This window comes from Tamandua tetradactyla, chromosome 3 (assembly GCF_023851605.1).
Source record: "Tamandua tetradactyla isolate mTamTet1 chromosome 3, mTamTet1.pri, whole genome shotgun sequence".
NCBI classification, from domain to species: Eukaryota; Metazoa; Chordata; class Mammalia; order Pilosa; family Myrmecophagidae; genus Tamandua; species Tamandua tetradactyla.
In genome coordinates this window covers 171709398-171768355 of record NC_135329.1, presented here as the reverse complement: position 1 = coordinate 171768355, position 58958 = coordinate 171709398, and the positions used below count along the sequence as shown (strand labels likewise).

The 58958-nt window shown below is 36.3% G+C and overlaps 3 protein-coding genes across 5 annotated transcripts; 1 reads left to right on the top strand and 2 right to left on the bottom strand.

The window, feature by feature from the left end:
• Positions 1 to 5752: 5752 nt before the first annotated feature.
• Positions 5753 to 7993, bottom strand: HSPE1 (heat shock protein family E (Hsp10) member 1). The gene is made up of 4 exons (XM_077154579.1): positions 7698 to 7993; positions 6880 to 7044; positions 6068 to 6157; positions 5753 to 5986 (listed from the first exon to the last, which is right to left on the bottom strand). Exons 1-4 carry the CDS (start codon positions 7698 to 7700, stop codon positions 5936 to 5938), a joined length of 309 nt encoding a protein of 102 aa, XP_077010694.1. The 5' UTR covers positions 7701 to 7993; the 3' UTR covers positions 5753 to 5935.
• HSPD1 (heat shock protein family D (Hsp60) member 1) lies at positions 7857 to 18389 on the top strand. Of its 3 annotated transcripts, none has more exons than XM_077154564.1 (12): positions 7857 to 7972; positions 9257 to 9432; positions 10609 to 10861; positions 12502 to 12584; positions 13421 to 13516; positions 13975 to 14068; positions 14392 to 14560; positions 15689 to 15788; positions 16335 to 16580; positions 16995 to 17169; positions 17464 to 17642; positions 17758 to 18389. In XM_077154564.1, the coding sequence occupies exons 2-12, from the start codon at positions 9259 to 9261 to the stop codon at positions 17905 to 17907; spliced, it is 1719 nt and encodes a 572-aa protein (XP_077010679.1). In that variant the 5' UTR covers positions 7857 to 7972; positions 9257 to 9258; the 3' UTR covers positions 17908 to 18389. The 3 variants fall into 3 exon arrangements, with proteins under 3 accessions (XP_077010679.1, XP_077010678.1, XP_077010677.1); XM_077154563.1 differs by lacking the exon at positions 7857 to 7972 and adding an exon at positions 8002 to 8134; XM_077154562.1 differs by lacking the exon at positions 7857 to 7972 and adding an exon at positions 8217 to 8348.
• A 2228-nt stretch (positions 18390 to 20617) lies between these two features.
• Positions 20618 to 58518, bottom strand: COQ10B (coenzyme Q10B). Its single transcript, XM_077154573.1, has 5 exons — positions 58236 to 58518; positions 52981 to 53130; positions 39527 to 39719; positions 23383 to 23484; positions 20618 to 21607 (listed from the first exon to the last, which is right to left on the bottom strand). Exons 1-5 carry the CDS (start codon positions 58349 to 58351, stop codon positions 21440 to 21442), a joined length of 729 nt encoding a protein of 242 aa, XP_077010688.1. The 5' UTR covers positions 58352 to 58518; the 3' UTR covers positions 20618 to 21439.
• Positions 58519 to 58958: the final 440 nt, after the last annotated feature.

Below are 58958 nucleotides of genomic sequence, written 5' to 3'. Positions count from 1 at the left end.
AGTGGCTCATAATATCAGTGGCTCATAATATCATAATATCATCAGTGGCTCATAATATCAATAATTGTGTAATCACCCATGATCATTTTCTTTGAACATCTGCATCACTCCAGCAAAAGAAAGAAAAAAGAAAAAACTCATATACTATACCCCTTACCCCTCCCTCTCATTGACCATTAGTATTTCAATCTATTCAATTTATTTTAACCTTTGTTCCCCCAATTATTTATATTTTTCCATATTTTTTACTAATCTGTCCAAACCCTAGATAAAAGGAGCACCAGACACAAGGTTTTCACAATCTCAGAGTCACATTGTAAATGCTGTATCTTCACACAATCATTCCTGTACTTTAAGGGTAGGAAGAAATGATCTTATATCTTACTAGTAGGCATGTGTGCCGGTTTTAATCTATTATGTACCCCAGAAAAGCCATGTTTTAATCCTGTCTCCATTTTGTGGGGACAGCCATTTCTTTTAATCCTTATTCAACACTGTGGGCAGAAAATTAGATTGGACTATCTCCACACAGTGTGACACGCCCAATTGTGGGTGTGGCCTATGATTAGATGAAGATGTAACTCCAGCCATTTCAGGTGGGTCTTGATTAGTTTACTGGAATCCTTTAAAAGAGGAAACATTTTGGAAAGAGTCAGAAAGGACAGAGAGAGAGAGCTGACAGAGAGCCATCAGAAACTTCAGAGCCTAGAGCTGACACAGATGTGGACACTTGGAGAACAGAGACACAGATGTTTGGGGATACTTGCTAGCCCAGCAGATGTCACCATGAGATGTTAAGCAAGTTAGAAACTGGAGAGAGCCAAGGGAAGCCAAGAGATGAAAGCCAGCCCCAGAGAAGCAAAGCGAGGAACCCCCACAGGAACAGAGGCTGAAAGCAATGGAGTCCAGGAGTGAGGGACCAGCAGATGCCAGCCATGTGACTACCCAGCTGACAGAACTGTTCCTGACCTATTGGCCTTCCTTGAATTAAGGTATCTTTCCCTGGATGCTTTAGTCTGGACATTTTTATACACTTAGAATTGTAAATTTGTAACATTAAATTCCCCCTTTTAAAAGCCATTGTAGTTCTGGTTTATCACATTCTGTCTATTTGCAAACTAGAACAGCATGTTAATTGATAGAACTTCTATGAAGGGCAACTTGGTATATATAGATGTGTATGCATATGATTAACCTACATACCCTTTGATAACAGCAATTACATGTCTAGGATTTATTTCATAGATCTACTGTGCACATGTATAAAATAATCCACACATATTTATTCATTGCAGAATTATTTTGAATAGCAAATGATTAGAACAACTTAGCTATCCATTAATGGGGAATGCTTAATGATTTATCTATGCAATGGGACATACAACTATGAAGAGAATGAAAAGCTCTTCATAAACTTTATAAATTAATCCCAGAAGATAAATCATTAATATGAAAAACACAAGGTGCCAAGTGATGTACATAGAATGGTGTCATTTGCATTTTGTAAAAATACAAATATATACATATGTATATACATACACACACACACAAATACATATGTATACATATACATAAAATACCCTAGAAGGAAGAAAATAAACCCTTATACTAGTTGCCTGCAGAGATGGCAATGGGTGGCCAGGAGACAGGGATGAGGAGGACTCTTTTTGTGTATATCTTTTGTCCTTTAAAAATTTTGAACTACAATATTTATTTAAAAGATAAATAAAATTTGAATTAAAATTCAAGAACATTAAGGGGCAAACCTAGCCTCCTTGATTTACTTGTTAATTCTTAAGATAAGATGGGTTAAGTGAGTTGTCAAATATCACAAAACTAGTTACCTAAGGGTTAAGGGAAACATATTGAAATATTCTCCTCTCAAAAAATCCAAAAGTTCAAAACTCCATCTTGTTATGGGTACAGAGAAAACAGCAATAACTTCCTGGAAGAAGCATAACTTGGTATCACTCTGAAGAGTCATCTAGCAGTCCTTTCCAAGAACTTTAAAAATGCTCCCAGCCATTCACATTGTGAATGAGTACAGGCAGAACTTGCTTTATCAGGTATCAAACTATATAAAATCCAGGAATAGATATAAAACTTTAATGTATGATAAAGGTAAGAACTAGGGATGGAGAAATAATGAATAATTCAATAAATAATAATGGATAATTTAATAAATAATATTGGAACAAGCTAATCACTAGTTAAATAAAGTCAGACATATATACTGTTTTGGTTTGCTAAAGCTGCCAGAATGCAATATATCAGAAATGGGTTGGCTTTTACAATGGGGATTTATTAACTTACAAGCTTACAGGTCTTAGGCTATGAAAAATGTCCAAATCAGGACATCATCAGATAATATCTGGACTCCTCTGGTACATGGCAATGCACATGGTCAGCATCTGCTGGTCTTTTTCTTCTTGGTTTCCTTCAGCTTCTGCTTCAGTGGCTTCCTCTCTGAGCTTCTCTGAGGTCTTTTCCTGTGTTTTTTACTCTTATAAATGATTCCAGTAAGAGGATTAAGACCCATCTTGAAATTGAATTTCCATTCAAATAACCTAATCAAAAGGCCCCACCTATAATAGGTCTATACAACAGGAATAGATTAAAAGAACATGATCTTTTCTGTTGATGGGTACGTACAGCATCAAACTACCACATATACTATACACTAAAATAAATTATGGGTCAACAAACTACTTAAATGTTCAAAAGAAAAAAGGGCTATTAGAATAAAATTTAACAAATATCAAGAAAAAGTACACATCAAGTTAGAAAGCAAACTGGAAACAAAAGTCAGAAGTTAGCACCTCTAATATACAAAACCTTATGATACAATTTTAAGAACAAGAATTTTTTTAAAGTGTAACTTTTTGAAACAATAGAAGGAAAAAGTTTTAATCCTAATAATGAAAATATCTGTCCAATAGAACAGCTCCCTAGTAATAATAATTTTTTTTCCCTTTTGTGTGTGTGTGTGTGTGTAACAGGGAAAAGCAGATTTTCTAGTCAGGTAGATCTGAGTTCAATTCCAACTCTGCTGCTTAAAATCTGTATCACCTTGAGCCTGTTATTCTACCTTCCTGGGCATCTTTCTTCACCTACGAGGCAAGAAAACCTCTCTTATTGGGTTGCTCTGATTATATGTAATTAAATGAGATTACACATTACATACTTAGAACAGTACCTGGCAACTGCTAAGCAAATGCCAGTTGAAAAAAAATTTCTTAATTAAAAGAGGAACTGAAAAAAAAGGAAAACAAAAAATCAAACAACAAAAAAAGGCATTTAATATTATGAGAATCCCAGTGTGTTAGTCAGGATTCTCTAGAGAAACAGAAACACAGGTGATATCTATAAATATGAAATTTAAAAAAAGTGTCTCACACAACTATGGAGATGCACAAGTCCAAATTCCACAGGGCAGGCCGCAAGCTGACAGCTCCAATGGAATTCTTCAATGAATTCCCCAGGAGAAACTGGTTGGCTGAAGTGGAGAGAACATTTCTCTCTTCTGCCTTCTCCTTTAAAGCCTTCAGCTAATTAGATTAAATGGCACTGATTCTAGAAGACACTCTCCTTGGTCAACTGCAGATGTAATCAGACATGAATGCAATCAACATGCTGATGATTTAATAAACTAGCACAAAATGTCCTTGCACTAATAATTAGGTGAGTGCATGTTTGACCAGACAGCTGGGGACCATCACCTGGCCAAGGTGACACATGAACCTAATCATATCATCCATTTGGAATCTTATTTTTATTCATCTTTCTTCTTCAAAATTTTGTTTCAATAGGAACGAAAGGTAAACCACACATACTTTACTGAATCTTGAAGTTCACACGTAGAATACCCTTATTTTTTGGCCTAATTTTCTCAAGTACTATTGCTAAAACTCTTTTCCTTATTTTCTCAATATAATCTTACAATTTAAAATTACTTCTTCAGCAACTCTGCTAGACAGGTATCACAGAAGTAGAACTATTTGTGTCCTACAAAAATTCAAAAATTCTTTCATTTTTGTTTTGCTTTAGTATGTCTTGGATCTGATGGGGCCCTAAAGTCTTTTTTTTTTTTTTCTTCTCAGTACACCACCTAATTTCAATGATGAATCAAAGTTTGGGAACTATTATCTTAGATCACAAATCTCATTTGTAATCTGCAGCATTGAGGTGCGCAAAGAAAAATCACGGCCTTTAGACTAGATTCCCATTGCAATTTAGGAGCCACATGGCCTTGAACAAATTTCTTCATTCTCAAGTTTTCTCACTAGTCAACAATCTGTGCTCCCAAGATTATGTACAAAACATTATTTGGCTGTGCCTGGAGTACAGCAGGAAATTGCTGCTGTAAGAAAAAAGAGCTTTGTCATACTTGTTTCTAAATGCAAAAAAAACTAAGCCTTAATACACTGGACGGCACATAGGCACATAATATATAATGTACACACATTAAGTTACATATTTTTTTAGTGATAGGATACCTGGTCAAAAGTTGAGACCACTAGTTAATGTTAACTTCATCCACACCTTCAATTCTTCTCAACATAGATAGGAAAGAACGTTCAAAATGTGTTATGACAAAATAGTTCATAAAGAACTAAAACAAGAAAACAGGTTTGATTAAGACAGAAATAGCTGCTGATGTGGTCAAGTTGAGGGGCTGGAAATCCACTCTGGTGGAAAATTATCTGGGTTCAAATTCTCTTTCCCATAGCTGCTACACCTAGACCAAACTTCAACCATGTCAGGGTTTCCATATTAAATCTGATACTAAATATCTACTAATTGCCAGGCACTATTAGGTACCACCCATCACCCACACCACTAGTGATCACCTGAATCAACTAAAGTGCATCAAGTGCAAAGGACAGTCTGACAATATGGCAGACATTCTGAAGTATTGATTTTTATACAGCAGCATCTGGAGGTGGGCAACCTATCTTCAAATCCTGTCACTTCCCATATTACTCAACACCACTCTTCTTCAACTGCAAAAAGTAAATAATACCTAGCTCTGAGGATGACTAAATTGTGACACACACACCCTACCCCCAAAGGCATGATCAGGTCCTAATCCCTAGTCTTATGGGTGTGAACCCACTTTTTTTTATAAGTAGGAACTTTGAATCAGCATGAATCTTTATCCAGTACATCTGAAATCCTCATAAGCAAAGGAAATGACAAAGAAAGAAACCCAGGATACAGCCAGAAACTTAAGTCAAGGGAACCCAGAGGAGAAAGGTGCCACTGTATGCATTACCACATGACAGAAAAGGAACCCCAAGGTTGCCAGCCTGCTAGAAGATACCCACCCAGGGAGGAAGCAAACCATCTAGACATGTAGACAGCACATTGTATGGTAATTGTTTCAGCAGCTAGGAGACTAAAACAGGTCGGTTGAAAGATTAGCAATATTTTGCCTTGGATTTTCCCCTCATTATGAAATAGTCTTGAAAACCGGAAATGCTTATGTCAGGAACTACATTTTTCTACCATGAATGAAGAACTCTACTTGACCACTATAAACTGATTGTTTGAAAGGCAAAATATGGCTACTTGATTTTTCAATTCTTAAACTGCAGGTAAGTGTAAACCCTTGACTTTGTACCAGCATAGATCATTTATGTAATAAAGCTAAAATCAATGTGAATATACATCAACATACAAACCTCATTTCCCAAAATTATCTGTGGGTTACTTTAGAGAACTCACTAAATAAATAAATACACACTAGGCATTCATTTATATATTTTTATTTGGAAATGTTTCTATCAGTACAGTGAAATTAAATTTAAGAGACATTGGATTACCATTAGTTTATTATAAAAGAGAGAGATGAAAATTATTTACATGATGGAAGATTTCAGAACTTCGGTGGAATGGGGAGCGTCACATGATGCCATTTCAATACTGAGCTATTTCACTCTACATACTTCCCAAGAATATCAGCATCTCTAAATAAGAAATAATCCTGCAAACAGAAAAATCATTAAGTTAAGACAGTTAACAGCAAATATTTAACCTCTTTTAAAAGTTACTTTATGTTACACACCTTGTCACCTAGAACTACTTTGGTGCCTCCATATTCTGGGAGAAGAACTTTATCTCCAACCTTCACACTAACTGGTTGAATCTCTCCACCCTAAACAGAAGGACATTTATGAGCAAAGACATGGAGTTCAGCAAACATTTACGCTTTAAATTAATCACATGTTCACTCAAATCAAATGCTAAAAATGCATTTAATGGCCAAGTGATATAATGAAGTGGCTTAAGTCATAAATATTAAGTGTAGAGTTATAATTTGAAATAAACCTTACAGTAGCTTAAACTAAATTAAATTGGGAGAGCTAGCTTTAGCAATTAAAGATAACTTTATAATTGCCAAATACTGTACTATGTTAGTAGCCTATGGGCTGCCAAATGAAACAGTTTTTATAACCATATGCAGCAAAACGATCAATTACAACATACAAAAGTTTAAAAGAACTTTTCTATATTTAGAATATACAATCCTTTTTTGTTATTCTACTTCCTCTCTTCGAATATTATATATTCAGTAAAAGGGACTAAAGCAGAGAGTACCCAGAACCTCCCTACTCCTAACTCCAGACAGTTCTTTGCAAGTAACTTCTAAGAGTTAACCAGAACATCGCATTTAACTTATTTGACCCAAAAGACATTTACTGTGTGTATTGTGGCTGACAGGTCTGAAGTTGAGCCAGAAAACTGAAAAATATCTGAAAGGATAATCCAACCCGTTCCTTTCATAAGGTAAGCCAACTGTGGCCCCAAGGCGTTAAAATAGTACGGCAATTCCAATGTTAGTCAGCAAAAATTAATGCACTTTCAACCCTCATTTACCTTTCCTTTAGATCCCGATCCAACAGCTACTACTGTTCCTTGCAATACTTTTCCTTGAGATTTTTCTGGAAGCATAATGCCTCCTTTGCTTACAGTTTCGGCCGCACACCTTTCAACCAATACTCGGTCCAAGAGGGGAAGAAACTTTCTAAATGCCTGTCCCGCCTGCAGGGAAAAAAAATTTAAACTTGCGGCAGAAACTATACGTAATTATATTCTGAACAAACAAAACCACAGTAACCATTGCATCTCAAACAGGAACCACAGTTTTAAAAGATTAACACCATAATTCACATTCTTAATTCGAGAACACATTTGAGTGTTCGGGCCTACATTCTACGTTAATTCCCCATTCTCTATATAATTAAAGGTCGCTGTTGCTCCTTTGGCCAGATTGGCATTAAAAAGCAACCTTGTTACTCCAAGGTCAGATATTTTCCTTATTTATATTTTTCTAGAAATGCTCAGGCCATGGAGTAAACCCTCCTTCTAAGACCACGCTCTTTTTCCAAGGGTTTACACACCCGCAAAGGCCCCGCAGGAAAAGTCAGCCGCCGCACGTGCGTCCCCGTTCCCGCCCCCTGTACCGCACGCGTGTCGCACCAGGACACTCATGCGAAGAGCCCACGGAGGAAGAAAAGGTCGGCGGATCCTTCGCTCTCGACCCTAGTCTTGGGCACCGTGACAGTCCAGGGTGCAAGCGAGGGAAGGACACCGAATGACCCCTACCCCTCTGGCCAGAGCCCAAGCCACGGTACTGGCTACCGAGCTCTTCGAACCGACCGGGACCACAGAACTCCAGCCTACGCGGGACCCACCATGGCTCCGGTTGCCTTAACTCGTACTCTGCTCCCGCGCCACCACCGCCGCAAGGAGAGGAACCACGGCCCGACCCTAGGAATACGAGAACGTGGAGAAAAGATGTCCAACGCGCAAGCGCGCTCGGCCTCCGACGCCCCGTCCTGCGAGAGAGGGCGGGCGCACAACGCGGGCCGTGATTCGTCCGAGAATGCTGCGCAGGTCGCTGACGCGCGGACAGGAGGGCAGAAGAAAAGAGGAGCTATTTCTAGGCTTTTCTAGGCTGCCTGCCGAGGTAAAAGAATTATCCCTTCGCCCCTCCCGGAAATGACGCAATTTAACCCTTGACCCGCGCGGAGAGCGCGGCGCTTTCCGGAAAGTTCTGGAACGCTGTTTGGCCTGGGAACAAGCCTAAGCCGGCTCGAGAGGGCTGAGCCCCCTGATCTGGCTTTAGCGGGTAGGGATGGGCGGGGCCCACGTATAGCGCGTGCTGATTGCAGGGCCTCCGCCGGGCTAGGGGGCGGGAGCCGGCTGCACATGCGGTGCTGCGGAGCGGGAGGGGCGCGGAGGGAGGGGACACGGGCTCATTGCCGTGTGCGTTCTGCGTTCTGTCCCTCACTCGCCGCTGACGGCCTGCCTCTCCGTCTGCCCGCCCGGCCTTTGCCCCGCAGGTATCCTGCCGGCCCGTGCCGCCTCATCTTGCCGACTCTGGTTTCTTAGCCAGGCTTTTACGGCTGCGGCCCGGCCTGAGTCAGGTGTTGGGAAAGAGCAAGGGCTTCCCGATGGCGCTGCAGGCCCAGGCCTGCTAGGCCAGGCCACGAGGGCCCATGCGGGATCCCATCACGTGGGGCATGGAGTGCGGGACTCCAGGGAGGGCCTAGTTGGCGGGTGGAATTTAGGGAGTTTTAGTTTCGTGGGCCCTCGGTGCAACTCGCTTTGGGTTAACTGCAACGCGCGGGAGAGGGTGGTCGTAGCCGCGTGGAAATCGCTTTTTGCCTCGCGGTCAGCATGGGTACAGCGTCTACACCCTTGACCTTGCTGGGGGCGTCCTGATGAGAGACGTGGGGCCGCGCGGGGTGGGATGGACTGTCTGCCCCCAGCATCGCGGCCTTTTTGGTTCTCAGATACTGTAGCCTCGGGTGGATACATGGAGATACTTACGCTTGAGAGGTCCTTTGCCCTGCCAGGAATATTTTTCGCTTCCATGGTCACTTGGATTTGTAACCTGCCCTTCTCCTGCAGACTTTGTTTTCCAGGGGCTTATTTGGGGTGCATTTGCCTTCGGGGCAGTTTTAACGGTGAAAAGCGAGTTAGTTTTTAGGCATGTGTGGGTAGCTGTTCGGAATGAGATGAATGTGTTGTGCGCTGGTGGTATCGGTCGGACGTTGGGGCGGCTTCACCCTTTAAGCTAGTAGGTAGTGTGCTCTAACCGTGGCTCAGGCAGCATGGCTGGCGGGTGTCTTCCCAGCTCACACTTAATGTTTCATGTTTTATTGCACAGGTAGCGTGTTGTTTGCTGCAACACACTCATGTAGTGATGTAGTGTTAGTACTGATCATCTGCTTGTTTTCTCTCCTAGAAATGCTTCGATTACCCGCAGTCCTTCGCCAGATAAGGCCAGTGTCCAGGGCATTGGCTCCTCATCTCACTCGGGCTTATGCCAAAGATGTAAAATTTGGTGCAGATGCCCGAGCCTTAATGCTTCAAGGTGTAGACCTTTTAGCCGATGCTGTAGCCGTTACTATGGGGCCAAAGGTACCAGTGTTTTATTATAGTTATAACATTAATTAAGGAATAATGTTCTACTGATGGGAAGTCATGAAGTACTGAATACTTTGGTATTCGTTGAAAAAAATCTCACATATAAAAGTTCCAGTTTTTTGATGACTTTTTTTCTTAGCTAAAATGTCTTAAGCTCTTCAACCCAATTTTCAAAACTATATTTTGTGCAAATGTACAATGTAATGAAGTGTTAGCTCAGCTCAGTATTTTTCTTTTCGTTCGTTTTTTTTTTTTTGTGCTTGGGCAGGCACCGCGAATCGAACTTGGGTCTCCGTTCTCCCGCTTGGCAGGCGAGAATTCCCGCTGAGCCATCGTTGCACCGCCCCAGAGAACTAATCTTGCTTGCTAGCTTGAGTTAAATTTTGGATTTTCCCAGGAAGAATGCTAATTATAGAAAGAAGAGTGTAACTTTTCTACCATAATACCTCAAGTATACACTTACAGGGACTAGTTGTACCCAGTTTTTTCCTGCTGTTCCAAAGGGCATTTAAAATTCTAAATCTTGTTCACGCTGAAGTTATTGGTGAGTGCAGATAATAAGTGATTGCAGGTAGCCTTCATTTCATATTGAAGATAATTCAAATATTAAAGTGATCCAAACAACTGCATAAAATACGACACTTGCATTCCCCATGTAAAAGGAGCAGTTTTTACTGGCTTAAATCCAAAAGCTGCCAATCTTGTTGCATCATGCTTGAGGTTTAATATTGAAGAAACTTGGAAGAACACATTGCTCCTGGCTGACTCGGTATGTTAGTAATTAGATTTTGAAATGTCATCATTTTAAAAGATAGCAGTCACTAACTAAAACTAAGGTATAAATGTTTTGAAGAATACTATCATTGTTATCTACTAACTTGGTGTTGGTTATCCTGTACTTATTTGTTTTGAAAGATGACATCTGGTCCCTAGAATTATCTCCCATAGTACCTCATCCAAAGTTATGCACTTGACTGAGCAACAGAGAGGTCATTTTGTCTGTAAACTAAGAACATGGAGGAATTTGCCCTTGAGTTTCTTGCTATAGCCCTGTTAAAAATGATACAACTTATGTTGAGGCTTTCAAGTAGTTCCTGTATTATGAAACTGTTCATTGTCTAAGCCTCTGCAGTTTGTGATCCTCTCACCTTTTATTCTTTGCGATTTTAGGGAAGAACAGTGATTATTGAACAGAGTTGGGGAAGTCCCAAAGTAACAAAAGATGGTGTGACCGTTGCAAAGTCAATTGACTTGAAGGATAAATATAAAAATATTGGTGCTAAACTTGTTCAAGATGTTGCAAATAACACAAACGAAGAGGCTGGGGATGGTACCACCACTGCTACTGTCCTGGCACGCTCTATTGCCAAGGAGGGCTTTGAGAAGATTAGTAAAGGTGCTAATCCAGTGGAAATCAGGAGAGGTAAGAAAATTACAGTGTTTTGAACTTAGTTTTCATAAGAAAACATTGATTCCCTGTCCCTGCACATAAAATGTTTTTTAAATTGTTTAATGAAGTTGATTCATTAAAACCTTAAACTGAGCTTACTTTCAGCAAATAGTGATTGAATGCTTGGCTGTGTAGTGAATACTGCTAGGTTTTAAGGAGGAAAATGTAAATAAGAAGTTCTTTCCTGTCCTGCCCCCTGACTCCTGCCATAGAGCAAGCATTTATTGGGAGATACAGTACCTACCCTGTACCTTGAAAATAGTAGTAAACTTGTGGGGTTCAGAGAGACAGATGATACAGTTTTGATGTAATTCCATTTTAGTTGTATTGAAGGTCGGGCTAAACCAGAAGCTCCATTCAGGAGATCAGAAAGCAGTGTCTTCCTCAAATTTTGTGGCAGTTTTTCCTTACCTCTTAACAGCACATACCATGTTAATATTGGTTTCTCTATCTCAGTGGTGTAGGCCTAGGTGAATGCTCTGCATTAAAAGTTTGGGACTGTAAATCACTCGCAAACATTAATTGATGCTATTAAGAGTACTTGTCAATTAGAGTCATTGTTACTACACGTTGGATATTTTTTCTTGAAGTAACATTTCTCAAAATAAGGGAAGGATGAGAGAAAGAAAGAGTTAGTACTAGTCCTAGTTGAGCAAAACATGATAGTTGGCTTGTGGTTCTTACAAATCCATGTTGTAGTTCTGTTGACTGATAACATTTTGTCAGTTCATTATTATAAAGTGAGGATATTTCTCACATTTAAAACCTGCAGTGATGTTATCCCAGAAATTCTTTATGGCCAAGATCTTTGTTTCTTGTTGAAAATAAGAGACTGTTAATCCATTTTGGTCCTTTTGTGTATTTAATTGAAGAGTGTTTCCTGATAGGTGACCCTATTAGAAAAGGGCAACAGGAAGGGAGGATAAGGGGTAAAATAACTTGAGTAGATGGAAATACTAGTGGTCAATGAGAGGGAGGGGTATGGGGTACGGTATGTATGAGTTCTTTTTTTATTTTTCTGGAGTGATGCAGATTTTCCAAGAAATGATCATGGTGATGAAGACACAACTATGATAATTGTGAGCCATTGATTGTATACCATGTATGGAATGTGTATTTGTGAAGCTCTATGAATAAAAATATTTTAAAGAGGGCAACATGAATGGATTGGGAATAATTATGTAGAATGAGGTTAAAAGTTGAGATTCTGGGCGGGCCACTGTGGCTCAGCAGGCAAGAATGCTTGCCTGCCATGCCCGAGGACCCAGGTTCAATTCCTGGTCCCTGCCCATGTAAAATAAAAAAAAATTAAAAAAAAAAAAAGTTGAGATTCTTGGAACTATCCATATCACCCTAAAACTGAACTAAGGAAGTTCAATTTTCAAAATAACTTTGGTGTTGTGGGACTTCGTTTGTTCACTGTATAAATATAAAGTTCCCGTTTCAGGGCATGTCATCTACTCCATGAGATGGGGAACAGTACAGGCACAGAAGTTAAGCATAGACAGTGCATTAATGCATTAAAAGACAGCACAGATCTCAAGATTTTTGAATTATCTACTTGACATGGAAGCCATGAAAGAATAAACATTGTAATTTTTATTCTCAACCAGGTGTGATGTTAGCTGTTGATGCTGTAATTGCTGAACTCAAAAAGCAGTCAAAACCTGTGACAACCCCTGAAGAAATTGCTCAGGTAAGGATTTGTTATTTTTTATTGTGATAGTTAGAAGTAGAATTTTTTTTAATAAAGTGTGTGACTTGATTCCATAATTGCTCAGGTAAGGATTTCTCATTTTTTATTGTGATAGTTAGAAGTAGAATTTTTTTTAATAAAGTGTGTGACTTGATTCCATAATTATACACCAGTTTCATAATAACTGTATTACCACAGTCTTCAACATTGGAAGCATTTTTTTCTTAATACTGAATCTAGCAACTGTAATTTGAGTTACAGGATTGTCATTTTAATTAAATGGCTCTGAGTAGAAATAATTTATATGTATGGGAGAAAGTTCTTTAGCTATTGTCGTAGGTGCATAATTTTTGTCATCTTGTAATACTGTTGTCCTTTTGCCCAGGAAAAAGTCATGGTGATTTTTCCCTTTTGTGGAAAGGAATAATTTCATATTTAATTTGTGTCCTTGAAAATACTATAGCAAGGGGTACAAGGGTAGTTCAGTGGTGGAGCTCTTGTCTGCCATGTGGGAGACCTGGGTTTGATTCCTGGTCCATGGACTCCCCACACCACACCACCCCCCCAAAAAAAGCAGAAAACAAACAAAAGAAAACAAAAATTCAACAAATGATGTTGCAATAACCAGATACTCACTTGGAAAAATAAAGAAATGTGACCCCGGCATACAGCATGCAAAATAATAATATAGCCAAGTAATCAATTTTAAAAGAATTGAAAACAGAACCACCATTTCATAAAAATAGTACCATAAAATTTTATATGGCAGAAGGAGGGAGTTGATCGAGGATACTAGTTTTACATTTTAATTTGGAAAAGTAACTTGATTGTTTCAGGTTGCCACGATTTCTGCAAATGGTGACAAGGAAATTGGTAACATCATTTCTGATGCAATGAAAAAGGTTGGAAGAAAGGGTGTCATCACAGTAAAGGTAAGTGTGTTTTTATTGATTGCTTGAAATGAGGTGCCTGATGATGATCCAAACAGTTGTCCAAAGAGGAAAATTCGATCTAAATATATTTCAGATTTAAAGTTCAGTTTCGGTCCTTTATGTGTAATCACAGCAGCTGTATACACTGCTTATTGTGTTTTGTGCAGATTATTAGCTTTTGCTGTTAGGAATGGAAATTCTGCTCACATAACCATATAAATTAATCCTAACTTAAATAATTGTCTTCTACTTGAAAAAAAAAATTCAGATTTCATTTTTGAAATTTTGTCAAGAGTAGAGTTGAATGATCTGGGACATTTGCATACTCCTGCCTGGATTTCTAATCGCCTGGGGAGGGTGGGTGTCTATTTTTAATTAATCTGATCTGTAATTATAAGTTTTATATTTTTTTACTCAAAAATATAAAATTTTTGAAATTCAAACTTTTGACTACACAGGATGGAAAAACATTGAATGATGAATTAGAAATTATTGAAGGCATGAAGTTTGATCGGGGTTATATTTCTCCATACTTTATTAATACATCAAAAGGTAAGAGCAAATCAATAACCGAAATATTTTTTGAAAGTATAGTTTGCTATTATGTGTCAAACTAGGCATTAGTGTAGTAATTAAAAATTTATTGAGATTTTCAAAATATATACTATGATAAATGAAGGAAGAAAAACATTAACTCACACTGTCACTTTTGAGTAAATAAAAGGTCAACTGTTAGAAGTTCAGACGTATAGAGTCTTGATGGAGAAGCAAGAAATCTAATGCCAGGCACAATAAGTCAGTGTATTTCATAAACTGATGACCATTCACTTGGGGCATTTGTTAAGTTTGGTGTGAAATATTGTTTGTTTTTGTAGGTCAGAAATGTGAATTCCAGGATGCCTATGTCCTGTTGAGTGAAAAGAAAATTTCTAGTGTCCAGTCCATTGTACCTGCTCTTGAAATAGCCAATGCTCACCGCAAGCCTTTGGTCATAATTGCTGAAGATGTTGATGGAGAAGCTCTAAGTACTCTTGTTTTGAATAGGTAAGAGGATATCTGATTGCTTACATTTGTAACTAAAATATATTGCTGTTTGAAACCTCTACCATGTACCACCACAGTTGATCTATCTAGTTTTGTATCTAGAGTTGTAGCTCAGGCCAGTTACAGTAGTTCCATCTTTTTGAATGGGGTGCCAGAGTCTTTACTATTTTGTACAACTTTTTGATATGTCAATCTAATGTAGTATATGGTGCCTTTCTGTTTTTACAGAAAGTGTTTACACTGGTTTTGAGGTTACCTGATGGTATTTATTATTTTTTTTAATTTGCTTTTTCTGGTAAAATATGTTGGAATTGGAATTTTGCATGCAAGAAATAAAAGTAAACTGCCATTCTAAAAACATCAGATTTAAGTGTATTTAGTGATAAATTATTTTATATAATCAGAATCTTTAAACACTTAAAAATCTGAAATAGAAAAATTGGCAGTTAAGTGAATGTATCTCAACTGGTTTTGGAGGATTTTTAAATCTTTAGTTTATTAGTTGTAACTTTAAGACAGTAATATTCATGTCGTAAATGAAACCTTAGGGCATTACAAAAATGTGCTTTTCCTAATCTTAGAATTGAGGTATATTAGAACGAAGACTTTGCAGTTTTATTGTTGGAAATGCATTTCTGCATTTCCAAAAGTTCTAAAGGAGCTTATCATGGAACATTTTTTGGCAGCATGGATTTGCTTTTTTCGTTTTTATAGAGCCTTGGAGAGCGTGAGATTTGAAGCCAAAATAAAAAACAAAACAACAGACCTATAGAGTTTTCATTGAGCCACTTAACTGTTAGCTATAAAGTTGGATGTTCAGTTACTGAGCATATCGTAATAGCTTATCTCCCTGTGATCTTTTTAGGCTCTTTAAGAAAATAGACCAGCTGTATCTTGATATTTGCATATTTCTTCTGTTTTACAATCCGACCTCAAATGGTTATTTGACTGCGTTCCATGTCCATTATTTGATAAAATTGCAGCTGTTAAATGTTAGTATCAGTAGTACATTTTTAAAGGAACTGAATTCAGAATACTGCTTGCTTTTCCTGTGATCCTTGTCCCTGAATTAAAAGAGACAGGCGTTTTTATTAAATTTAAATCTTTACAATCACCTGTTCTTAACAGGCTGAAAGTTGGTCTTCAGGTTGTAGCAGTCAAAGCTCCAGGTTTTGGTGATAATAGAAAGAACCAGCTCAAAGACATGGCTATTGCTACTGGTGGTGCAGTAAGTAAAATAAATGTTGTGATGTTGGCTTTACTGATTTATATTTTCAGGTCTAAAATTTATAGGTAGAATTCATATTTTTCAAATTAAAGTACTATCATTTGAACTGTTAATTTGTTTCTCTTGGGATGGGGGTGGGTTGGATTAGATGATTTTCAGGTACCTTTCACCTCTAACATTTCCAAGAATCTGACCCAGTACAGGGAGTCTTATTGGCTAATCTCTTCAGTTTTGAAAGACAGCAGAGTGTAATAGAAATGACATAAGGCTTAAGAATTTAGGCCTAGAGAGTGTGACCTTGGGTAGTTTTCTGAGTTTTCATTTCTTCAGATAAGACTATTAACTAACTGGTAGGATTGTGGAAGATTGAGAAGTTGGAAAGGCAAAAAGACTAATATTCACATCTTGTTCTGGACTAGCAATGTCTTAAAATCTCACATTTCAAAGAAACGTATTTCAAGATATTATGAATACCTACCATGAATGAACTTGGTATAAGGAAAAAATTGCACCCTGTCACTGATTCATTTTTAAACATCTTCATAGGTGTTTGGAGAAGAGGGGTTGACCCTAAACCTTGAAGATGTTCAGCCTCATGATTTGGGAAAAGTTGGGGAAGTCATAGTGACCAAAGATGATGCCATGCTCTTGAAAGGAAAAGGTGACAAGACTCAAATTGAAAAACGTATTCAAGAAATCATTGAGCAGTTAGATGTCACAACGAGCGAATATGAAAAGGAAAAACTAAATGAACGTCTAGCAAAACTTTCAGATGGTGTAGCTGTGCTCAAGGTAAGATGCATTGTTGTGAATAGGCTTCTTGGGTTCTGAGACCAAGAATGAATTTTTCTGTAGTATTTCTCAATAGCGCTGTGTACCTACATAAATGTTTGAAGAAATAATGTCATTATAGAGATATTAATTATATAAAATTTATTTCTTTACTGAGTCATTCCTTAAATTGAAGTTGACCTTGGAGTAGGGGAATTGTCATGGAACAAGATATGTTTTATTAATGGGACCAAGAGGTCAGTCTTAAGTTTGCCTTTATGGGATATCCTCTTAGGTACTTAATCGTACATACAGTAATAGCAAATAGGGCAATTCTGCTAAAAAGCACCTAGTTTAAGTAAACTTAAACAACTTTTGTCAGTCAAAATTATGATTGGGAGCGGCCATACTAACTGAAATTCTTTTTATCTTTAGGTTGGTGGAACAAGTGATGTGGAAGTGAATGAAAAGAAAGACAGAGTTACAGATGCACTCAATGCTACCCGAGCTGCTGTTGAAGAAGGCATTGTTCTGGGAGGTGGTTGTGCTCTGCTTCGGTGCATTCCAGCCTTGGACTCACTAACTCCAAATAATGAAGATCAGAAAATTGGTAAAAAGTTATCTTACAAATAAGTTCATTTGTGGTATCTGATTTTAATCTTTCTGTTAGAATAAAATTGTTGGTATTCACTAAATGGAACAAAAAAATCACAGAGCAATAGCCAGAATAAAAGTAGAATAGTGCTTGTGTCAGAGTTAGTACTATGTCCAAGTGTTTTGGGGGAGTGATTTGACCTCTTATTTCCTCATTGGGATTTGCCTACATCAGTACCCTCACAAGTAGAATTGTGTAGATATTTACAAAGAAACAAAATAAATCTGCTAAAGTTGGTTTTCTTTATAGGTATAGAAATTATTAAAAGAACACTCAAAATTCCTGCGATGACCATTGCTAAGAATGCAGGTGTTGAAGGTTCGTTGATAGTTGAGAAAATCATGCAAAGTTCCTCAGAAGTTGGCTATGATGCTATGCTTGGAGATTTTGTGAATATGGTAGAAAAAGGAATTATTGATCCAACTAAGGTAAATAGTTGAACACTTTCTAAAAATCCTCTCAACAAATATAGCATCAGATCTTCATTGTCTTTTTCATATTTTACTAAGGAAAAGTAATATTTTGCTGAACTTCTTTTCCTAGGTTGTAAGAACTGCTTTATTGGATGCTGCTGGGGTGGCCTCTCTGTTGACTACAGCAGAAGTTGTAGTCACAGAAATTCCTAAAGAAGAGAAGGACCCTGCAATGGGTGGAATGGGCGGAATGGGTGGCATGGGAGGTGGCATGTTCTAATTCCTAGAATAGTGCTCTACCATGATTAATGAACTGTGATGGGAAGCTCAAAGCAGTGTTTCTCACCAATAACTTCTGTCATTTGAAGAAAATGACAGAAGAAGAAAATGACAGAACAACAGGCTGGCTGATGTAAGAAAATCACTATAACCATCAGTTACTGGTTTCAGTTGACAATACATAATGGTTTATTGCAGTCATTGTCCATGCCTACAGATAATTTATTTTGTATTTTTTGAATAAAAAGACATTTGTACATTCCTGATACCAGGTACAAGAGCCATGTACCTGTGTACTGCTTTCAACTTAAATCACTGAGGCATTTTTACTGATTGTGTTAAAATCAGGATTTTAGTGCTTGCCATCACTAGATGAGAAGTTAAGCAGCAGCCTTTCTGAGGAGAGTAAGAATAATCGTGTATAAAGTGGAAAAATATCCAATTATGTGACAAACCTTCCTGTAATAAAAAAATTTGATTCAAGTTACAGTTGTGTTAACCTTTCCATGGTCTAAGACTAAAAAGAAATGAGAAATGAAAGCTAATTGGAAGTGGGGGGACTGGGACATATGTACATATGTGTAAAACATTGTTCCACCTATAGTATTTCATGTTGCTCTTTGCTGCAGACTGAATCACCTTATTAGTTAAAGGAGGAAATTTTTAAATAAGGCAACAAGTCTAATGAGTCCTGTGGAATAATATTGTGCTTGTTAAGTCCTGGTTATAAAGAAAAGGACAGACTTGTCCTTTTCTTGTGGGGCCTAGTTATTACTCCAAAGCCTTGGCCTGAGATCAGCTACAGGTTCCTGCTGGGTAATGTTAAGTGAGGAAGCAGAGTCCCCGTTTGAATGTATTTTAGTGGAAGGAGTGTGTCATTGAAGGATAACGAATAGGACATTCCTGTTTTGCAGGAGACAGTCCGTGGCTTCACTTTTTTTTTAAAAAGAACCTGAAATGGGTTTCTTTATTTTAGGTAATACAATATGGAGGTTTACTGTTTTTTAAATTATTTTAAAGTACATAATAAAAACATAATTTTTAAAGTTTCCAATTCAGTGGCATTAAGGACATTTGCAGTATCCAGCAGCCATCACCATTATCTAGTTAATCTGGTTCCAGAACTCAGGAAATCCTATTAAGCAATCACAATTCTCTCCTTTCCCCAGTTCCTGGCAACTACTACCTGCTTTCTCTGAATTTGCCTATTGCGGATATTTAGTGTAAATGGTATATGATAGGTGGCCTTCCGTCGTCTTCCACTTACCAAGTTTTGAAAATTCATCCGTGGAACTTTTATGATTACCTCATTCCTTTTGGCTGAAAAGTCCATTGTTCAGATATACCACTTCTGTTATCCATCAATTGGTGGACATTTGGGTTTTTTGGTGAAGGTGTTTTTGTGTGGACATGTTTTTATTTCTTTTGGTATATGCCCAGGTGTGGAATTGTTGGGTCTATGGTAATTGTGTTTAACTTGAACCCATGGCTTTCAGAGCATTGTTTTGCTTTCCCCACAAGCAGTGCAGAAGCCTTTCACATTTTCTACCTCATTGCCAATATTCATCTTCCTTTTTTATGATAATAGTCCTAGTGGGTGTGAAGTGGTATCATTATGGTTTAATTTGTACTTCCCCAATGGCTAAAGATGTTGAGCATCTTATGTGTTGACTGGCCATTTGGCCAATAAAGATACCTTCTTGGGAGAAATGTAAGCTGAGTGGCATGTGAAAGAATTTAAATACACACCTGTACTGGGGTTAGGGTTTGGGAAGAGAAACTTGCCCATATTTGTGTTGTCTTTGAGCTTAAAAAAATAATATTCTGGATACTAGACCTTTATCAGGTATGTAGTTTGTCTTCATAACCTTGTGATAGTACATCTTGAAGTACCAAATTTAATTTTCATGAAGTCAAAATTTTTTTCTCTTGTTGCTTGTGGTGTTGGCATCATACCTAAAAATCATTACCAAATCTGAAGTCATGAAGATTATATCCCTATGATTTCTATAATTTTTATAGTTTTAGCTCTTTTATTTAAAGTCTGATCCATTTTGAGTTAAATTTTGTATAAATTTTAACTTCATTTTTTTGGTATGTGGCTATCCATTTGTCTCAGCACCATTTGTTGAAGAGGCTGTTCTTTACCCACTGAATAGTTTTGGCACCCTTGCCAAAAATGAGTTGACCACAGACATGGATTTATTTCTGGATTTTCATGCCCATGTGCCACTACCACTAATTTGATTACTCTTAACTTTGTAGTAACTTCTGAATTCAAAAAGTATGAATACTCTGATTTTCTTTTTCAAAAATTTTTTGGGGCTATTTTAACTTTCTTGCAATTCCATATGAATCTTTGGATGTTCTTCCATTTCAAGAAAAAAAGCTGTTGGGATTTTGATAGGAATTGCAGTGGATCTATAGGCCACACTGCCATCATAGCATTATTAAGTCTTCCAGCCCATTGAAGATAGGGTATCCTTCCATTGATTTAAATCTTTAATTCAGCAATGTTTTGTAGTTTTCGGTATCTCCTTAAATTTATTCCTAAGAATTTTATTCTTTTGGTAATACTGCAAACAGAAATGAATTTTGTCCAGACATATTTGTCAGTCTGATTCTATGAAAATTAAGATATGAAATGCTATAATTAAACTGGATGTCTAAGTACATATTGAAATAATACAGGAAGATTTCAATGACCAAAATAACTACAAAAAATAAACAAACTACCTTTATTAAGTTACCACTCCAGTCCTTACTTTGATTTGTTTTAAAAAAATAGTCAAATGCCAAAGTGAGTACACATAATAAATAGAAAATAGGGATCCATAGTACTGGAGATGTTATCAACCATCTTCATCTGCTGAAGACAAAACTTGATGCAGAATTAGCATTGTTGAAAGAGCAGCCAAACTACCCAGGAGAGGGTAACTTAAAGCTCTGGACCACTCACCAAAAATATTCACTGTGTATTTGGAAGCTAACCTCATTAAAGCACTGAATACTACCACCCATAAGAACAATTTAAAAATATTCAAAGTGCCCAGGGACTTTTACTGACAGTACTTTAAAGTCAAAGTTTTAGAATACCTAACAATTACTCAACCTAAGCCACAAGGCAGGCCCTATAACAATAAGTTATACAGTGTGAATATAATAACTTAAATGTGATATGGTTAATATAATACATACTGCATTAATATCTAAACTTTCAAGTAAAGTGATAATTAAAAAATTTAAACTTAGTTTCAATTTCTGCTCAGAAAAGTGATGTCAGTATTCTAGGAAGTGATGACATCCCATTATTGTAAATGCAGAACATGCTGATGCACATATTACTTTGAATTATACGTGACTGAAGAAAATACTTATGTACATGTGTACATCCATATTCTGTGCAAATTTTAAATAGTGCAGGTTTATAATTAAATCCGAGTTTAACAAATACTTCCTGACCAGTTAATGATGAAAGCAATTCCTAAATGTGAAAAATCTTAAAGCAGGTGACACCAGCTCTTCTTTCCCTTCTATGTGTGATGAACTTCATGTAGCATTAATTCCCGAGGTATATGTGTTTCTGGACCATACAACTTGGACGCTCTTCTTTCAAAGGCAGCTACCATCTGCTTTACAACTTCATCAAAAAACAGTGTGGCAAGCTGAGAGTGTAGAAGTGAGCGAAATTCAAAAGAAATCTGTAGGAAAATGTTAATAATTATTTTAGGAAGATCTGTCTTATATCTTCAATTAATATAGTGGTGTTCACACTACGATGTGGGCTAGTTTACCCAGCATCTAAGGTAGAGCTGGGTGTACATATAAGGAGGTGAGGTTTTCAGCAGACATGAGAAAAGGTAGTCTTATTTACAACAATAAATGCTAACTACTGGCACAACAGAAAAAAATGAGTCTCATTTCAAGGCAAAGAGATAATGGCTTAATAGAACAAGTCACAAAAAAAGTTTTGCTGAATATATGCATTACTTTGGCTTGCAATTAATGTGCCCCTTTTAGATCTGTCCTATCCCCAAAAAAGAAGTGATCCTTTTGATAGGTAGCAATAGGAAGGTGACTCGTGTATTTAAGACAGACAAGGTTGATGGTTTGATCTGAAAGTAGCTAATGAATTAGAACTTTATATTTCATTGTTCAGACGGAATTCAAGGCAATTTGCTTTACTTTTCATTTTAAAATAATCTGATTTATAAAAATGTTTCAAATATAGTAAAAAGAGTTCCCATATACCAATCACCCAGATTGCTTTATGTTAATGTCTTATATAAGCACAGTACTATAATCAAAATCAGGATATCAAAGAGAAAGTTAATACTACTAGATGATAATGCTATAATCTACATAAACCTTATTCAAAATTTTCCAGTGCCATTTATCCACTAATGTTTTATGAAAATAACAAGTGCTAAGAACATCATCATACAGTGATTTAATCAAAATTAGGACCATTTTTTGAGGTTTAATGTATGCGTTACAAATACAGAGAACTCACATATCTGTCAACAAAAAGGCATGGTTGTTTTAGGTAAAAGGTAACGGGAATTAGAAATTACCGAAGTTCCTATATTCTAAATACATCTTTTTTCCTTTGTCCTGTATTTCAGTAACTTATAATCAATGTGTAGATTTAGTTTGGTGCTGCTCAACTGTAATTTTAAAAACTGTTAAACTCAGTTAGGTCATAGCATGTGTCTTAATAGTCTATGGACTTAGAAACATTATTTCACTTACATGAAATAATTAGAACATGCAAATTCACAGAACCAGAAACTAGGTACCAGGGAGTGTGGTGGGGCTGGGGAATGGAAAGTTAAACCTTAATGGGTACAGAGTTTCTGTTTGGGGTGATGGAAAAGTTTTGGTAATGGATGTTGGTAAAGGCAGCACATCGTGAATGAAAATAACACCAATACGTTGTATGTCTGGAAGTGGTTAAAGTAGGAATTTATAGGTTGTATATATGTAAACAGATTAAAAATATAAAACCCACAGAACTGTACAACACAAGTAAACCCTAATGTAAACTATGGATTACATTAATAGTATAATTAAAATAGTACTGTTTCATCACTTGTAACAAAGGTAGCACACTAACACAAAGGGAAATAACTGTATAGGGATGGGTGGGGTATATGAGAACTCTGTACTTTCTGTATGAGTTTTCTGTTAACCTACTGCTACTAATAAAAAGAAAAGAAAAAAGAAGGAATGAATATTCACGTTTGTAAGAAATGTAATTTGAAAAAGGAGAAATGTTAGTATTCTTTCCTATAAAGTCAGTGCAGGAAAAGTATTCAATACTCAGAAATTTGAGATTTTTTAAAAAGTGTGTTTAAGATCTCTATGCATATAAAATAATTAATTATGGCATGTGGGGTCTACTAAGTGGATTACTCCATCTATACCAACTTTACCTGATAGTTGGAACAAATCAAGGGGTTTCTGAGAGACTTACTGAAAAATCCAAAGTACAAGTTCTTGGGTAGCCAGGAAGACCTGGGCTAAAACGCCAAACAGTCTCCAAATGATTGAAAAGTCTCCCATCTGTACAGGATGCCTAGAATGAAATTTAAAATAAAACCAGTAAAACACCACGTTTATTTGCCAGAAGCTACCATGATTTAGGCTGATATTTTTGATGATGAAGCCACCTGATTTTTAGGCTTGGCATTAGGAAGTAACCTCATGCCGATGTAAGTCATAATCTTTTTTCCTGGTATCCTCAAGATTGTTTAAGTTTTCTCTCCCACTGCTACCACCCACTGTGCTCCTCAGATTTCTCTCTCTCTCAGCAGCAAAACAATGAGTGATTTTTTGGAAGCTTATTTCCAGCTCTGCCACTCAAATGATCCTGAACAAGTTAATTCCTTGTACCTTGTTTCCTATTTATTAAGGTAAAATGAATATAATACCTACTTTATACCATCACTAGGAGATTATTAAAATGGGTATAAGGTACTTAACAAAGATCCCTAGTAATCTAAAACTGTTCATCCTATCCCACTGTTTTTCTCTAATCATATTTAGCATTTATTTTAATCTTTACTCCTCATTCCTTGAGGCATATATAGCTCCAGTTTGCTCAGTCTGACCTCAACTCTTGTCCCTACCCCACCCATTTCTTTCTGATCTCTTTAGTGCACATGTATATTTTATATTTTACACACGTGAGTGTGTGTGTGCACTGAAACAGAATACTTAGCCTTACTATATACAGTGCATTTTGGCATTTCCCATTCTATATCGCTTTTTTTAAATGCTGATTGAGACCCACTAAAAGGGTTACCACTTACAGTGTGAAAAACTGTGATCAGAAGCATATTCACTAGTCCACTATTAGCACTGCTTATAGACTTGAGTCAAGTTCAGCTTCTTTACCTACTACTCTAAGATACTGTCTGGACTTTATTGTACTAGTAGAATAACTGACATCAAGAGTACATATCACCTGCCTTCAACAGCAGGCAAATTTTTAAATTCTTGTTTCAAAGTCTACACTACCCTCCTCAATTAAGTCCTAAGCTTTCAGTACTTTTGGAATATCCTGAGGCCAATAAATAAGCCCTGCTAACCCCATCTCTTTGATGATATATTAACCTCAAGAGTTTAGAAGGTCACCCACCTAAGACTAGAATTACAGCATGTGTAAACTAGCAAAAGAAGTTGTATAGGTAAACCATGTTTCCCAGAGTAAAGGAGACATATTTCATCCCCAGATACAGCTTTCCTAAATACAGAACTTAGAATAATTTCTCTGACTAAATTCTGGATCTCTCCACAGGAAAGTCAAATGGTGTCAAAGAACTGAATATCTTTTTTGCAGTTTTGTTCCTAACTTTAACTTCATTTCTAACCCTTTTGAACCAATTATCAGATGGCAATATGGTAGTATCAGTATTGTAAACGAGGTCAGCTGCATCCAAGCTAAAAGCAATTATAAAGAAATGCTCCCTTTAGACATGCTTATGTAAGGAATTTTAGTTTTTTAAATGAAAACCAATAAATTTAAAAAAAATTTATTTACACATGATAAAATAGCAATCATTAAGACATCAATTCCTGCCTGCCATGCGGGGGACTGGGGTTCAAATCCTAGCCCATGCATTTTCCAAACAAACAAACAAAAAACCCAAAATAAAAAACTTCAGCAAATGGGTAAAATTTCAGCAATAGGGATATACTCACATGGAAAAAGAATGAAATGTGACCCCCACCACACAGCATACAAAAAAACAAAAACAAACAAACAAAAAATAACTATCTCAATATCTGAATTTAGTCACATAAAGTCACTGTAGAAAGATAAAAATTTTCCTTCAAAGAATTCAGCTTTATATATGGTTCAGTAATGGCCATCTAATTTGTAAAAGCATCAAGAGTAAATGATAAAGTCTTCTTTCAGTATCCAACTTTAATATATTCTGTCTCATTTTTACAATCACATAATAAGCTTACAGAAAAGTTAACATGAAAGGAGAAATAGCTATTAGAATAACACCTTCCTCTGGCTATTTTTATACAAAATGTGGCATTACTGCATATATACCTATTATCTAGCCCAGGAAACCCACAGAATTTTACTGGTATGTTTTGAACATACCAGGAACAATAATGCCAAAGACCTTGTGCCTAACAGCAGAAAATACTAAACACAGAAGCTATCTTATACAAAATATTCACATTGTTAACTGTTGCTTCTATTGAATCCACTGAAAACTTTCAAGGACCATGGGCCATTAGATACTAGAATTAATGGCAGCTAAGTCACAGGCACATTTTTTGGCAGCTAATATTTCATAGAAAAGGTCATATGGCTTCTGCTGCTTCTTTGGTTATTGTGATTTTTATTGTATTTTATATCTGTATAATAAGTATTAAAATCTAGAATCTAAGAGAAAAGATTTTCATGTTAACTGTAAAAGCATTTGTATCTTTATATTTTCCTAAAATAAAAAACTTGAAAACGTTTATCAATATAGGTTATTATTATAGCAAAGTTGAAGTTTTTAATAACTTTCTACTTGATATTTTGAGAATGCACACAGTTTTGATAACTAATCAAATGGTGATTAAGTTAGGGTTTAATATTTAGATTTCAAGGAACTCGGTTATCTGTATCTCTAGCTTTTTTCCACTGCACCTTAATTTTAACTTCATTTATGAATCTTACCGTACAAACGTAGGCTTTACAATGATTATATTTTATTGAATGTGCCTATGGATAAGCTAACCAACATATCCATTTTTGGTGGCTAAGATTTTCATATATTAATTGTAAAAATACTTGTATCTTTATATTCACCTGATATGCAAAACTTGAAATTGTTCAGTAACATAGTCATTACTATAGCAAGGCTGATATTTGTAATAACCTTCTACTTGATGTTTTGAGAACCTTCACAGTTCTGAAAACTAATCAAATGGTATTTAAATTACTGTTTAATATTTAGAATTTAAGAAATTCTGGTATTTGTATTTACAGACATTGGATAAGATGCTAGACCCAAGATTTGGTTTTATAGTAATAATTTTGAAGGCTAATGGACTAAACTCACTAATTAAAAGACACAGCTTGACTAACTATGATATCCATTTTAGGTGGCTAAGAATTCCATATGTTAACTGTAAAAATATTTCTATCTTCATATTTTTCTGAAATCAGAAAAATATTTTGTAACATAGGTCATTATTATAGCAATGCAGATACTCTTAAGCACTTTCTACTTGATATTTTGAGAACATTCAGTTTTGACAGCTGATCAAATGGTATCTAAGTTAGTGTTTAATACTTAGAATTTAAGAACGTCACTATCTGAATATGCAGATTTTTTTCCTTATTGCGTTAATTTTAAATTGGTTTCTGAAATTTACTGTGCAAACAAAGGCTTTACAATGATTATATGGATACTGTATTTAAATATGCCTATGGTTAAGCTAACTAAAATATCCATTGTTGGTGGTTCTAAGTGTATTGTTTGTTTTCTTAAAAAAAAAAGGACACAGCGTGACAGAACAGATTAAATAATATGATCTATCTATATGCTACTCACAAGAGATTTATCTTAGACTCAGGGATACAAATAGATTGAAAGTAAAAAGATAAACAGATGTTCTATTGTAAGCTGTGACCAAAAGAAAGCCAAATAGCTATAGTAAAATCAGATAAAATAATTTTTAAATGTTATGATATCATGAGATAAGATATTCATATGTTAATTATAAAAACATTTGGATCTTTATATTTTCTTGGAGTCAAAAATTTGAAAATGTTCAAATTTTCAAATAGGTCATTACAGCAAAGTTGTTTCTAATAACCTTCTACATAATATTTGAGAATATATATATTTTTGATAGCTAATCAAATGGTATTTAAGTTAATGTTATTAATATTTAGAATTTAAGAAATGCTGATATCCGCATCTGTAGATTTTTTCCTGGTTTGCCTTCATTTTAAATTGGTTTATATAACTTACTGTACAAACACAGGCTTTACAATGATATTGTATTTACACTGCCAAAAAATAAAGTGTATAAAGTAAAAAAAAAAAAAAAAATTTAGAACCCGAACTGGTAAACTAAAAGCTGAGCATATACAGTTTTGTGTTATTCTTGAATATATCTTTAAACAATACAATCAGCAAATTAAGATAGTTTACTATAATGGAAAAAAATAATTTGGAATCAGAGACATGTAGTGTGATTTTTGCAAGGTTCTTAATCTTTTAAGCTCATAAAATTGAGATGGCAATGCTCATCTAACACTGGCTATTAATAAAAATTAATTTTTTTATAATACAGTTTTCTTCTTCCTGAGAAGGGGAAAATACTCTTGAGATTGTTATGGATGTTTCTGCATCTGCAATAACCCAAGAATATAGGCAGTGAAGCCTTCATAAGCAAGGGGACCTCATGACTCCATTATTGTAGTATGGGTCTGGGGATACCAACTTAAAAAAAGCAAAGTCCCTTTCCTCAAGGTGTTCAATCTTGTCAATAATGTTTGTAAATAACTTGCTCAATGAACAAATAGATTAAATAAAGACAGAAAGGGAGAAATTAATAAATCATTTACAAGAGAAATCACAAAGGTAAGAATAATTACTATATGATAGGAAAGGGAAAAATGAAACCAGACAGTTGGAATTTAAGGAATTAATAGTCAAGGAGTTGAGTACATCACAGAGAGAAGAACAATATGCAAAGGCATAGAACTATAAAACAATTACTGTTCACTGCATTCAGGGACCTTTAAGATGGATGGTATTGGGTGGGTGACGGTGGATCAGCAGGCAGAGTTCTTGCCTGCCATCCCAGAGACCTGGGTTCATGTCCTGGTGCCTGCCCATGCGAAAAAAAAAAAAAAAGATGGATGGTATTGCCTGAATATTCAGTATCGTATGGGGGAAAGGGAATGGGGCAGGGTGATGAACGGATGGGCTCATGTGTAATGCTAAAGAGCTTGACTTGATTTCTATGTGTTCAGAAGCCAGGGAGGGGATGAAAGCCATAGAAGAAAAATGAGATTTGTTAAGAGTAGTTTTAGATAGAAGCTGAATAGTATACCAAGATTAAAGTTATAAGGGCTTAAATGATAAGAGAACGAAGCTAGGGAACAGAAAATAAGAATTTAAGATTATAGAAATGTTAACAGGTATCAGACAAAAGGAGATGGAGCCTTGGCTCTGAAAGTAGCTTTATTACCTTGGGCAAATTATTTAATGCTAATTCTAAGCCTTAGTTTGCTCAAACATAAGATGGAGAATCTAAAATATTTGACCCTCAGGGAATTCTTGTGAAGATTAAATGGTAACTCAAGTAAGTACTAATAAAGGTTCGGTAAATATTACATATGATATGAGAGGCCGTACAGTGTAGTACTTAAAAAGTCTAAAACTATGGGCAATCCAGAGAAAACATTCTTTATAATGGCAGAATCCCAGAGTGAGGTATAGCCTTTTAAGTAGAGTTCAGGTTCTGAGATCGAGACTAGGACAGACTGCAAGGTTACAGTTTAATATTGAACAGTATACTCCATCTGGAAGTGTGAGATAGTTTACTATAATGGAAAAAAAATAATTTGGAATCAGACACATGTACTGTGATTTTTGCAAGGTTCTTAATCTTTTTAAGCTCATAAAATTGAGATAGCAATGCTCATCTAACACTGGCAATTAATAAAAATTAATTTTTTTATAATAAACTTTTCTCCTTCCTGAGAAGGGGAAAACACTCTTGAGATTATTATGGATGTTTCTGCATCTGCAATAACCCAAGAATATAGGCAGTGAAGCCTTCATAATCAAGGGGATCTGAAAAGGTCTGGGCCCTTTGGTTTGGTATACCCCCTTAAATGCCTGACAAAGAGCCGACTACAGCATTCAGCTACAGCCAACAGAAATTATACCATCTTTCAAGCCTGTGGGCTCAAAAACACAACTCAGCTTTACGTCTTCGCCATCATGCACTAGGAATTCAAAAGAAATGATATTAACTCTACAGAATTTTGCCTTTTTGTGTATTTGAGACTGTAGACCATTTCTACATATGTACGCTCCTTTAGTAAGGTAAAATAATCGATATAAGGCATGTAGCCATACCTGGCATTTCGTTATCTGGTACATGGCAGAGAGAACTCAACTATTAATAGTCTCCACATTTGTATTTATTTTTTCTACCTTATTTCATCGTAGCACCACTTTTCCTTCCTTAATTTTTTTTAAATTTATTAAACGACATCGAATGTCTTTTTCTTAACTTTCCTCCAATAGCAAAGCATTTTTTATTTTTCTTTTAAAAAAGTGCAAAGATTAAAACATTTGACATTTCTGTACTCCAAGACTGATTTTCTCTGGAGGTCAGGAGTCAATAGAAAGAAAAAAGAAAAGAAGAAAAGGTTTCTAATTTCCATTTTCTAATCAAACATTACTTGGAAAGAAAAATGCTAACACTGTATAAAGTAACACAATTAGGAGATAAATTGTTCTTTTTTTCCCCCTCCTCCTATTAGTTTAGGAAATCTTTTTAAACTGTTAATTTAACATAGATAATATGTTATGCATTTGAAACAGGTAGTTATAAATTTTAAAAGACTGAAATTATTCAAAGCACTTTCTCTGATCATATCAGAATGAAGCTGGAAATCAATAACCACCAAAGAACAAGAACTTTCACAAATATACGGAGATTAAATAATGCATTCTTACACAATCAGTAGGTCAAAGAAGAAATTGCTTGAGAAATAGGTAAATATCAGGAGACAAATGAAAATGAGAACACAACATATGAACATTTATAGGATGCAGCAAAGGAAGTGCTGAGAGGGAAATTTATTGCCCTAAATTCCTTTATTAAAAAAGAAGAGGAAAAATCAGGACTTAAAGGCTTACCTGGAAGAACTAGAAAAAGAACAGTAAACTAACCCTAAAGCAAATACAAGAGAAATAACATGAATTAAAGCAGAAATAAATGAATTGTAGAACAAGAAACAACAGAAAGAATCACTAAAACTAAAAGTTGATTCTCTAAGAAAAATCAGTAAAATTGATGGACCCCTAGCTAGGCTGGCAAAGAAAAAAAGAGAAAGGAAGCAAATAAAATCAGAAACGAGGGGGGTTGTTACCATGGACCCTGAAGAAATAATAAAAAAAAAAAAAATTATAAGAGGATACTATGAACTACACACCAACACACTAGATAATTTAAATGAAACAGACAAATTTCTAGAAACACATAAACAAGCTACCCTGACTCAAGAAGAAATAGAAGATGTCAAAAACCAAGCACAGGAGAACTGAAGGGTGAGAGCCAAGATGGCAGTTTAGCGAGGTGTGGGATTTAGTTTGTCCTCCAGAGCAGTTAGTAAATAGCCAGGAACAGTACAGAACAACTGCTAGGGCCACGTCAGTGACTGGACACACAGCGTACTCCAATCTGATCCAGACAGACTGGCTATGAGCCCTCCCAAAACTGTGAGCTACCCAAGTTGTGGTGGCCACAGGCTGCTTCCCAGAGGGTAAAGGAAAGGGACTTTACTAGCAGCAGGGGCTGAGTGCAACAAAACTCCAAATGTGGAATTAATTAACAAGTTCTGATTACTAAAAATAGGCCGCCAGCTCAGCTGAACCTCAAGTAAAAGCGGAGTTGCTGGTATTGCCCAGGTGCTGGGGGGTGGGGGTGGGGGTGGTGGCAGGACTGACAGAAAAAGAAAAAAGAAAAAAAAAACAGAGGGTTTTTTTTTTGTTTCCGTTGTTTATTTCGTCAATAAGGAAAGGAGGGGGCACCTAGGACCTGGAGGTAACAGAGCAATGTACCAACTAAGCTCTTGATTGGCACACCAGAGGAACGGGGTCCTGTTCTGAAAAGAATTTTTTTCTCTTTTGAGGCTGTGTTCCTAGGGATTGATTACTCTTTGGATACAGCTGCAAGGCTTCTCGGGCTCCACTGCCCCAGGCATAGGCAGAATTGAGCTTGTTTGAGAGCTTGTCTGGAGCCTGTCCCTTCCCCAGGAGAGGGGTGGGGCCCAGCTCAGGTGGAATCCTTCCCTCACGGAATTCAGACCCCAGGGTCTGGAAAAGTGAAGTGATTAAAGCCAGCCTACAACCTCTCCTCTGTCTCCACCACACCCCCAGCAGGGAGAGTCTGCTGAAGTTAAAGGTACCGCATCATCTTATACCGGTGGGACCTGCAGGCAGAAAAGTGCCACATACTGGGCAGGACAGGAAACATGCAAAGTCCAGAGACTTCATAGGAAAACCTTTAAATCTTCTGGGTCTCACCCTCAGGGAAAGTTGATACAGGTCACTATTTCTTGTTGAGAGGAGACCAGTTCGGTCTGGGAAAATCTGACTGGGCTCTATAATACCTAAGTAGACCCTCCCAAGAGGTGGGGGAAAGGCACCATACAGGCAGGGCAAGAAACAAAAACCACGAACTGAAAAATTCCGATCTATTAAACAAAACCTAACCTATAGGACAAGAAAAAGCTGAACTGAATGTCAAAGAACAGATAGAGAACAAAGTCATCCAGCAAAAAAATCCTAGGGAAAAAAAAATGAAAACAATCTCCAGAATGAACTAATTAAGGTAATTAAATGCCTAGATGCCAGCAAAAAAACAAACAAAACGAATCATACTAGGAAAATTGAAGATATGGCCCAGTCAAAGGAACAAACCAACAATTCAAATGAGATACAGGGGTTGAAACAATTCAGAATGTTTGAACAGACATGGAAAACCTCAACAAAAATCAAATCAATGAACTGAGGGAGGATATAGAGAAGGCAAGGAATGAACAAAAAGAAGAAACTGAAAGTCTGAAAAAACAAAAATCACAGAACTTATGGGAATGAATGCCACAATAGAAGAGATGAAATAAACAAAGGAAACCTACAATGTCAGATTTCAAGAGGCAGAAGATAGGATTAGTGAACTGGAGGACAAGACATCTGAAATCTGACAAGCAAAAGAAAATATAGGGAAAAAATGGAAAAATACGAACAGGGACTCAGGGACTCAGGGAATTGAATGACAACATGAAGCAGATGAATATATGTGTTGTGGATGTCCCAGAAGGGGAAAGGAGGAGAAAAACTAATGGAGGAAATTATCACTGAAAACTTCCTAACTCTTATGAAAGACTTAAAATTACAGATCCAAGAAGTACAGCATACCCCAAACAGAATAGATCCAAACAGACGTACTCCAAGACACTTACTAATCAGAATGTCAGAGGTCAAAGAGAAAGAGAGAATCTTGAAAGCAGCAAGAGAAAAGCAATCCATCACATACAAGGGAAGCCCAATAAGACTATGTGTAGATTTCTCAGCAGAAACCATGGAGACGAGAAGACAGTGGGATGATATATTTAAATTACTGAAAGAGAAAAAATGCCAACCAAGAATTCTATATCCAGCAAAACTGCCCTTCAAAAATGAGGGAGAAATCAAAACATTTTCAGACAAAAAATCACTGAAGGAATTTGTGACCAAGAGACTGGCTCTGCAAGAAATACTAAAGGGAGTACTAGAGACAGATAGGAAAAGATAGGAGAGAGAGGTGTGGAGAAGAGTATAGAAATGAAGACTATCAGTAAAGGTAAAAGGAGGAAAAATGAGATATGACATAAAAATCCAAAAGGCAAAATTGTAGAAGAAAATAAGGCCTGTACAGTAATAACACTAAATGTTAATGGATTAAACTCCTCAATCAAAAGACATAGGCTGGCAGAATGGATTGAAAAACAGGACCCATCTATATGCTATCTATAGGAAATGCATCTTAGACCCAAGGATAACATAGGTTGAAAGTGAAAGGTTGGGAAAAGATATTCCATGAAAAAACAATCAGAAAAGAGCAGGAGTAGCTAGCTGTACTAACAGCCAACAAATTAGACTTCAAATGTAAAACAGTTAAAAGAGACAAAGAAGGACACTATCTACTAATAAAACAAGAAGACATAACAATCATAAATATGCATCAAGCAAGAATGCTCCAAAATACATGAGGCAAACACTGAAAAGAGAAATAGACACATCTACCATAATAGTTGTAGACTTCAATTCCCAACTCGCATCAATGGACAGAACATCCAGACAGAGGATCAATAAAGAAACAATTTGAATAATACAATAAATGAGTTAGACTTAACAGACATATACAGAACATTACACCCCACAACAGCAGGGTACACTTTTTTCTCAAGTGCTCATGGATCACTCTCAAAGATAGACCATATGCTGCATCACAAAGCAAGTCTCAATAAATGTAAAAAGACTGAAATCATACAAAACACTTTCTCAGATCATAAAGGAATGAAGTTGGAAATCAATAATACGCAGAGAGCCAGAAAATTCACAAATATATGGAGGCTCAACAACACACTCTTAAACAACCAGTGGTACAAGGGAGAAATTATGAGAAGTCAGTTAATATCTTGAGGCAAATGAAAATGAAAACAAAACATATCAAAATTTATGGGATGCAGCAAAGGCAGTGCTTAGAGGGAAATTTATTGCCCTAAATGCCTATATCAGAAAAGAAGAAAGAGCAAAAATCGAGGAATTAACAGTCCACTTGGAAGAACTAGAGAAAGAACAGCAAATTAATCCCAAAGCAAATAAAAGGAAAGAAATAATGAAGATTAGAGCAGAAATAAATGAAACTGAGAACATGAAAACAATTGAGAAAATCAACAAAACCAGAAGTTGGTTCTACGAGAAAATCATTAAGATTGATGGACCCTTAGTGAGGTTGACAAAAAGAAGAGAGAGGATGCAAATAAATAAAATCAGAAATAGAAGAGGAGACATAACCACTGACCCTACAGAAATAAAGAAAGTAATGAGAGGATACTATGAACAACTTTATGCTAATAAACTCAACAATGTAGATGAAATGGACAACTTCCTAGAAAGTCAGGAACAACCAACTTTGACTCGAGAAGAAATAGACGACCTCAACAAACCAATCACAAGGAAAGAAACTGAATCAGTCATTAAGAAGCTCCCCAAAAAGAAAAGTCCAGGACCAGATGGCTTCACATGTGAATTCTACCAAACATTCAAGAAAGAATTAGCACCAATCCTGCTCAAACTCTTCAAAAAAATTGAAGAGCAGGGAAAGCTACCTAACTCATTCTACAAAGCCAACATCACCCTCATACCAAAGCCAGACAAAGATATTACAAGAAAAGAAAACTACAGGCCAATCTCTCTTATGAATATAGACGCAAAATCTAATGTTTAGGTCTTTAATCCATTTTGAGTTAATTTTTGTATAGGGTGTGAGATATGGATCGTCTTACATTCTTTTGCATGTGGATATCCAGTTCTCTAGGCACCATTTATTGAAAAGACTGTTCTGTCCCAGGTGAATTGGCTTGTCTGCTTTATCAAAGATCAATTGTCCATAGATGAGAGGGTCTATATCTGAATACTCTATTCGATTCCATTGGTCAAGTATATCTATCTTTATGCCAGTACCATGCTGTTTTGACCACTGTAGCCTCACAATACACCTTAAAGTCAGGTAGCATGACGCCTCCAACTTCATTTTTCTTTCTCAGGATATTTTTAGCTATTTGGGGCACCCTGCCCCTCCAGATAAATTTGGTTATTGGTTTTTCTGCTTCGCAAAAGTAAGTTTTGGGGATTTTAATTGGTATTGCATTGAATCTGTAAATCAATTTAGGTAGAATTGACATCTTAACTATATTAAGTCTTCCAATCCATGAACACGTATGCCCTTCCAACATCATACAAGAAGTTCTTGCTAGAGCAGTCAAGCAGGAAAAAGAAATAAAAGGCATCCAAATGAGAAAGGAAGAAGTAAAACTTTCATTATTTGCAGATGACATGATATTACACATGGACAATCCGAGAAATCTTTGACAAAGCTTCTTGAACTAACAAACAAATTCAGCAAAGTTGGTAGGATAAAAGATTAATATGCAAAAATCAGTAATTTTCTATACAGAGGAATGACCTGAGAAGACAAGGAAAAAATTCCATTCCATTCAAAATAGCAACTAAAAGAATCAGTGTCTAAAAATAAACTTACCTAGGGATGTAAAGGATCTCTACACAGAAAACTACATAACATTGCTAAAAGGAACCAAAGAAGATTTAAACAGATGGAAAGACATTCCCTTTTTATGGATAGGAAGGTTAAATGTAGTTAAGATGTCAATTCTACCAAATTGATCCACAGATTCAATGCAATACCAATCAAAATTCCAACAACCTACTTTGAAGGCTTGGGAAAGTTATCAAATTCATTTGGAAGGGAAAGAGAACTTGAATAGCTAAAATTATCCATTGAAAAGAAGAATGAAGTGGGAGGATTAACACTTCCTGATTTTAAAGCTTATCAGAAAGCTACAATGGTCAAAACAGCACGGTACGGGCACAAAGATAAAAGTATTGACCAATGGAATCAAATCAAGAATGTGGAGATAGACCACCAAATCTATGGTCAATTGATCTTCAACAAGGTCCCCAAATCCATTAAGCTGGGACAGAATAGTCTTTTCAATAAATGTACAGGGCAGAACTGGATAACAACAGTCAAAATAATGAATGAGGATACTCACCTTACATAAATTAACTCAAAGTGGATTAAAGACCTAAATATAAGAGTCAGTGCCATAAAATTCCTAGAAGAAAATATAAGGAAATTTCTTTAAGACCTAGTCGTAGGAGGCAGCTTTGTAAACTTTACACTCAAAGTACAAGCAATGAAAGAAGAAATAAATAAATGGGAACTCCTCAAACTCAAATGCTTCTGTGCCCTCAAAAGTCTTTGTCAAAACAGTGAAAAGGAAATGATGAATATGCAACTAAGTGATTATACTGTGATTACTGATTATATATGTAGAACAGAATGATCACATGTTAATGTTTTAGTTCATTTGTTGTTAAATTTTTTTTAATTAATAAATAATTAAAAATAATAATAAAAAAAACAGTGAAAAGGCAGTCAACTCACTGGGAGAAAATATTTGGAAATCATGTAGCATATAAAGGTTTGATATCCTGATTACATAAAGAAATCATACAACTCCACAACAAAAGAACAATCCAATCATAAAATGGGATAAAGATATGAACAGATTTTTTTCCAAAGAGCAAATACAGATTACTAAAAAATACATGAAGAGATGTTCATTTTCATCAGCTATAAGGGAAATGCAGATGAAGCCTATAATGAGATACCACCTCACATCTTGTTCTACATAAACTACAAATGTTGGAGAGGATGTGGAAAAAGTGGAACACTTATGCACTGCTGATGGGAATGGTACAGCTGCTATGGAAGACAGTTTGGCAGTTCCTTAGAAAACTAAATATCAAGTTGCCCTATGACCTGGCAATACCACTACTTAGTATATACTCAGAAGAGTTGAAAGCAGTGACACAAACAGACATCTTCCCACTGATGTTCACAGCAGCACTATTCACAATCACTAGAAGATGGAAACAATCCAAGTGCCTATCAATAGATGAGTGAATAAATAAAATGTGGTATATATATATATACACAATGGAATACTATGCAGCAGTAAGATGAAATGAGATCCTGAAGCATATGACAACATGGATGAACCTTGAGGATATAAATAATGTTAAGTGAAATAAGCCAGGCAGAAAAGGATAGATATTGTATGATTTCACTATTATGACCCTAGTAAAGGTAAACTCAGAGGTTGATAATATTGAATACAGGGGACCCAGAGATACACAGAAGCTAGAGATAGGTGAATGGTTACCTAGTAAGGTTGAACTTAAATGGAGGGAATGGACAAAAGTGAAGGCAGTTCATTAGTGAGTCTGTAAGTAATATTGTCATATTGAAGGTGAACATGATTGAAAGGGGTTGGTTAGAGCCATGTATCCTACTGATTAACACAACAAATATAAGTGAATTGTTGCATGAACTACTTCAAAGATATGAATCTTGTACAAAGAGTAAATAACAGAGGGACATAGGGGGAAAACTCTATTGCTGGCTATGGTCTATATTTAACAAGAAGATATCAACAGTACCACAGCAATACCTGAGGTAAAAAACTGGGGCAGTAGCGGGAGGACAAGAATTAAGGGGAGGTCTGGATTTTCTATTTGGTGAGGGTGTGTTTATTGGTTATTTTTCTCTTTGAGGCAATGAAAACTGCCTAAAATTGAGCGTTTTGATGATTATACAACTAAGTGAGAATAATGTGAGACATGGATTGTTGACTGTGGACATTATCCTTGATGCCCAATGGAAGGAGGTGACTGAAGGATACACTGACTGAGAACTAGAATGGGGCACTGTGGTGTATGCACATGATAGAATATTGCGCTGCTACAGAAAGGAATGAAATTGTAAGGCATGTGATGAGGTGAATGAACCTTGGGGACATTAAGTGATACAAAATAATCCAGAAGCAAAACAACAAATATTGTATGGTTTCTTTTAGAAAATACTTATATAAAGTTGGGACCTACATTGTAAACTCTTATAGCAGTCAATTTAGTCTGGAGGTGTAAATGTTATTTCTAGATTTTGAGATGCTATGCTATATATGTATAACCTCGTATCTTCCTGGAACTCTAGCTACCTGTGTGACACCTAAGATTCAGTAGTTGGAGTTCTTGCAGCTCTGAAAGTCAGCACTGCTATATAAAACCAAAAGGAACCAAAAAAAAAAAAAAGAGAGATGAGGCTTCAATTACAGATAAGAATGAAGCCAATCAGGTTGGGACTAAGGTAAATCAGAATACAGGGGTAAGGAGGACACAGTTTGTATTTTAGAACTTCACTTACCCAATGAGATCAAGGGAAGAGAGGTATAGGTTGTCTAAAAGCTAAACTTTCGTAGCACTAATTTAACTCAATGTGTCTGGATAACTCATTTAAACAACTGAAACACATGGAACCCAGTATAGGAATGGGGGCTTATAATTCTGCAAAGTTTAAGGCAATACCTGGATACATCCCAGAGTATTTTGAGCAGATAATTTAAAAGTTTTGGCAAAGTCCCTTGAGGGATGGGAGAAATAATAAGTAACTATTACGTTTACCACCAGGGAAACCATTGATGCTGTTTCAAACATTGGGAACTTACAAGTCAATAGGTCAAGCCCTTGATCTTGAGGCTTCTCCTGTGAAGCCTATGTCTGTAGTGGAGAAGCTAAACTTATAGCTATGCCTAAGAATTACTTCCAGAAAATCTCTTTTGTTGCTCAGATGTGGCCTCACTCTCTCTCAGCTCAACTCTGTAAGTAAAATCATTACCCTCCACCCTACATGGGACATGACACAGAGGCAAAAGTTACCCTGGCAATATGGGACATGGGATCCCAGGGATGAGCCAGGCCTTGGCACTGTGGGATCAAGAATAACTTCCAGACCAAAAGAGAGAAAAAAAATGTAACAGAGTAAGGTATCAGTGGCTAAGAGAGTTCAAATAGAGTCAAGAGGCTATTGAGACTATTCTTTAAGCTAGATATCGCTAATTACCAGAATTTGCCAAACCCCAACCAAAACCATTCCTGTCAACCCTAAAGAACACCTAGGGCTTTATCTGAGATTCTACAAAAGTTTCAGAAACTAACACTACTCTCCAGAAACCTACAACCTCCAAATGGGTTCCTAGGCTGGATAAGTCCTGAAATACAGAGGAGCCAGCCTTTCCAAGAACATCAATCAGTTCCATTTCCCTATCTTATATTATCGACACCCCTTTCCAACCTGAAAAAGTTAGAATGTGCGTAGCCCAAATACCCCTAAAGACTGGGAGAGGGCTCAAAGGAGATGAAGGAGTTATAACAAAGAAGATAGGATTTAACAAATGAGTATGACTGTGGAATCCTTATACTGATATTTCTTTTAGTCTCCAGTGTCTTGAAGCAGCCAGAAGGAAAAACTTAAAATTGTGGAACTGTAATCCATACCAAACCCTGAAATCTGTTCTACAACTGCTTGTTATAATGTATTCTGAACTTTATTGCTTTTTTTGTATATTATATTTCAAAATAAAAAGTCTAAAAAAATGTAATGCATTTGATAAAATCAATATTTGGGGGATATTTGAAAACAACAAAAAATTAAACCATTACCTTTACCAAATGTGGTTTCACCAAGGTTACTACTGATGTATATCGCTCCAACATGGGTGGAAACCCAATTTCTAATCGTGTTTTGCAGTATCCAGATCTCCTTGATATTACATCTGATTTTTTGCACCAAGGAACAAAATACTTATAGTCCTCCATTCCTGATACCACATCATACATTTCCTGCATAGAATATCTTGAAAAAAAAAAAAAAAGAGGCTGTTAACTTCATTTAGCTATATATGATATACCCATACTTTATAGTGTGTATATGTGATGAGGCAATAGATCATTGGGCAAACATACTGAACAATTGCTATGGAATGAATGACTTCACAGGAACACAGAAAAGAAAAAGGGAGTTAAATATACATGCATAGCAGATGTCATATGTGACAATCCATGGGCTGGATCTGGCCTACAGATGTGATTTCTTAAATTTTTATTTGGTTGCTATCATTTAAAAATCAAAGTTTGCATAAAGTGGATTCATGACAAGAATTGGCTTGAGTTGATCACTAATTCCTTACTCAGACTCAACAATTTCACTTCTAGCAATCTGTTAAAAATAGTCCTACATTGCACAGAAGAAGAACATTTCAACAGCGATTTAAAAGAAAACATGGGAAGCAACCTTAATGTCTAACAATAAGGTAATGATTAATAAATGACACACCCATACTATAGAATTTCATTACCAGTTGATTAAAAGAATTGACAAAAAAAATAAATTAAAGAATTGGATCTTTGCTTTAAAGTATGTATTGATCTAATTCTTTTATGATAAACTGTTACATGAAAACACATTACAAAGCATGGTATGTATGAGTCTAAGAAAAATCTGAAGTATATATCCTTAATTTTAAATGTATTTAATATTTGAATATTTGTCAAGAAAATCATGTCAATAGAATATGTAACAAAAATACAAAGAAAAAGTACTGGAAGGAAGGATACAGTTGTTAATTCTGGGTAAAGAGAATGGGGATAAAGGTAGGCTAACTTTTTAGTCTACATATTTCAATCTTGTTAGGCTTTTATACAAGTTCTTTTTTTAAAGCAGTTTTACTGAGATACACTCACAAACCATTCAGAGTATACAATCCATCCAAAGTATACAATCAATAACTCTCAGTATAATCAGAGTTGTGCATTCATCATCGCAATTTTAGAACATTTTCATTATTCCAAAAAGAAAAACTCCATATTCCTAATATTCCCCTATTGTTGATACTTAGCATCGGTGTGTGGTACATTTGTTATAACTGATGAAAGAATATTAAAATATTACTTTTAACTATACTCCGTGGTTTGCATTAGGTATATATTTTTCGATATACCACCCTATTACTAATATCTTGTAGTAGTGATGTACATTTGTCATAGTTCATGAAAGAATATTCTAATTGGTGTACTGTTAACCAAAGTTATCATCCCAACAGGATTCACTGATACACAGTTTCATGTTTTATCCTCTAGCTTTCCTTCTAGTAACATATATGGCCCAAAACTTCCCCTTTCAATCACATTTACATGCCTACAGATTATTCACATGCATAATTTGGTGCTGTTCCACTCACAATAATGTGCTACCAACACCTTTATCCCTACCCAAACATTTAAAATCAACCTAATCAGAAATTGTGCACAAATTAAGCATCAGCTCCCCATTCTCAATTTCATTCTATCTCCTGGTAACCTATACTCAAGAATCTAACTTTATGAGTTTGCTTCCTCTGTTTTACAACAATGAAACCATACAATATTTGTCCTTATGTGTCTGCTTATGCACTTAACATAATGTCCTCAAGATTTATCCATGTTGTTGCATGCGTCAGGACTTATTTCTTCCTGCAGCTGAATCATATTGTATGTATATAACACATTTTGCTCATCCAGTCATCAGTTGATGGACACTTGGGTTGCTTCCATCTTTCAGGAAGTATGAATAATGCTGCTATGAACATCAGATTGTAAATGTCTGTGTCCCCACCTTCAGTTCTTCTAGATAGATACCGGTAAGTAGGATTGCCAGATCATCACAATTCTATACTTATCTTCCTAAGGAACTTTCATAGCGGCTACACCATTTTACATTCCCACTAGTAGTGAATGATTGTTCATATTTGTCCACATCCTCTCCAACACTTGTAGTTGTCTGTTTTTTTTTTTAATAGTGACCTTCCTAGTAGAAGTTAAGTGATATCTCATTGTAGTTTTGAATTTACATTTCCCTAATAGCTAGTGAGTGTCGAGCATCTTTTTAAATGCTTTTTAGCCATTTGTATTTTCTTTATTCAAGTCTTTTGCCCATTTTTTAATTGGGCTGTCTTTTTAACGTTCAATTGTAAGGTTCCTTCAAATATTCTGGATATTAAACTCTCATCAGCTTTGTGGTCTCCACAGTATTTTCTTCGATTGAGGAGGTTGCCTTTTGACATTCTTGACAAAGTCCTTTGAAGCAAAAAAGTTTTTAATTTTGAGGCAGTCCCCTTTAACTATTCCTTTGTTGTTTGTGCTTTGGGTGTAAAATCTAAGAAACCATTGCCAACCACAAGATCTCACAGATACTCCTCTAAATCTTCTTCTGAAGTGTTAAGGTCTTGACTCATATTTAGTTATTTGATCCGTTTTCAGTTTATTTTTGTTTAGGGTATGAGATAGGGGTTGTTTTAGTTTGTTAATAATGCAGGAATGCAAAATATCAGAAATGGGATGGCTTTTATAAAGGGGATTTATTAAGTCACAAGTTTACAGTTTGAAGGCCATAAAAATATCCAAACTAAGGCATCCAGACAAAGATACCTTGACTTCTAAGAAAGGCTGATGTCTTTCGCATGGGAAGGCATATGGCTAGCATCTGCTGTTTCTTGTTCCCAGTTCTATTGCTTCCATCTTCTAATTCCTGCGGCTTCCTCTCTAAGCATATGTGGGTTTATACTTAGCTGCTCCAGGTCAAAACTCTGGGTTTCATCTCTTAGCTTAGCATCTCCCAGTGCCAGAGATTTCTTCTCTTCAAGTTCTGGCTATTTCTATGAGTCTTTGCTTAGCAACTAGGCTATTTGTTTCTATCTCCAAACATCTCTGTCTGCACTCCAAGCATCTTCAAATGTCTGCGTCTATGTAGCTTCTGAACTTTCTCCAAAATGTTTCCCCTTTTAAAGGACTCCAGTAAACTAATCAAACACACCTTAAATGTGTAGCACCACATCCCCATCTGGTCAAAAGGTCACATCCACAACTGAATGAATTATATCTCCATAGAAAAAATCCAATTAAAGGCTTCACCCACAACTGAGTGGGTCGATCTCTAAAGAAACAACCTAATCAATGATTCTACCCTAAACAATAGGTCTGCCCCCACAAAATTAAATTAGAGTAGAAAGAACATGGCATTTCTGGGGTACATAACCATTTCAAACCAGCACAGGGATCCTATTTCATTCTTTTGGATATGGATATCCTGCTCTCCTAGAACCATTTATTGAAGATACTATTCTGTCCCAGTTGAAAGGACTTGGCAGAATTGTCAAATATCAATTGGCCACAGATTAGAGGATCTATTTCTGAACTTTCAATTTGATTCCTGTTTTAGTTTCCAAATGCTGCCAGGATACAATATACCAGAAATGGAACGACTTTTAAAAATGAAATTTATTAAGTTGCTAGTTTACTGTTCCAAGGCCACACAAATGTCCAAAGTAAAGCATCCAGAGAAAGATATCTTAAATTCAAAGTAAGGCCAATGGGTCCAGAATACTTCTGTTGTCTGGGAAGGCACATGGCTGGCACCTGCCAGGGTCTCTGGCTTTTTGTTTCAAACAGCTTCCCTGGGGTTGTTTTCCTTCTATATCTCCAAACCTCTGGGTCTAGCATTGGCTCTGAAGTTTTTTCCAAAATGTTCCCTCTTAAAGGATTTCAGTAAGGAACCCTACCATGAATGGGTGGAGACACATCTCCATGGAAACCACCTAATCAAAAACTCCCACCTACAACTAGGTGGGGCATATCTCCATGGAAACAACTTAATAAAAAAGATCCTATCCAACAATATTGAATGAGGATTAAAGAACACGGCTTTTCTGGGGTACAAAACAGTTTTAAACCAGCACAATTCCATCGGTCAATATATCTATCTTTATGCCAGTACCATGCTATTTTGACCACATGTAGTTCTGTAAAATGCTTTAAAGTCAGGAAGTATGAATCCTCCAACTTCATTCTTTTCTTTCAAGCTGTTTTTGGCTATTCAGGGCTCCTTACCCTCCCAAACTAAATGATAATTGGCTTTTCCATTTCTACAAAGTAGGTTGTTGGAATGTTCATTGGGATTGTGTTAAAGTTGTAAACCAATTTGGGTAGAATTGTCATCTTGACAATATTTAGTCTTACAATCCATTAACAAGGAACATCCTTCCATTTATTTAGGTCTTCTCTGATTTCTGTTAGCAATGTTTTCTAGTTTCTGTGTACCAGTCAGTTATATCCTTGGTAAAATTTATTCCTGGATATTTTGATTCTTTTAGCTACCATTGTAAATGAAATTTTATTTCTTGATTGTCTCCTCAGATTGTTCTTTACCAGTGTATAAAACACTACTTATTTTTTTGCATGTTGATCTTGTATCCCACCATTTGCTGAATGCATTTATTAGATCTAGTAATTTTGTTACAGGTTTTTCAGCACTTTTTATAGGGACATGCCATGTACAAATAGTGAGTTTTACTTCTTCCTTTCCAATTTGGGTGCTCTTTATTTCTTTTTCATGGCTAACTGCCCTAGTTAGAACTTTCAGCACAATGCTGAATAACAGCAGTGACAGTAGGCATCCTTATCTTGTTCTCAATCTTAGAGGGAAAGCTTTCAGACTTTTGACATTGAGTACAATGTTAACTGTGTGTTTTCATATATGCCCTTTATCACATTGAGGAATTTCCTTCTAGTCTATCTTTTGAAGTGTTTTGATCAAGTAAGGATGCTGGTAGCCAAATAATCCTAAAGAGTGGGGGAAAGATCACAGGAGATGGTGGAGTTTGTATACAGAGAAGGTAGGGTTTAACAAATGAGTATGACTGCTATTATATTGCTATTTCTTTTAGTCTCCAGTGTCTTAGAGCAGCTAGTACTAAAAACCTGTAATTGTGGACTTGTAGCCCACATACAACTCTGAAATTTATTCTGCAACTAACTGTCATGGTGTTCTTCAAAATCTGTTTTTGTATATTTATTTTTCACAAGAAAAAAAATAAAGCCAATTGTGATGAATGTACAGCTATATGATGATACTGTGAACCACTGATTATATACTTTAGATGAATACATGATATGTGAATCAATATATATCAATAAAATTTCATATAAATAAAAAAGGATGCTGGATTTTGTCAAATGTCTTCATCAATTGAGATGATCACGTGTTTTTCCCCCTATGATTTATTAATATGGTGTATTGTTAATTGATTTTGTTGTGTCGAACCATCCTTGCATACATAGGCTAAAACCTACTTGATCATGATGTATGATTTCTTTAATTGCTGTTGGATTGAATTTACAAGTACTTTGTTGAGGATTTTTGCATCTATAGTCACTAGAGAAACTAGTCTGCAATTATTTTTCCTTGTAATATCTTTATCTGGCTTTGGTATTAGGGCAATGTTGGACTCATAGAATGAGTTACGTAGTGTTCTCTCTTCTTCAAGTATTTGGAGTAGATTCAGCATAAGTGGAGCTAAGTGTGCTTGGAATGTTTGGTAGGATTCACCAGTGAAACCATCTGGTCCTGTACTTGTCTTTCTTTGTTGGGAGGTCTTTGATGACTGATTCAGTCTCTTTACCTGTAATTGGTCTGTTGATTTCTTCTATTTCTTTTATAATCATTTTAGGTTGTTCTTGGATTTCTAGGAATTTGTCCATTTTATCTAAGTTTCTAATTTGTTGGCATACAGTTGTTCAAAGTATTCTCTTATAATAATAATATTTCTGTAGGATCAGTAGTAATGACCCCCTTTCATGTCTGATTTTATTTGTGTTTTCTCTTTATTTTTTTGTCAGTCTAAATAAAGCTAAGTCAATTTTATTGATCTCCTCAAAGAACTTTCGGTTTTGTGAAATCTACTGTTTTTTAAACTTTCAATTTCATTTATTTCTATTGTAATCTTTGTTATGTCTTTCCTTTTGCTTGCTTTCAGTTAGTTTGGTGTTCTTTTTCTAGTTCCTCCAAGTGGACAGTTAAGTCTTTGATTTTAATTCTTTCTTCTTTTGTAATGTAGGCATCTAGAATTATAATTTCCCTCTAATTACTGCCTTCACAGCATCCTGTAAGTTTTGACTATGTTGTGTTCTTGTTTTCATTTGTCTAGAGATATTTACTGATTTCTCTTAGAACTTCTTCTTTGACCCACTTCTTTGATCGCTTAAGAATGTGCCGTCTACCCCCATGTATTTGTAAATTTTTTTTCATTTTCCACCTGTTATTGATTTCCAGCTTCATCCTATTAGGATTAGATAAAGTGTTTTGTATAATTTTAATCTTTTTAAATGTATTGAGACATTTTTGTGACATAACATGTGGTCTATTCTGGGAATAATCCATGAAAACTTGAGAAGAATTTATATCCTGCTGTTCTGGGGTGCAATGTTCTGTATTGTGTCTATTAGGTCTAGTTTTTTTATATTATTCAAGTTTTCTGTTTCCTTACTGATCCTCTGTCTAGATGTTCTATCTATTGATGAGAGTGGTGTTTGGAAGTCTCCAACTCTTACTGTAGAGACATCTATTTTTCCCTTCAGTTTTTTGCCATGTTTGCCTCATGTATTTTAGGGCACCCTGGTTAGATACATAAATATTTAAGATTGTTATTTATTCTTAGTGGATTGCACCTTTTATTAATATATAGTGTCTTTTTTTGCCTCTTAGAATCGCTTTGCATTTAATGTCTATTTTGTCCAATATTGGTATAGCTACCCCAGTTCCTTTTTGGTTACTGTTTGTGTGGTATATCTTTTTCCAGCCTTTCACTTACAATGTATTCGTGTCCTTAGGTCTAAAATTACTCTTTACTTGTAGACAGGATACAGACAGATCATACTTTTTAATCCATTCTGCCAATCTGTGTCTGTTGGTTGGGGAGTTTAATTCATTAACATTAAATGTTATTGCTGTAAAGGGAGTGCTTACTTCCACCATTTATCCTTTGGCTTTTATAGATCATATTTTATTTCTGTCTCTCTTCCTACCCTGTTAGTTACCCTTACTGACAAGTCTTAATTTCTACAATCTCCTCCAAATCTCTCATGTCTTTTCCTTTCAGAATACAGCACTCCCATTAATATTTCTTTTAGGGCAGGTCTCCTGTCTATGAACTTCTCAGTTTTTGTTTTTCTGTGAATATTTTAAACTCTCCCTCATTTACAAAGGACCCAGTTTTGTCAGAACAGAATTCTAGAATGGCAGTTTTTATTTTTCAGTACATTAAATATATCATACCACAGCCTTCTCTCCATGTTTTCTGATGAGAAACTGGAACTCAATCTTACTGCTTTCCCCTTGTATGTGAATTGCTCTTCTCTTGCTTTCAGGATTCTTTCTTTATATTTGGCATCGGACATTCTGATTACTATGTGTCTTGGAGTAGATCTATTATATTACTTTGGGATTGCTGCACTTCTTAGAATATATATTTATGTCTTTCACCAAAGCTGGGATATTTGGGCCATTATTTCCTCAAATATTCTTTCTGCTCCTTCCTTCTCTTCTCCTTCTGGCACACGCATGACATGCATATTTGTACACTTCATGTGTTATTTAGTTCCTTAAGACCCTGCTCAATTTTTCCCATTCTTTTTTCTACCTGTTTTTTTGTTTAAATGTAAGATTCTCAATGTCCTATCTTCTAGCTCAGATTCTTTCTTCTGCCTCTACAAATATGCTCATGTTTAATCTCTTCTACTGTGCCTTTTGTTCCCCAAAAACTCCATTTTATTTCTTTTCATACTTTGAAATTCCTTATGCTCACCCACTGTCTTAATATCATTTCTTTAGTCATGTTTTCCTTCATCTCCTTGAATTGATTTAGGAGATTTGTTTGAACATCTTTGATTAGTTGTTTCAAACTCAGTGTCTCCTCTGACTTTTTAATTCGTTCCTTTACTGAACCTTTTTTTCCTGTTTCTTTGTATAGTTTATAATTTTTTGCTGATATCTAGGCATCAGATTATCTTAATGAGTTTACTGTGCAGTCTCCCTTTCTTTTCTAGGGTTTTGTTGTTGACTAGCTTTGTGTTAAGGGTCTTCTTTCACACATGGTTCAGCTTATTATAGACCTTTAAAATTGCCTCTGTTTGATCAGATTTAGGCAACTCTTCTACATCTGATTCTTGCCCTGGGAATCAGGTACAATATTTAAGAGTGCTCTGTTTGTGCAACTGTTTCATTCCCCGAAAGAAAGCTTCCTTTCCTCCATTCCTTCCCCAGGAATCTTGCTTTGTTCTGTTTTTGTTTAGCCTCTACATTTATTCTTTATTATTATTTTTTAACTCTCCTTTTATTGCCTGGAGGACAAATTCTGGAAGGAGGATTACCTTGGAGAGGATCTTCCCAAGTCTATATTTCTCAGGTAAAAGAGGGTCAAGGACCCAAGCAGGGGGTACTGACATATTCCAAAGGGCCTTGGAGAGAGTGTCAGGAAAGACGCCAAAAAGTCTTCTTGGTTCCCCAAGGCTGTACTTTTTTGGTTGGTCTAGCAGTTTGTGCTCTTTGGCAAAAATCATTTCCATTGCTCCATGAAGATGCACTTTCTTCACCTTCCCAGCAGAATGTGCTGTTTGGCAAAATGTTCTCCACAGCCCTAAGGAGGCAGTATGTCTTTAAACCTCCACAGTCTCTGTCTCTTTTGGAGGCAGGGTTGAAGTTGAAGCAATGGCCACGGTAGCCTCTATTTAGGTTGGGTTTAAACTAATTCAGAGCTAGGACCCAGGAATCTAAATTCAGTGGTCAAAAGCCATGATCAATATAGAGCCATGCAGCCCCTATTCTTGGGGAGCAAGGCTTCCACATCCTCTCTGTCTGCAGCAACCAGCCAGGGACTGGACTCAAGGCAGCTTGCCTTGAGGGTGGAGGATGGGCCTGGCCACCACTACAGAGTGAATTACTTGCAGTTTTTTACCAGTTTCTCAGTCTCTTCATCCCACTCTTCTCTGGATGTCGTAGAGCATGCCCTTGGATTCTGGAGCCCCAAAAGAGTTGTTTCAGACCATTTCTGCTTGTACAGCTGCTGATTTTGGAGGAGTGAGTCCTGGATCCCCCTACTCCACCATCTTCTCTGGATGTCCATGTAATAGTTTTGTAATCAGAAAAAGAAGGAAAGTAAACTATTCTAGAATACTATTCTACAGAGAAATGAAACCTCCCATTCTCTTTATGAATCAGCCTAACATTATGACAACTAAAAAATGGCAAAGAACATAAGAAACAAAACTACAGACCAACATCACCTACAAGTACTGAGGCAAAAATTGTAAGTAAAATATCAGTAAACAGAATCCAGCAATACATTAAAAAACGTGTAACAATCAAAATGCAACTGATAAAGGAACAGATAGTTTAATATTGCAAATTTCATTATTATAGCCATATTAATTGCTCAAAAGAGGAAAAACTGTATGATCTCCTCCGGAAGCATTCCCATTAGAGTAGAAATAAGACAAAGATGCTGGCTATAATCATTTTTATGTAATACTGTTCTGAAAGTATCAGTCAATTAGTTATATAAGAGCACGAAATATCTGTATGTGAGGACTAAATGAGATAATAAATGAAAAGTATTAGTCAAAATTATTAATTGGCAGGTGGTCTGATTGTCTATCAAGCCAAAATTCAATAAGATGGACTGTTATGAAATATAATAAAAATCAGTATCTTCCCTAAGAACCAGCTGGAAACAATACCATAGAAATGCAAACTACCTAAAAACAAATTCAACAAAAAAAGTTCAAGATTTAAATAAGAAAACAAACAAAACCCTCTATGGACATACATAAAACACCTGAATGATGAGATTCATACATACATATCAATCTCGGTTATAAAAACTCAACACCGTAAAAACAGAATTTGTAAACAGAGTGATGTAGTAATTTAATACAATTACAATCTAAATTACAAGAGGATATTTATTTAATAGGACAGAATTTGAGTCTTTACGTGTAAATAATGTTTATGACCATGAAAGAAAACCCACAGAAGAGGGAAAAGAAAAAAAAAAAAACCCTAACCTCTCCAGGTTTTGAGACACTTTGAAATAAATGCTTTGATAAGCCTCAGGAAGAATGAAAGCTTATAGCCTGGAAGCTAATTGCTATAAAAGCAGTCTACAAAAACCGAGTAACACAGCACAGTGAGCAAATAAAGGAATGGGCTTTGTTAGACAGAAAGGACTGTCATCAAGTATCAACTCTAAAACATAGCTATATGACCCTGGGTAGGCTCCTTAACCTCTCAACTTGTCTTCATCCATAACTGGAAAATGGATGGATTAAATGAAATAGTTTCATCACCAGGCACATGCCTAATGAACACTTAATAAATGACAGCAATTATTATTATGTATTTATGCCAAACAGGAATTTAAAAGACATAAGGTGAAGATCATTTGGACAAGACCAATTTGTAATAAAAAGGATTCTAGCATGAGAAAAATAAGGAAGCAAAGTTAATATGGTGGGAAGACAAGCTTTGGAGTCCATGACACTTTATGTTGTCTTTCTGAGTTTCACTTTCCTCATCTCAAAAATGGTAATAACAAGAACTTCTATACATGACTATACTGAGGATTAAATAAAAAACACAAAGCACCCAGCAGCACCTATCAAATGGCAAATGCACAAAAGACAAATTCACTATTCAATTTCTTATCTTTCAACTGCCATTGTTTTTGCAAGATATCAGCTGTGGCATGGTTACAATCCAAATATCTCTGCTCCCTGTAGAAAGCACTGTTGCTAGGAAGGAGCAGCCCATCAAGGCACTACATTTGCCAATCTCTCCCCCTGCATTATGACTAATTCTTACCAATCATATCTGAGAGGGAAAGTGATGTATGTAGCTACCAGACCAATGAGGTTAAGAAGCAGGTGTACATTTTCACTGACTCTGAAGACCAGGGAATTACAGAGGTTACAAATTGGATGAAGCCTAGGTTCCTGAATCACTATCTGAAGGACAGATGTCCACAGGTCAAGAACACTTATTTCAACTTTTTATGAGAAAGAAATAAATTTGGGGTTTAATCTGTACAGCAGATAGTGTGTGCTGGTTTGAAAGGATGTATGTACTCTAGAAAAGTCATGTTTTAATCCTAATCCCATTTTATAAAGGCAGCCATTTCTTCTAATTCCTATTCAGTATTGTATACTTGAAACTATAATTAGATCATCCCCCTGGAGATGTGACTCAATCAAGAGTGGTTGTTAAACTGGATTAGGTAGAGGCATGTCTCCACCCATTTGGGTGGGTCTTGATTAGTTTATGGGAATCCTATAAAACAGGAAGCATTTGGAGAAAGCTAGAGATTCACAAAGAGCACAGAAGAACAACATAGCCACGAAAAGCAGAGAGAAGCAGCCAGCGACCTTTGGAGATGAAGAAGGAAATTGCCTCCTGGGGAGCTTCATGAAATAGGAAGCCAGGAGAGAAAGCTAGCAGATGATACCTTGCCTCACCATGTGCCCTTCCAGCCAAGAGAGAAATACTGACTGTGTTCACCATGTGCCTTCTCACTTGAGAGAGAAACCTTGAACATCATTGGTCTTCTTGAACCAAGGTATCTTTCCCTGGATGCCTTTGATAGGACATTTCTATAGACTTGTTTTAATTGGAACATTTTCTCGGCCTTAGAACTGTAAACTAGCAATTCATTAAATTTTCTTTTTAAAAAGCCATTCCGTTTCTGGTATATTGCATTCCAGCAGCGAGCAAACTAGAACGCAGTGTTAACTTAACTCATATGTGACTAGCTAGTGATAAAGATAAATTTTATGACAAAAGCAATTGAGTCTGCCAAAAGACCTTTGTTACAGAAAAGTAGGAAGGGTAAAACTTATCAACTACAATGAATGAAATGCCCACTTTTACAAGGTTTCATGTAATACTTAATGGGTTGTTGGAAATTAAGACCCCATATAGAGGAATTTCCAGAAATTCCCATATAGAGGTGTACTGGATTTATACCCTAGAAAAGCAATGTTTTAATCCTGATACATCTTGTAGAGGCAGCCCTTTCTTTTAATCTCTATTCAGCATTGTAGGTTGAAAGCGTGATTAGATAATCTTCACAGAAATGTGACATGCCCAAATCTGAGTATTCACCTTTGATTAGAGGGAGAAGTGGCTCCACCCATTCCAGGTGGGTCTTCATTAGTTTACTGGAGCTCTTTAAAAAGAGGAAACATTTTGGGAAAAGCTTGAGAGCCACGAGACCCATGAGAGCCCATGCAGCCAGAAACCTTTGGAGAAGGAAAATATCCCTGGGGGAGCTCATGAAACAAGAAGCCTGGAGAGAAAGTTAGCAAACACAGCCAAATTTGCCACATGCGTTTCCAGTTGAGACAGAAACCCTGAACGTAATCAGCCTTTCTTGAGTGAAGGTAACTCTGTTGATGCCTTAATTTGAACATTTTTATAGACTTGCTTTAATTGGGACATTTTCATGGCCTTAGAACTGTAAATTCCCCCTTTTAAAAGCCGTTCTGTTTCTAATATATCACATTCTGGCAGCTAGCAAACTACAACAGGAGAGATGTTATACTTCGTGTTTTAGAGAATTGCGTTCTTTACTCACTGTAATATATTCAACTGTATATAATACTAGATTTGGGGTCAAATCTGGCCCACTACCTGTTTTTAATAAGTAAATTTTATTGGAACAAAGTCATACCCTTGTGTTTACATATTGTCTATTGCCACCTTTGGGCTATACTGACAGAGCTAAAAAGGTGTAAAAGAGACTACATAGCCCACAAATCTTAACGTATTTACTAGCTGGTCTTTCTAGAAAAAGTAAGCCAACCCCTGCTCTGGATGGTAAAAGCCTATTAGTATATATGTACACATATAGCTATCTATGTGGGAAGGTGAATACGCTATATACACATTTTTGACCCAAAATATCAGTAATATTGCCACTAAAGAAAGAAAAATGTACAAAAATGCAGGTTATAAACAGTTAAGACAAATTATTTCCTTTATACATGAAGGTTTAAACATAGCTTATACAGTTATCATATAATTATACTTATTTAACAAATATTTATAAAACAGCAAGGGTTATGGAAAAGCCAACACAGATAAACCGAACTTTAGTCTGTAAGAGAATCCAGAAGAAGAGAATCCAAAAGAAGCATGATTCTCGATAGAAAATTATGAAGGCACTCTTTAAGTAGAACTATTGTCATATACAAACCCTATAATTCTCCTCTCTGAATATTCTTTTCTTTTGTTTATTAATGGTGCAGAAATTTTGAAGAAAGTTCTTCCATGTATCTCCTTAGGCACAACTGAGGTATGAAATGGATGAGTTCTGCTCATCAATATACCACAGGAGGATAAATATCTAAAAAATAAAAATAAAAATAAAAAAAATTAACTGATGTAGAGTGACAATGAAAATTAAGAGGATACACAACTTACAGAGATTTAAAGTCTCTGCAGCTTTAGAATATTCCTGAAAGCACACTTACACACATGCATAGACAGAGAAAAATGTATACTTCTTGCTGTTTTAGCAATCTTCTGCACCTTAAGGAAAAGTAAAAATAATAGGGTTAAAAGAATCTTCTGGCATAAAAGATACCTTTCCCAGAAAGCTGCCTTTCAGTTGGTAACTTTTGTTACAACATTTTCTTGCCATACACTTGTTAGAATAGTCATCACTCTTTTTTCAAATCTTCTTATCTGAGTTACTCATGTTGTTTCCCCAGATGAATCCATAAGGGTTCCTCAATTCTTGATCCACCTCAATAAAGCTTGAAATTAAGTCTCAAGCTCAGACTGGAGATCTGATGGCTCTGTCAGATTGCTGCACTGTTCTTTACCTTTCGTCTGTGTAATTAAAATGTCAAGTGTTTGGGGGTATTTCTAAATATAGGTACCTGATAGACTTTTTTTTATAGGTACAAAAGTGAATATTTATTTAGATTTTCAATGAAATCCCAATATTAGGAAAATTTAAAAGTTTAAACATATCACAGATATTGTAAAATCCAGAAAAATAACAAAAGTTATATTAGCTGCCTGACATTGCTCCCTTGTGCTTTTTTTAATGTCTTTTGGCTGCATCCCCTTTGATTGTATTTTTAATTAATTAATTATTTTATTAATTAATTAATTAATTAATTAATTATTAAAAATTAACAACAAAATCATTCCGTTCTACATATATATTTAGTAATTCACAATATCATCACATAGTTGCATATTCATTTCTTAGAACATTTGCATCCATTCAGAAAAAGAAATATAAAGACAACAGAAAAAGAAATGAAACGAAAATAGAAAAAAAAAAAGATTATACATACCATACTCCTTATCCCTCGCTTTCACTGATCACTAACATTTCAAACTAAGTTTATTTTAACATTTGTTCCCCCTATTATTTATTTTTATTCCATATGTTCTACTCGTCTGTTGACAAGGTAGATAAAAGGAGCATAGACACAAGGTTTTCACAATCACACAGTCACATTGTGAAAGCTATATCATCATACAATCATCTTCAAGAAACATGGCTACTGATATACTCATTTCCCAAAATGTTTTTTAACTTTTCCCTTATGAATGATTACTACTATTCATTCATTTGTTCACATACTTACTGACCTGTTATTTTGTTTTAGACTATGCTAGGCACTAGGGATATGATGGTGACTAAAACATGAAAATTACGTCCTAGTTGGGAATATATTAAAAAGTGCTGGGAAGAAATAGGATAATATAGAAAATAATGGAGCTGAGAGACCTACCATTACAACTGTTTAGAAAGAAATATCACCTCTGAGGTGATATTTCATGTGAGACTTAATGGATAAGGAGTTAGTCATTCAAAGAGAGAAATATGTATATATAGGCATGTGCTGGTTTGAAAGGATGTATGTCCCCTAGAAAAGCCATGTTTTAATCCTAATTCCATTTTGCAAAGGCAGCCGTTTCTTCTAATCCCTATTCAGTATTGTATGTTTGAATCTGTAATTAGATCATCTCCCTGGAGATGTGATTTAATCAAGAATGGTTGTTAAACTGGATTAGGTAGAGGCATGTCTCCACCCATTTGAGTGGGTCATGATTAGTTTCTGAAGTCCTATAAAAGAGGAAACATTTTGGACAACGGAGATTCAGAGAGAGCAGAGCAGAATGACACAGCCACGAGAAGCAGAGTCCACCAGCCAGCGACCTCTGGATATGAGGAAGGAAAATGCCTCCCAGGGAGCTTCATAAAACAGGAAGCCAGGAGAAGAAGCTAGCAGATGATGCCATGTTTGCCATGTGCCCTTCCAGATGAGAGAGAAACTGTGACTGTGTTGACCATGTGCCTTCTCAGACTAGAGAGAACCCTGAACTTCATTGGTCTTCTTGAACCAAGTTGTCTTTTCCTGGATGCCTTTGATTGGACATTTCTATAGACTTGTTTTAATTGGGACATTTTCTCGGCCTTAGAACTGTAAACCAGCAACTCCTTAAATTATTCTTTTTAAAATACTCTGTTTCTGGTATACTGCATTCCGGCAGCTAGCAAACTAGAACAATGCATAATAAGCATATGTATATAGGTGAAAAATATATACATATATATATATGAAATGGGGGAGGCAGTAGGGAGAGACCTTGGTAGTGTCCAAAAAAACCAAACAAACTACCAGTATAGCAGCAGTACAGGGAGTCATGAGGAGAGTATTATGAGATAATGTTGGAGAGGCAGATATTGTTGGCCAGGACAAAGCAATTTGGAATTTATTCTCAGTGGGAAGGTGCTGAAAGGTTTCCAGTAAGAATGCTATTTCGTTAAATCAATGCTTTAAATTACATTTTAAAAAGGATGATAGAGTAGAGAATGGCAATGGGTTTGCCTAATGAAATCTCCTATTATCATATATCAATAAAATTCCTTGAAGGACATTAACCCCCTATAGTTTGGGATGAATAGAAAATCAAACCAAAGAACAGTGGAATAAATTGGGACTATTCAGCCAGAAGATAGGGATGGTACTGGATAATGTGGCTCCAGAATGTGAAACAAAAGCCAAATTATAGGAAGAATATGAGCTCACAACACAAGAAGAACTTTTGAGTAACTGTTCAAAATTGAACTGTATATAAAAATTCCAGGTATTTCTACCGGCAATAACTTTAGGTCACTGAAGATAGTTAAGGTAAAAACTGCATGATTATTTGATAAAATTTAATGGAAAAGAATCGAACACATGAGCTGTATGAATGTACCTAGCCTGTTTTAAGTGTAGGATTCTAGGATGTCTCTGGAAATAACTCTTCAAGGAATGCTTAATTGGAAAAATTTGGTACAGCAAGATGGCTTTGTGAATTCTAAATTTTCTAGGACATTATAAGTAGTAACTGATTTTATAATGATAATGATAACATATTTCAGAATTAATTTCCTAGAAAGAAAAAAGATATTACAAATGTGTCCTGAAATATCTGAAAATATGATATTATATGAATCTTAAAGGCAGAGATAATATTAAAGAAGTCTATTTTTATTTTTTTTAGTAAACCTATAGTTTGCTATAAAATGAGACTATGCCTATAAAAGGGAAGCAGTTACCCTAAATGAAGCAGAACAGTGTGAAAAAAATAGATGATTACTCTCTTAAAAAAGAAGCACAAAACTTTGAAAATCACTGCTTTTTCTTTCTTTGTATATATGTTATATTTAACAATAAAAAATGTTAAAAAAAAAAAAACAGCACAAAAAAAGGAATTAGCCAGAGTGATTACATAACCAAATTTGGCATGCAAATTTGCCTTCTAAAACCCATTTCCTTTCTAAGACCCTCTATATATCCCTTTAACTGAATTAGTTTTTCTTACTTTTTCTTCTGTTTGTATCCTATAGCTTATTATCTATTACTAAAAGCCAATTATATGGCAGATAGAGTGCACAATTATTAGTTTTTCTGATAAATCAGTATCAGAAAAAGCAATTCATCTTAGATAAATTTTTATTTAAAAAAGGTATGATGACCCTTGCTTCTGAGTAATGAACCGGTAACTGTGTGATTAAGAAGCTTACTGTATATGCTTTTGAATTTTGTACGAGGTTTATATACTACCTTCATCCCAATTCCCAAAAAGGAAATCCTACACAATCTAACTACAAAACCAAAGGAAATAACTCTGTTTAAAATAAGCGAATAGTTTTCCTGATCAATTTGCATGTTATGATTACAATGTTCTGGACAGCACATCTATTTTCACACATTACCAAGAATATACATAGTCAACTGCTACATAAGGAGGTATACGTATATAAAGTTAGATCATGAAAGCAGTACTGGACGAGATGCAAGACAGTTGTTTCTCTGCCCCGCAAGAAACTCATATACTAACCACCCCCCATGCCCCTCCACACACACACACACCTCTTCATTACGATAAACTAGATATTGAGCCTTAATTTGATCACTAAAGCAACTGCATTACCTTTTTAAAGGAATAGGTTTTTTTGTTTTCTTTTTGCAAGCCTACATTCTATAAGAGCAGTAATACAAGCAGATCTAAAGTGTGATGGGGTTATGCTCTACTTGAGACTACTTTTTTCAGGTCATTTCCTAAAGCAGGAGTAAACGATATGAAATAATGTTTATTTCACTTCCCACCAGTATCTGTCTAAAAAGATTTGGAGTTGGCTAGGTTGCCAGGACGTTAAAAATCTCTTTGATCCTCAATGTCTTGAGGCTCAACCAAATTTGCTTTTACCCCTTCCTCGTATGTTTACATCTGAATTCATTTTAAACATTAACTTCAAGTAATTTTAGAGAATAACACATTACAATGTCATTAGTAAGAGGAAACTAAGGGGTGGAACTATGGGGAATCCTTTTTGTCTCCACCCCCACACCTGCAAGAGAAACCAAGCAGGAAAATGGAAGGCAGACTCTAGTTCAAGGTTACAGGACCTCTGAAAAAGGGAATGGATAAACTCCAGGTCCGCTTACGTCGGCTACGTTTACTTTTACAGTAACGCAAATGCGGAGCAAAGAAGTCTACCAGAAACTGAGAAAGCACGTCTGACCACCTGGCACGCAGGAGGAACAGGGGAGGAGGGGGCTCAGCACCAAGCCAGAAACTGCCACACACCCCAGAAGCTGGCAACTCCTCTGCGCAAAAACTTTTCGAGCGTAACAACAAGCAGCCGGGGCGGAGACCGGAAGAACCCAAAGGCACCGGCGGCCGAGCTGCTATATTAGCTGCTTCCAAAGTCGCCTCGCCGATGATTCACAGCCTCTAGAGAGGGCAGAAAACCGTGAACGCAAACGGAGCGGCCCGGACAGGCGAGCCTCCAGCTGGAGGAGTCTTTAAAACACCCGACCCGGAGACCCTTCCTCTCCAAAGACGTGGAAACGCACCGGAAATCCCCCGACCCCCACTCAAGAGGTACCCACGGAAAACTACCAACATCCGGGCGCCCCGCTTGTTTATTACCTGACGTTACGCGTAGGTTCCTGCACCGGAGCGGAGACTCGGACCGGTGCCCCTGATTTCGGACAGCATCTGGACACTACTTTTCTTAAGGCCCTCTGACCAATCCGAGCTGCCATGATAGTCCCACTAAAGCCGGTCACCACCTCCGGTATCAGGCCAGTGACAGTGCCCTCCTCAGGCCGACCCGGCTCCAGCCCGACTCGGACGCCTTTCAGCCAATCGAAGGTCCGCCTGAGCTTCCAGATACGCCCCTTCCTCACTCCCCGTTTGCGCAAAGCTGACGCATGTTCCTACTCCTGTTGGGCCTACTGTAAGTGCGCTCGTCATCCTGTCGGCCAATCAGTGGAGGCGTTGGGCCGCCAGAACACACCCCTCTCTCCCGGTGAGCCTCTTCCTCAGACCGCGAGCTCGGGCACCTTATGTAACAAGGTGACAGCTCCCCGCCTCTTGCGCTGGAACTCCTTCCAGGATTCGCCTACTGCCACGATTTTCTTCCAACACTGAAGCCCAACCTAGTGGCCAAAGGAATCCTGAGGTTGTTAATTATGTAACTGTCTAAACCAGTGAGTGCTGATCCAAACAAGCCATTGCTCCTGAATGTGAAGCCAGGTCATCAGAGTTAATCATTGTCTAATATAATTAGTGCCACATGGCTGGCTTTTTTGTTGTTTTGGGTTTTTGTTTGTTTGTTTGTTTTTGGCTTTCTCAAAGGGGATTTATTAG

Excerpts from the sequence above, each read along its gene's own strand:
- HSPE1 (XM_077154579.1), bottom strand. Across the intron at positions 6,158-6,879 it reads GATCGGGATCTAAAGGAAAG|GGTGGAGAGATTCAACCAGT; the intron begins GTAAATGAGGGT and ends CCTTCTGTTTAG. Across the intron at positions 5,987-6,067 it reads AAGTAGTTCTAGGTGACAAG|GATTATTTCTTATTTAGAGA; the intron begins GTGTGTAACATA and ends TTCTGTTTGCAG.
- HSPD1 (XM_077154564.1), top strand. The coding sequence starts at position 9,259 with ATGCTTCGATTACCCGCAGTCCTTCGCCAGATAAGGCCAGTGTCCAGG. Across the intron at positions 9,433-10,608 it reads CCGTTACTATGGGGCCAAAG|GGAAGAACAGTGATTATTGA; the intron begins GTACCAGTGTTT and ends TTGCGATTTTAG. Across the intron at positions 13,517-13,974 it reads AGGGTGTCATCACAGTAAAG|GATGGAAAAACATTGAATGA; the intron begins GTAAGTGTGTTT and ends TTGACTACACAG.
- COQ10B (XM_077154573.1), bottom strand. The coding sequence starts at position 58,351 with ATGGCAGCTCGGATTGGTCAGAGGGCCTTAAGAAAAGTAGTGTCCAGA. Across the intron at positions 23,485-39,526 it reads TGAAACCACATTTGGTAAAG|GCATCCTGTACAGATGGGAG; the intron begins GTAATGGTTTAA and ends ATTTCATTCTAG. Across the intron at positions 21,608-23,382 it reads CTTGTACTTTGGATTTTTCA|ATTTCTTTTGAATTTCGCTC; the intron begins GTAAGTCTCTCA and ends ATTTTCCTACAG.